The 72,089-nt window shown below is 37.5% G+C and overlaps 1 protein-coding gene across 1 annotated transcript; it reads left to right on the forward strand.

Moving 5' to 3' along the window:
* Window positions 1-47,263: 47,263 nt before the first annotated feature.
* On the forward strand, window positions 47,264-47,407 carry LOC116763416 (short transmembrane mitochondrial protein 1-like). The gene has a single exon (XM_032651093.1). The coding sequence runs from the start codon at window positions 47,264-47,266 to the stop codon at window positions 47,405-47,407; it is 144 nt and encodes a 47-aa protein (XP_032506984.1).
* Window positions 47,408-72,089: the final 24,682 nt, after the last annotated feature.

The raw sequence follows: 72,089 nt of genomic DNA on the forward strand, positions 1-72,089 counted from the left end.
AATGGTAAATCTGAGGCTCCTGAAGCCTTGAAAAGACCCAAGGGATTTCAACCTGACTTGGCTGAATATCACACACATAGCAGAGCACACACTAAAACCCCAACTACTTGCTTCCCAATTCAGGCTGCTTTCTACTCCATCACACTGCATCCTGTAAAAATGTTTCCTCATTGCTAAGATGAAATTACATAAATTACAAACACATAATTTTAATTGGAATTCAGTGAGTGAAAATATTTTCTAGAAGACAAAGTTGAGGCTTTCCCATGATTATTTTATTATGGCATCCAAGTTTTATTTATCACATCATGTAAGAAGCTTCCACCAAAATATGAAAACTAAGTAAATTTAAATTTATTTTTGACAGATCTAACCAGAATTTCACTAGTGAAAAGTAGTGAGCTAAAATGATGAAATATTAATATTGCCTTTCATATAAAACCACACTTCCTTGATTCTAAATTACATTTCAATGTCTTGAAATCAGAATGTGTCTTAAAATCAATGTGTTCACTGTCATGCACAAAAATATATTTAAATCAATAATTACAATACAATAAATGTAAAAATGACAATCTGCTAAGCCACTAATTTGAACCCAACTATAAAACAAATGAAGCCCCATATCTGAGATCCTGAAGAAGTTCCTATAGCTGCAAAGAGTTTAAATTTCTCATTTAAAAAAATTAATCATTATTCTCTTTGTGTCCTTAATGTCATCCCGAGTCGATGAAGGAAGTTGAGGTAGTCAATGTAGAATATATCTCACATGTTTTTCCACTGCAGTCTTTTTCTTTCTAGTCATAATTCTAATGTAGATTTATAGAATTACAGAAGATGTCCCTCAGGTCCCACTGAAGAAAGCCTACTTATTTTTCTCTTCAGCACACTCTGGCCTCATTATCTTTTGGAATTCATAGCCTGGCTCCTGGACATACTCAGAAACCACTCATTGCTAGTGGTGTTGTTATAGTCCAAAATCAGAAGAGGCAATCAATAAATCTCCCAATGCTGAGAAAAGAGAGGCCACTCATTTTTTCAAGTTGGGTTTGGACTCATTTCCAAATATCACCTCCCTGGAAGCTACAAGAGATGATTACAAAAAGAGAGAGAGAGAAAAAAAAAAAACCCATCCAGCTACATGCAGTCAGTCCCCTTCCCCTACTAAAATAGTCTCCAATGCTTTTCTCCCCATCCCAAACTTATCTTGCCACAAATTCTCCCTTGGCTAGGGGAAGTGTCCTAACATCTCTAGATTTTCTCTTTTCCTCATCTTTCTCTCCAAAGTGGATTATACGGGACAAGTCTAATGATGGCATGAAATGAAGGAATGGAAAGAGGGGAAAAATGTGAGCTCAGATGATTTATTTCTTGACACTTCCCTGCTTATCATGCTGCCTTTTCTCCAGCACCGCCATCTGGTCTACCACGCTATGCCCCAGGCCAGTCCTTTCTTAGCTTGTTCTGCCCCTGAAATGAAAAGCCTGGCACCATCAAGTCTACTTTTCCATTCTAATCCTTTATGAACCTAAAGTGTTATCAATATGCAACTTTGTCTCCCCTTTAAGATCTAGGAGGATATGGGAGAAGCTTTTTCATACCCTTTATGTTATGCCTTGTTCTAAGTAAAAGAAAAACAAAAACAAAAAAACTGAATGGGGCTGAGGAAATTGGAGAGCATTTACACACACACACACAACACACACACACACACACACACACTCACACACACACACATACACAGTCTTAAACATAGTGATAGATTTTGCAATTCTATTCAAAGAATGCTCCATTTCAGGAGCTTAATATATTTGAAAGGCCCTTCTGAGGGAGGTTGAAGACTTAATAAAAAAACTCAGCCTTTACTAAGTGGCAGAATCATCACCACTTGGGTGTATTATGCTCTCAAGTCAGGATAGGTTTAATTCTTGACTCTTCTATTTGCTATCAGTGTGATCCTTAGATAAGTTATTTCCTTTTCTTGTGCCTCGATTTTAATAATCTGTGAAAGATGGTACCTACCTAATACGGTTATTAAAGAGGAACAACTGAATTAATACACACTGAGCGCTTAGAACTGTATCTGGCACATGGCAAGCATACAACAAATACTATTATCATTATCTAAAACATTTCTACAGGGATTTCCCTGGTGGTACAGTGAAGAGCCTGTGCGCCGCAACGAAAGATCTCGCGTGCCTCAGCAAAGATCCTGCATACCGCAACTAAGACCTGACGCAGCCAAAAATAAATTAAATAAACAAATCTTTAAAAATAAAACATTTCTACATAGGCGGCAAATTTCCAAACATCCTTATGAACTGGAATCTGTACACAAATTGGTGACTCCTGTAAATTCATTTGCCAGGAAATTTTAGGAATATATCCAATTTGTATTGAGTAGAATTATAGAGTGTTTATGCACAGCTAATGAACAGTAAGAAAGAAGCTTGACTTTTAAAGCTAGGATTTTAATTTCACACAATATGTCTTTGGAGGGCCAAAACACGGAACTAACTTTCAGTGGATTATGTGTAGTGTTTCCCTCTGAAAATATTGAGAAAGGAATAACTAATTCTCTTTCCTGGATAACTTAGTCACCTGCTTAAAGGCAGACTCTTAAACAAGTGAATCTTATGAAGTCCCTTTGAGTCCTATTATTCTGTTTTTATACAGGGTTTAGTAATCAGGCTCTTAAGAGGATATCTCTATAGCCTTCCCTGTTTTGAGGCCTCATGAAGGCTTTCTTCAGTTCACCCTCCCTCTACCTAATACAATTTTTCAGGGAATGGATAACATTTCAATATCAGAAGTGACTGATGGCTTCCAGGGCCTCTTGTGGTTAATACTGTATGATCTTGCTGTGGCGGACCGGGCCCAGGCCTCTGTAACTAGGTGATACGGTGAGGAGACCACTGTACTATCTTAACTGGTGTACAGCAAGGAATCCTTTATATGGCAGTAGATTCTGTGAGTGTGAATGGGTCCATCTCCCAGGCTGCTGGTACAAAAGGTAGGAGTCTGCATTAACCCCATTCAAAGGGGTTAATGAAAAAGGGGCAGTTTCATTGCCCTCGTGACCTAGTGGGTTGCTGTCAAGGCTGCACTGACCCCTCCATTGACCCTCTGCTATGTCACATGAGGGAGCATTAAAGACACAGTCTATTCACTATGTTCTTCTCTGTTAAATATCCTGTTAAATATACTTCTTGGTTTGATAGTAAACCAAAGGGAAAGAATTCGAACAAATGGTAAGTTCTTCTAACCCAAACTGACTTTTTGTTAGCGTGTCGTAATTCACTTACTATTTGGTGTTAAGAATGGATTTGACATTATGCCAGTCCAACCAGATACATTCATTATGGTCTGTTTGGGTTTCAAAACTAACATATATGCCAGTCCCTGCTCCTCCCACCCCCAAGGCCATTTCAATAACACCTGAACAATATTGACAAGAAGAGAGCTAGCCAAAGCAAGCTATTATGTTTCTATAATCCAGGCTCGTTTTGTGATGTTTAAGGACCGCTCTTTTTCTCCAATAACACCAAAACAAACTCAGTTATTAGAAACCATTGTCTTCTTTTAATGTGAGAACCTCTCTAATTCGATGGAACCCCCCCCGCCCCAGCCTCCCGCAATATATCATGTATTTAAGCTGTAACCATGGGCCAAATTCTATAAAGGATATAATATCCTAGTATTACCTACCGGGTTCACATCTACACTGCCACTGGCTGTAAGAACTAAAAGCTGTCACCTGATAATTTTCTGCACTTGAAGGTGATCGAATGAAAAAATCCTTCCCACCAAGACTGTTAAGTCCAGGCCAGCAATATCTCCTGGATAACACTTGTTCAGGTTACATTTTACCATTGCAATGATAGCATTAAGGGGAAACAGTACAGAAAAAAACATCAATCGTAAAAATGCCACAAATTCCCAGAGAATCAGAGCGCCTGACTATTTACCACCTGACAGTCATAGCCTGTGACAGCCTAGAGCCTGTCCCTTCGGTCATGCCTTGGACCATTAGCTGCCTGTGTCCCTGAAATTAACCTATGAAAGGGGCATCACACTCACAACGCACAGGGCAGATCCAAATTAAATCTCTATTGAGACCCAAAGTGGAACATTCTGAACCCCCTCCTCTTCCCTCAACTCTTTCCCCTTTTAAAATTGCCAGAACACTAACAAAAAACTGCTTTCCCTGGTATTAGTTCATGTCGTCCCTCTGGCTCTTCTCTTCCCCTCCACCTACTCACCAAGTCTAAAACACTAGGGAACGCTGGCCTCAAGGGTGCTAGTCTGTTACCTTAGAGGCTATTTCTTTACAAGGCAGTAGAGTACCGAGGGCATGCCTTTGCTGCTTACCTTGGCAACCATGAATTTCTGAATGCTGTTCTCATGAATGCGAGTCATTCACTGCCATCTGGATATGCCCACAGGTATAAACATTTTTTCATGAAAGGACCAGGGAATACACCAATAAATCTCTTGAATGACAAACAAAGTCATCCCATATGTTGGAACAGCCATATCACATTAAAATTAATATAAGACTCTAATGGTATTGCTTCCAGACAAGGTCAAATTAAATGTTCGGTGTAGACAACCTTCAGCCTTATCAGACAAACAGCATGGGTCAGGTTAGGGAATGAAATATGAAGAAGGGGGTAGAACTGTAAAACGGAAGACCACTGAGTTTGACCCAATACCTTGAAGAGTCTAGGAGAGCTTATTCATTTCTCACTAGCATTTCTCTAGGTGGAAACCAAGAGTAGGAATTTTTTCCCTTGGGTTGGTGAAATAAGATTGGCATTTACTCCACTCAAAGGCATTTTTATGTTCTTCATAGACAAACATTACAGATGAAATTCTTAACATATTTATAAGAACACAGACCTTGTACTTCACTGGGGGTCAGAGGTGGGGAAGAGGGTGTAACAAGGGCTCTCTTATGTTTTCCTGTAAACAAAGTTGCTATGAACCTTGGAATTCAGTCATATTCAGCCTTAAACTTCAATTCTTCCATGTGTCTACTTTTTTATTTGGATGTTGTTACACTTTGGTGTAAAACATCTTAATAATTTACTAGTTTCTCATATATGATGTCTTTTATACATCTATATCATATTCATTCACACAGACACACAAACAGAAGGAAAATAAATAATTCTAGTCACACCCAAGCTTATATACTCAAAATAAAATTTCTCCCATCAACCAAGACTTCCCATGGAAAGAGATGAGGGGAGAGAAATCGTAACCAAAAAACAGTTGGGATATTTCTAATACTACAAAAAATGGGCACGGGGAAGGAAAAGGCAAGAATAGTGGGCAGGGGACAAGCAGGTGTCAGAGTTTTCCTAATTTTGCCACTTTTGAAGAAGACACATCTTCTAAAAATCATTAGGGCCAATGAAAGAACCAGGGAGAGAGCCAGGTAAATTTCTACAAAAATTACATCACTCCTAACACCCTTGCCATGACCACTGATTAATCTGGTCTGGTCTCAAACAAGACTTGGGATGGAATTGGGAACTCTGGAACTACATAGCCTCTTGCCATAACAAGAAGTGATATATATAATTTTTTACTTCCTTGGTGATAAAGTTTTCCAGTTCCGTAAAAACCTTTGTTTACCAGATATAAAAATGTTCACTTTTAAGCTGTTAAGTTGACCTTGAGCTTTTTCCTCTCTCCCTTCCCCCTCTGCCTTTTGCCCTTAAAAGTTCAGAGTGTCTCCAACGGTAACTGTTACATTCTGTCTAGCAAGGCTGGACTGCGACAGTGATCTAACCTCTTGGAAAAAACATGGAGTTCACCCAAAAAATGAGAGAGACATTCTCTCGCCCCAGCGCCAGCTTGCAGTTTTCAAAGCTCTGGGACAGACCTCATGAATGGCTTGGGGCTCTAGCACGTAAGGTGGCAGCGCCAACGCAAACACTGAAAGCATTTCAGCAGGTATAAACAGCGGCCATACACCAGGCCAGGCCCCAGAAGGCAGGCAGTGAAGGGGGAGAAGCCAGGCCACGGGCCCCTGCCTGTGTCACTCTCCTTAAGCTTTCTCCTGTGTCTGGGGACACGTGGAAAAAGAGAAACTTTCCAGTTGGACTGAAAATTGAGGAAATCACAAGTCTCACATTAAGGGAATATAGAAATAGCTTTCCTCTTGGAAAGAGAAAAGTCTTGCTGATGTGTGTACACTTACACACACACACACACACACACACACACACACACACGCACACAAAACGTCTTTGCAGCAATAAGTCGCCTATAATCATTTTGATTTGCTTGAACGCAGCAAAACTCACCTTTGATAGGTTATGTGAAAAATAAAACCATTTCTTTCTCCTTTGGAGATTTTGCTCACTGGCCTTCAAATATTCTCAGCGTCCACACTTCAAGGACCAACCACGCTCTTTTAAAACATATTTGGCTTTCAGTATATTAACAGCAATTGGCTGTCCTCAAGCTTTCAACACCGACACAGTCATTAATCTCAGTGGATCTGATTCAGGATGTATGATTGTGCATTTGGAGAACAAAAGGGAATGCCCCCGCCGCTCAAAGAGAAGGTCATCAAGCTTTCTGAACGTGAAGGTCCATGAAGGGTATTACCTCTGCCCCCTAAAATTTTTAAGCTGGACTATCAACCATTATAGACATTACTCACTTACATAGCAATTTTCTAACAAGATTCCCCTGAGTTTATTAGCTAATCTATCTTCTTGTAAGGGACCTACTTATTTTTAAGTTTACACTTCTTTATACTTTACCCTATTTTATTTTTAATTGCAGTTCACTCAATAAACTTTGTTTTGATAGCAACAAATAGTTGTTTTTCACAAACCACTCGCTCAACTAGTGTTTGTTGCTATTACAGACACGAGTAATTTATATCTCTATCAACAAATAACATAAAGTCTCTTTGGAAAAACAAACTTCAAAATTTGCCAAACTCCCTAAACCACTCAAGTATTGTTTTCATTAACTGTCATTAAAATATCTATGGAAGCACATATTGTGTTCTGAATTCTCTGCTGAATTTTATGGGGGTACAAGTCACAGAAAGCGTGGTCCATGCTCAAAGGGATTCACCCACCTACCTGGGTAGATTAAAACATGCTTCATCACATGTTCCATGTTTTATATTTGGAAACTGAGACTTACATGAAATGAGCATTTCTCTAAAAGCCACAAAATCACAGTGAATGTTGCAACTAACAACTAATAGAGTGTACAACATGATTAATATAATCAACACTGCTGCATGTTATATATGAAAGTTGTGAAGAGAGTAAATTCTGAGTTCTCATCACAAGGAGAAAGATATTTTTCTTCTTTTATTTTATATTTCTATGAGATGATTGGTGTTTCACTAAATTTATTGTGGTAATCATTTCATGAGGTATGTAAGTCAAATCATTATGCTGTACACCTTAAACTTATACAGTGCTGTATTTTAATGATATCTCCATAAAAGTGGAAGAAGAAAAAATAAAACTGATCTGAAATAAAACCCATCTGATGCTGAAAAAAAACAAAACTAATAATAGGTATGTGTGTAGATATTTGCCACTCAAATTACAAATGACAGGATGGGACTTGCCCAAATTTGAAAAACTGTGTAGGGCCATTCAAACTATTATGATTATTAGCTGTGACTAGAGCTCAGTAGGAGAAATAAACTTTTGTCCATGTGGGGACTGGCCTCTGTCCTTCTAAGTTAGCAAAATTCGAACATGTATAAAGTACTTCATAATAAGCTTGTTTCTTTTTTAATTATATTGATTAATTTAGCAGTAACTTGTCCCTAACAACACTAATAAACCTTCATAATAAAGTGACCCTTACCTTGGATTCAAACACTCCTGGATGACTTCTCAAATCTTGATGAAGCCATTTGGACCTTAAAATAAAAAGGTTTAGTGTAATGAGATTTTTTTTCATTTGTAGATATACAGAGTTAATCAACTTTATGCAACTCTGAAAGATATTTGTCTTTCTGATATATTTGTAAATTTTTAAAAATTCACACTTAGTAGGCTCACTCATTTGTTGTATAATTGATTTAGTTACAGTGTGGAGCCAGCCTTAGAGATTCCATTTTAGCGAAATTAAATGTGCAATACATTATGTTAGTAAGTCACGTGCTCTCAACAAAGAGTGGGAGGATAGAAGGAATACAATAAATGGTATGCTGCTTTTCACTTGGCTTTCTCTGTTGCCCAAGTCCTCTGGGATCCGGTTGGGAATCTAGATTTATTGAGTCCAACCTATATCAAGCATTTTGGGAGCTTGTTGACATATCTCTTTAATTGCTCATAATAGAGCTATCCTTATGTGTATCGTTATCTTCCTATTTTAGATGTAGAAACAGATTCAGAAAGTATCATTTTCAGTATCATACTGCCAGTAAGTGATGAAGCCAGAATTCCAAGCTGGTTATTGTAAGAGCTGAGGTCTTTCCAACATATTGTGCTTAATTCTTTACTCTAAACTTTGATATGCTCACATATATCATGGCTGTAGTATAAAAATTCTTCATCAGCTACTAGCAAAAAACACCATGTTAAGGATGAAACATTAAAGCCATTCCCATTAAAGACAGGAAAAGACATAGACATATGTTAGCAACATGGTTATTCAACACTACTCAGGAGGTTCTGGCTAATGCAAAAAGATGGCAATAAAAGAAGCATACACATAGCAAAGAGACAAGTTACTTTTGCAGACATTATGATTATACATAAGAAAATTTATGAGAATCAAATAAGAAATTCATTTCAGTAAGCTACTCATGTTTGAGATAAATTTTTTATAGTCTTTAACTTTTTAATACAAATTTTAAAGCCTACTTTCCATTTAAAGTTATTACAAAATATTGGCTATATTCCCCGCATTGTACAATACATCCTCGAGACTATCTTTCACCCAACAGTTTGTACCTTTCACTTCCCCACCCCTGTATTGACCCTCTGGCCCACCCCCAACTGGTAACCGCTAGTTTCCTCTCTATATCTGTGAGTCTGTTTCTTTTCTGCTGTTGAACTAGCTTGTATTTTTTAGATTCCACATATAAGTGATATCATACAGTATTTGTCTTTCTGTGACTTATTTCACTCAGCATAAGATAAATATTTTTAACAGTTAACAGTTTTTCTTTTCAAACTAAAAATAATTGGTTACTGGAATAACTGGAAAATTTTCATTCACACTAGAAAAAATAATTTAAACGACTAGAAATAGGCTCAGCATAAATGGTGTAAAACTTATATGAAAAAAAAAAGAGCTATATAAAACATTAATGAATCACACACAAAAAGACCTGAATAAATGGGGATACCTTGTTCCTGGATACAAGGCCTCATTATTATAAAAATAAAAATTGCCTCCAAATTAATCTATAAATGCAATGAATTCCCCATAAGATTGTAGATGATACTTGACAAGTTGATTCTAAACTTCATTTAAAAATAAAATACATAAGAAAAGTGGAGATAACTTTTTAAGAATAAACATTATTTTTAAAACTCACAGTAAATAAAATAGTGTTATATTAGCAGATAAGTAGTCAAGTAGGTCAGAACAGAATATATACAAATAGAGCCATGGCTAAAATATAATGTGGTATATGATAAAGAGGACATTTCAGTTCAATATGGAAAGGATAGAAGTAGCTATTCCAACAAATTATCAGGGCAGAATATAGTCTTTATCAGCCCAACAGAAAAATGAGTGAAAAATATGATCAGACAACTCACAGACATAGTAATACAAATAGGGGGAAAGGTAGTAAATTATATAGCAGTTTTAACACATGTACAAAAATAAATTTTGGAAGTCAAAGAACTTTATGTAAAATAAGATGTGTAAAATCAATAGGAGAAAATGAAGGAAAAAAATATATATAATCTTAGAGTAGGGAAGCCCTCTTACCTAAGATGTATATTAAAAAGCAATAAAGAAAAAGACTGACTTTACTGTATCAACCATAAGACTTCTGTATGGCAAAAGATATCATATACAATATTAAAAGACAATGGACAGATATTTTAGGGTAGCATATTTTACTCGGCTTCACATGGATGTATGTCAATTTGCTTATGTGTTCCTCTATTGAAGGGCATTCTGATTTCTTCAAGATTTTAGCCATTATGAGTAGAGCTGCTGTGCATAACTGCATCTTTGTTTGCATTTGGACATAGATTTTCAAAGAAGTTGCCTAAATACTGGAAGCACGATTGTTGGATCCCAAGGTAATCCACAGGACCCAAGATATGGTAGCTACTAATATAGTCTTCCCACAGTGCATCTTAATACTGTGTGGACTCCTACAAGGGAAATAAGTATCACCACTTTGGGTGAACTTGGCTTAGTCTCAGATTTACCTGATGGTCACAACTCACTGTTCCTGCAGAACCCAGAGATTTCTCCTTGAAGAAAAGGTTCTGGAAAAATAGGAGGAATAAATAAAGAATGCAGCTTATTCCTGCCTTGTGCTGATGCCCAAGAGGGTGATGAGAGGTCTTGGTGCTCCAGCCTGGTGTCAGGCCTGAGCCCCTGAGGTGGGAGAGCTGAGTTCAGGACACTGGACAACCAGAGTCCACCCAGCCCCATGTAGTATCAATCGGTGAGAGCTTTCCCAGAGATCTCCATCTCAATGATAAGACCCAGCTCCACTCAGGGGCCAGCAAGCTCCAGTGCTGGACACCCCATGCCAAACAACTAGCAAGACAGGAACACAACTCCGTCCATTAGCAGAGAAGCTGCCTAAAATAATAAGGTCACAGACACCCCAAAACACACCACTGGACTCGGTCCTGCCCACCAGAAAGACGAGATCCAGCCTCATCCACCAGAACACAGGCACCAGTCCCCTCCACCAGGAAGCCTACACAACCCACTGAACGAACCTTACCCACTGGGGGCAGACACCAAAAACAATGGGAACTATGAACCAGCAGCCTGAGAAAAGGAAACCCCAAAACACAGTAAGTTAAGCAAAATGGGAAGACAGAGAAATATGTAGCAGATGAAGGAGCAAGGTAAAAACTGACCAGACCAAATAAATGAAGAGGAAATAGGTAGTCTACCTGAAAAAGAATTCAGAGTAATGATAGTAAAGATGATCCAAAATCTTGGAAATAGAATGGAGAAAATATAAGAAACATTTGACAAGGACCTAGAAGAACTAAAGAGCAAACAAACAATGATGAACAACACAATAAATAAAATTAAAAATTCTCTAGAAGGAATCAATAGCAGAGTAACTGAGACAGAAGAACGGATAAGGGACCTTGAAGGTAAAATAGTGGAAATAGCTACTGCAGAGCAGAATAAAGGAAAAAGAATGAAAGGAATTGAGGACAGTCTCAGAGACCTCTGGGACAAGATTAAACGCACCAACGTTTGAATTATAGGAGTCCCAGAAGAAGAAGAGAAAAAGAAAGGGTCTGAGAAAATATTTGAAGAGATTATAGTTGAAAACTTCCCTAACATGGGAAAAGAAATAGTCAGTCAAGTCCAGGAATGCAGAGAGTCCCATACAGGACAAATCCAAGGAGAAACATGCCAAAACATATTAAGCAAACTATCAAAAATTCAATACAAAGATAAAAATATTAAAAACAGCAAGGGAAAAGCAACAAATAAGATACAAGGGAATCCCCATAAGGTTAACAGCTGATCTTTCAGCAGAAACTGCAAGCCAGAAGGGAGTGGCAGCACATATTTAAGGTGATAAAAGGGAAAAACCTACAACCAAGATTACTCTACCCAGCACAGATCTCATTCAGATTCGACAGAGAAATTAAAATCATTACAGACAAGTAAAAATTAAGAGAATTCAGCACCACCAAACCAGCTTTAAAATCAGCACCACCAAACCAGCTTTAAAACAAATGCTACAGGAACTTCTCTGGGCAGAAAACACAGGAGGAGGAAAAGACCTACAAAAACAAACCCAAAACAATTAAGAAAATGGCAATAGGAACATACATATCCATAATTACCTTAAATGTAAATAGATTAAATGCTCCAGCCAAAAGACACAGGCTGGCTGAATGGATACAAAAACAAGACCCATATATGTGCTGTCTACAAGAGACCCACTTCAGACCTAGGGACACATACAGACTGAAAGTGAGGGGATGAAAAAAGATCTTCCATGCAAATGGAAATCAAATGAAAGGTGGAGTAGCAGTTCTCATATCAGACAAAATAGACTTTAAAATAAAGACTATTAGAAGAGACAAAGGAGGACACTACATAATGATCAAGGGATCAATCCAAGAAGAAGATATAACAATTGTAAATATTTATGCACCCAACATAGGAGCACCTCAACATAAGGCAAATGCTAACAGCCATAAAAGGGGAAATTGACAGTAACACAATAATAGTTGGGGATTTTAACACCCCTCTTTCACCAAAGGACAGATCATCCAAAATGAAAATAAATAAGGAAACACAAGCTTTAAATGACACATTAAACATGTGGACTTAATTGATATTTATAGGACATTCCATCCAAAAACAACAGAATACACTTTCTTCTCAAGTGCTCATGGAACATTCTCCAGGATAGACCATATCTTGGGTCACAAATCAGGCCTTGGTAAATTTAAGAAAATTAAAATTGTATCACGTATCTTTTCTCACCGAAACGCTATGAGACTAGACATCAATTACAGGAAAATATCTGTAAAAAATACAAACATGTGGAGGCTAAACAATATGCTACTAAATAACCAAGAGATCACTGAGGAAATCAAACACCTAGAAACAAATGACAATGAAAACATGACGACCCAAAACCAATGGGATTCAGCAAAAGCAGTTCTAAGAGGGAAGTATATAGCAATACAATCCTACTTCAAGAAACAAGAAATATCTCAAATAAACAATCTAATATTACCCCTAAAGAAATTAGAGAAAGAAGAAAAAAAAAAACCCACAGTTAGCAGAAGGAAAGAAACATAAATATCACATCAGAAAAAAATGAAAATGAAGGAAACAATAGAAAAGATCAATAAAACTGGAATCTGATTCTTTGAGAATATAAACAAAATTGATAAACCATTGGCCACACTCATCAAGAAAAAAAGGGAGAACACTCAGATCAACAGAATTAGAAATGAAAAAGAAGTAACAACTGTCACTGCAGAAATACAAAGAATCATGAGAGATTACTACAAGCAACTATATGCCAATAAAACAGACAACCTGGAAGAAATGGACAAATTCTTAGAAGAGCACAACCTCCTAAGACTGAACCAGGAAGAAATAGAAAATATAAACAAACCAATCACAAGCACTGAAATTGAAACTGTAATTTAAAATTTTCCAACAAACAAAAGCCCACGACCAGATGGCTTCTTAGGTGAATTCTATCAAACATTTAGAAAAGAGCTAACACCTATCTTTCTCAAACTCTTCCAAAATATAGCACAGGGAGGAACACTCCCAAACTCATTCTATGAGGCCACCATCACCCTGATACCAAAACCAGAAAAAGATATCACAAGAAAAGAAAACTACAGGCCAATATCACTGATGAACATAGATGCAAAAATCCTCAACAAAATACTAGCAAACAGAATCCAACAGCACATTAAAAGCATATGATAGGGCTTCCCTGGTGGCGCAGTGGTTGAGAGTCCGCCTGCCGATGCATGGGCCACGGGTTCATGCCCCGGTCCGGGAAGATCCCACATGCCGCGGAGCGGCTGGGCCCATGAGCCATGGCCACTGAGCCTGCGCGTCCAGAGCCTGTGCTCCGCAACGGGAGAGGCCACAACAGTGAGAGGCCTGCGTACCGCAAAAAAAAAAAAAGCATATGATATACCATGATCAAGTGAGGTTTATCCCAGGAATGCAAGGATTCTTCAATATACACAAATCAATCAATGTGATACACCACATGAAAAAATAGAAGGATAAAATCCATATGATCATTTCAATAGATGCAGAAAAAGCTTTGGACAAAATTCAACACCCATTTATGATAAAAACCCTCCAGAAAGTAGGCATAGAGGGAACTTACCTCAACATAATAAAGGCCATATATGACAAACCCACAGCCAGCATCATCCTCAATGGTGAAAAACTGAAAGCATTTCCACTAAGATCAGGAGCAAGACAAGGCTGCCCACTCTCACCACTATTATTCAACATACTTTTGGAAGTTTTAGCCACAGCAATCAGAGAAGAAAAAGAAATAAAAGGGATCCAGATCAGAAAAGAAGTAAAGCTGTGACTGTTCGCAGATAACATGATACTATACATAGAGAATCCTAAAGATGTTACCAGAAAACTACTAGAGCTAATCAATGAATTTAGTAAAGTAGTAGGATACAAAATCAAGGCACAGATATCCCTTGCATTCCTATAGACTAATGATGAAAACTCTGAAAGAGAAATTAAGGAAACACTCCCATTTGCCACTGCAATAAAAAGAATATAATACCTAGGAATAAACCTACCTAAGGAGACAATAGACCTGTATACAGAAAACTATAAGACTCTGATGAAAGAAATTCAAGATGATACAAACAGATAGAGAGATATACCATATTCTTGGATTGGAAGAATCAACATTGTGAAAATGAATATACTACCCAAAGCGATCTACAGATCCAGTGCAATCCCTATCAAACCACCAACAGCATTTTTCACAGAACTAGAACAAAAAATTTCACAATTTGTATGGAAACACAAAAGACCCCAAAGAACCAAAGCAATCTTGGGAAAGAATAACAGAGCTGTAGGAATCAAGCTTCCTGACTTCTGACTATACTACAAAGCTACAGTAATCAAGACAGTATGGTACTGGCACAAAAACATAAATATAGATCAATGGAACAAGATAGAAAGCCCAGAGGTAAACCCACGCACATATGGTCACCTTATCTTTGATAAAGGAGGCAAGAATATACAATGGAGAAAAGACAGCCTCTTCAATAAGTGGTGCTGGGAAAACTGGACAGGTACATGTAACAGAATACAATTAGAACACTCCCTAACACCATACACAAAACTAAACCCAAAATGGATTGAAGACCTAAATGTAAGGCCAGACACTATAAAACTCTTAGAGGAAAACATAGGCAGAACACTCTATGACATAAATCACAGCAAGATCCTTTTGGACCCATCTCCTAGAGAAATTGAAATAAAAACAAAAATAAACAAATGGGACCTAATGAAACTTCAGAGCTTTTGCACAGCAAAGGAAACCATAAACAAGATGAAAAGACAACCCTCAGAATGGGAGAAAATATTTGCAAATGAAGCAACTGACAAAGGATTAATCTCCAAAATATACAAGTAGCTCACACAGCTCAATATCAAAAAAACAAACAACCCAATCCAAAAATGGGCAGAAGACCTAAACAGATTCTCCAAAGAAGATATACAGATTGCCAAGAAACACATGAAAGGGTGCTCAACATCACTAATCATTAGAGAAATGCAAATCAAAAATACAGTAAGGTAAAACTTCACACTGGTCAGAATGGCCATCATCAAAAAGTCTACAAACTATGCTGGAGAGGGTTTGGAGAAAAGGGAACCCTCTTGCACTGTTGGTGGAAATGTAAATTGATACAGCCACTATGGAGAACAATATGGAGGTTCCTTCAAAAACTAAAAATAGAACTACCAACAACCCAGCAGTCCCACTACTGGGCATATACCCTCAGGAAACCATAATTCAAAAAGAGTCATGTACCACAATGTTCACTGCAGCTCTATTTACAATAGCCAGGATATGGAAGCAACCTAATTGTCCATTGACCGATGAATGGATAAAGAAAATGTGGCACATATATACAATGGAATATTACTCAGCCATAAAAAGAAACGACATTGAGTTATTTGTAGTGAGGTGGATGGGCCTAGAGTCTGTCATACAGAGTGAAGTAAGTCAGAATGAAAAAAACAAATAGTGTATGCTAAAACATATATATGGAATCTAAAAAAAAAAATGGTTCTGAATAACCTAGGTGCAGGACAGGAATAAAGATGCAGACGTAAAGAATGTACTTGAGGACACGGGGAGGGGGGAGGGTAAACTGGGACGAAGTGAGAGAGTGGCATGGACATATATATACTACCAAATGTAAAATTGATAGCTAGTGGGAAGCAGCCACATAGCACAGGGAGAGCAGCTCGGTGCTTTGTGACCACCTAGAAGCGTGGGATAGGGAGGGTGGGAGGGAGAAGTAAGAGGGAGGAGATATGGGGATATATGTATATGCGTAGCTGATTCACTTGTTATAAAGCAGAAACTAACACACCATTGTAAAGCAATTATATTCCAATAAAGGTGTTAAAAAAATAAAATTAAATTTAAAAAAGACAATGGACATCATGAGGAAAAATACTTTAATTATATATATTAAAGATAAAATGTTAATACTCAAAATGTATAGTGAAAATCAACAGGACCAAATCAATGAGACAAATCGAATAGTTAAAACGACGACAAAAACAGAAAAACAGGCAAAGGTTATAAACTGACTTTTTACTGACACAGAAATGCAAATTATGAAGTGAATAAGTAAAGCTGTTCAACCATACTGTAAACATTAAAATTAAAGTAAAAACAACTATCAGATTATTTTTCTTTTTCTCTGAATGGGCAGAAGTTTTAATGATAATCCTCTTGACTGTATAAGGAGGTAGAGCTATGTCTATTATTGCCTTAGGAGTATGAAATGGGATTGACTTCCTCAAGGATAATGTGATAATAGTTTGAAAATTCAAATGTGTATATCCTTGAACCCATCAACCTGCTTTTTGGTAGCTTCCCTCTTTAAAAAATGTGAACAAAAGTATGTCTCAAAGTTTCAGACAATTTTGTTGTAATATTGAAAAATAGCAATAACCTAAAAGTCTATCAACAGGTTAACCATCAGATAAATAAAGTACACCTATACAATGGAACTCCTGGTGGCAAATAAATGGAATGAAGAGGATATTTCTGTATGGGCATGGACAGATCTCAAAATAGAAACATTGAAGAAAAATACATGCCGTGTATCATTCAAGTTTTTTTTAAAGAAAATTTTAAAAAAATTAGATGAGTAGTATAAAGAAGGTTATACATCTCTGAAACAATAGAAAATATATATATTGGTCTCTGCCTCTGGTTCCTGACACAGAGCTCTCAAATCCCTTGGAACCTCCTGGGTGATAGGAGACTCTCTTGTTCTAATGAGGCAACTCTTGGTGTGCTCCTGCATAGCTTCAGGATGGGCGCTGGTCACCAGAAAAGCCAAACCATGATTAGAAGTTTGGTACTTTCAGCCTCCTCCGCCTACACCCCACCCATCTTCCAAAAGGGAAGAGTGCTAAGTTTGAGTTAATGATCAATCATGCCTAGATGATGAAGGCTCCATAAAAATCCCCGAAATACAGGGTTCAGAGAACTTCCAGGGGGGTGAATACATCCACGTGCTGGGTGGGTGGCACACCCCAACTTCACAGGGGCAAAAATGACGATGCTTAGGACACTTCTGGACCTCACCCCAGGTACCTCTTCATCTGGCCATTCATCTGTATCCTTTACCATATCCTTTTCAATAAAACAGTAAACATAAGTAAATGTTTCTCTGAGTTCTGTGAGCCATTCTAGCAAATTATTAAATCCAAGGAGGGGGTCCTGGGAATCCCAATTTATAGCTGGTCAGTCAGAAGCACAGGTGAAAACTTGGACTTGTGACTAAAGTCTGAAGTAGGGTAGACAGTCATGGGACCCATCCCTTAACCTATGGGATCTGCGCTAACTCTGCTTAGTGTCAGAATTTAACTGAATTGTGGTACACCCAATTAGTATCACAGAATTGCTTTGTGTGAGACAAATGCCACACATTTGGGGGTCATAAAAAAGTATCCTGTAAGTAGAGGAAGAAACAGAGTTTTTCCAAGACAACATCAAACTGGAAAAGGACTGGGATATTTAGAAAAGGGGGCCAATATTAGTATTATTTGACTCTTTTACCAAAAAATATGTTACATAGATAATGTTTTTAAAGGTTTAATGTTAATTCTCCACAAATCAACTAAAAATGCAGTGCAATACCAAACAAAATTACATTTGTTTTCTTTTTAGAACTTGACAATTGATCATCTGGAAAAAAAAACGCTGAAAATGCAGCCAACACATTTTTGTAAAAGAGTAATGAGGGACAGCTTGTTTACCAAGCCTCAAAAATGTACTATAATTTAAAATAATCAAGACAGTTTGGTATTGATTCAGGAAAAGGCTGGTAGATCAAAGGAATATTATAGAGAGTCTGAAAACAGATCCATGCATATTAGTTGGGACCTTCTTGGTTACAAGTAGCATGCTAATTGTTTAAGCAAAACAAAAAATGCATCAAGAAAACAAATTAAAAAATGCAAAAAACAATCCACATACACACATAATCCTAGCAGCATTACTTACAATTACCCAAAGGTGGAAGCAATCCAAGTGTCCATCAGCAGATAAATGGATACGCAAAATGTGGTATGTTCATATAATGGAATATTAGCCTTAAAAAGGAAGTAAATTCTGACACATGTACAGCATAGATAAACCTTGAAGACATTATGCCAAGTGAAATAAGCCAGTCACAAAAAGACAAATACTATATGATTCCATTTACATAAGATATCTAGAATAGTCATATCGATACAGACAGAAAGTAGAATCATGGCTACCAGGGGCTGGGGGTATGAAGGAATAGGAATTATTGTTCAGGGGGAGGGAGTTTCAGTTTGGAAGATGAAAAAAATTTCTAGAGATGGATAGTGGTGACGGTTGCACAGCAATGAATATACTGAATGCCACTGAGCTATACATTTAAAGATGGCTAAAAGGGTAAATTTTATGTTATATATATTTTACCATAATAAAAAATCCATAGGAAAAGTAGATGCAGCTGGGATTACTGAATAACTGGAATCAAGAAATCCAGCATAGCCCACTCTCTCTTTCCACACCTTTTCACTGCATTTCTCTGCATACTGATTTCATCTTTACTACAAAATACATTTTCCCACATGGTAGAGAGTACAGATGTCAAGTAGTGCCTGAGTTTATACTCAGAGCTTTAAATTTTCTCTGGTTCCAAGCACAAAACCTTAGAGAAGGGACTCCTCGACACAACTCCAATCAGGTACCCACACCTGAACCAACTAAATACGGCTTAAAGGGTAGAGTCACAGTGAACCAAGATGATGGCTGCCATATAACTGATGGATACAGTATGATAACTTTTTGGCCATCAAACTAGCAAATAATAAAAAGGTAGCTAACAACCAGACTTGATAAAAGTGTACAGAAACATCTACTTCTGACCATGATGGAGTACTTTGCATCAGACCAATACTTGTACCAAGATAATCTAGATAAGATTGATAAAATGTATCTGAAAACAGCTTGAAGGTGTCACAAATCAGCCAATACTTGGTGCAGGGATCTGAGGTCAAGCTGAAAGTTGTGATAAAAAGATTTTCCCGTTCTGATAGAGCTGATGAGACAAGCATTGGAGTTCAGAGCTATCAAGGAAAATAGAATTTGAGGATCTAAGACTCCTGAAAAAAGGGAAAATCAGATAAGCAGAAAGATTATGAGTGGAATTAAACTATTCTAGGTTCCTTACATTTTCAACAGTGTGGTAATGTCATAGCTCTATTAAGTTAAGGATGAATGTTGTAAGTTCTAGGCTAACTTCAAAGAGAATAACAAAAGGCATAAATAGCTTGCTAAAAAGGCAAAACATGATATAGTTCATCTTAAAAGGTGATAAAAGAGAAAAAAGCAAAGGACCAGTCAAAAAAAAAGAAAGAAAAATGGCATTATAGTAGATTTAAACCCAGATATATTGGTAATTTTATTAAAAGTAAATAAACTAAATATTCTAATTCATGATAAAGAGTGTCAAATGATTTTAAAGTTCAGCTATATACTGTTTAAAAGACATGTCTTAAATAAAGGACACAAAAAGGATAAAATAAAAGGATGAAAAAGACATTACCATGAAAAAGTTAAGCAATGAAAGTTGGTGTATTGATATTAATATTAAATGGACAAAGATGTTAAAAGAAGCAAATTATTTCAAATAGAAGCTATAATTTATAATGATAATCCAAAGCAAGATAAAACAATCAAAATATTTGCATGCATCTGGTAACATAGGCTCAAGATATGTAAAGCAAAAACTTCAGATAGAAATAAGAAGGAAAACAGACAAATCCACAATAATATATGCCGATTTTAAACACCTCTTTCAATAACTGATTTAAAAGACTGACAAAATAATAGAGATACAGACTGTAATGACAAGATCAGCAATTTGGAATGTCAACAGAACACTCTACACAACAACTGCAAGATATATATTCTTTTCAACTGCAAATGGAACATTCCCCCAAATTTACTATATTCTCAGCCATAAAGCAAGTCTCAACATTTTAAAGGGATAATATCATGCCAACATGTTTACTGACCATAGTAAAAAACAATTTATTATTATATACTAGCAGGAAACATATATTTGCTAAGAGAGTAGAACTTATACGTTCTCATCAAAAAAAAAAAGATAAATATGTGAGGTGATGGATGTGTTAATTAACAAGAAGGGGAAATCCTTTCACAATGCATACATATATCAAATCACCACAATGTACACTTCAAATATCTTACAATTTTATTTGTATTATATATGTCAATAAAGCTGAAATTTTAAAAATATGTTAAATGTATAAAATATTTAATGTAAAATATAAATAACATTGAATATATATCTAAGAATAAACAAAATGAAATATATCCAAGACCTCTACTACCTCTACTACTTCAAGACCTATGTACCATGTCATAGACTAGAGGACTCAATCCTGTCAAACTGCAAATTCTCTCAAAGTGAGTAAATACATTCATGTAATCTCAATCAAAATCCAAGAAGGATTTGCTGTGGAAATTGCTAAGCTTATTTTAAATTGCACGTGGAAAAACAAAAGGCCAGGGGTAGCAAAGACAATCTTGTAGAATAAAAAAGTAGAGGGCCTGCACTCCTGGATATGAGGACTTGTTATCAAGTATATGGTTTTGGCCAAAAGACAGAAAATCAACTAATAAAACAGAATAGTCCAGAAAAACAAATCTATACGATCATCTGATTTACAACAAAGATGCCACTGTAGCACTTTTCAATAAATAGTGCAGTAAATTGACTCTATATGGGGAAATATGAGTATGGACTGCTTTCTTACACCACGTAAAGTCAATTTATAATGGATTATAAATCTAACAAAGGAAACTAAATGACAAAGCTTCTAGTAAAAACATAGAGAATGCCTTCACAGCCTTGGGTAGGCCAAGATTTCTTAAGCAAGACACAAAAGACACTAATTATAAAGGAAAAGGTTGAATAGGCAGAGTTCATTAAAATTAAGAACTTGCTTATTTAAAGATGTGATTAAGAGAAAAATATCTCTAATTGTATATATTAAGAGGAATGATATATATAAAGAGACACATAACCAGAAAAAGAAAAACTCCTACTAAAATAAATAAGAAAAAAACAAGCTAATTTTTAAAATGGGCAAAAGACTTGAAAAAGTACTTCGTAAAACAGGACATCCAAAAGACTGATAATCATACAAAAAGGTGTTAAGCTTCATTAATTATCAGGAAAATACAGTTAAAACCGCAATGATATAACTCTACACACCCATCAGAATGACCGAACTTTGAAAATTAATAATACCAAGAATGGGCCATGATGTACAACTGGTACCAGCATACATTGTTGTCACTGTGATAAATTGGCATAACTTGGGAAACTTTTAAAGCTAAATGTACACCTACCTTATGAACGAGCAATTCTGCTCTGAGGTAACTCTCCAGCAGAAACACGTGTGTGTACATCATGTTTGTGTTATGTAAAGATAAATTATGTGTGTATCTATATACATATATATACACATACACACATACACCAAAAGGCATGCAGAAGAATCAAAATAGTCTAACTTGTAACTAACATAAAACAGTCAAACACATAAAATGTCCATAAACAGTACAATGGATAATTTACAATATAGTCTAAAATAGAGTAATAGAGATGATTGAACCATTGATATCTGCAACAATATGAATGGTCATAATCATCTAATACAAACATAATGTTGAGTGAAAGAAGCTATATATAACAGTGCAAAGCTAATCCACCGTGATAGAAGGAAAAGAGTGCTTAACTTTGGGGTGGGAATGGCAAATAATGACTGGGTCATGACTCAAGGGAAATGTTCTCAGATGGAAATGTACTCTGACTTGATCTGGTGTTGGTTACACATATGGATTCACTTTGCTGAGTCAATACTTAACAAGTGCATTATTTTTCTATATGAATATTATGCTACTATTTAAAAGTTTAACTAGTGTGGGGAAAAAAATATTCTTTATTCACTGATGAAGGGAGTATGACTCGGTAGAATCTTTTTCGAGGGCAATTTGGTAATATTTATCAGCTGAATAATTTCATTTCTAGGAGTTTGCCACACAGTCATATTCACTAGTAATAAAGAAAATAAACAGAATAATAAATAAGTACTTTTTGAAGCACTTATGTGTCATGTACTCTTTTGACACTTTAAATTTAATAGTGTATTTGTTTATTAATACCAATAAGCCTATGAGATTGGTGATGTTATCCTATTGTATAGCGGTGTGAAGAGCAGCATTAGTTACAATAGTAAAAATTAGAAATGTGAATAATTTCATCAATGATAAAATAAATATTAGCTCATCCATACAGTAAAATGAGTGAGGTAAATATATATGGAAATAGGTGCATAATTTACCAACAAAATAAACACAGAGGCTAAAATGACTATATTAAAACTCATTTTGTTTTAAAAACTAAAGACAAACACACATACACACAGGTAGAGATAAACCTGAAAGGATACAAATTGAACTACTAAATTTGGTTATCTCTGGGAGGTGGGATTGTGGGGAGGACGTGTTCTTTGTAGCTTATGCATTTCTCTGTTGATAGAATGTTTTACATGAGCATGTATTATGTATATGATTAGGAAAAGCCATTCTCTATCAAAAGTAGTAATAGTAATAATAATTCTCCATTTTTCCATTCTTGATCTCAGTCAGAACTCAAAGTAATATAAATAAATTCAAGAAAATAACTTACCTTAAAATATATCTAATAAGGAATAATGGGAATATATTCTAGCACTCCTGCGTCTAAATCCCTTCACATTTTTTTCAGCCAAATCTTAAGTGATCTTTAAATCCTTTTACTCTTAACACCAACCAACACCAAAAAATGTGTGTGGTATGAATATTTTGATATCCTCTTTATGAGAAAACTATGTCTATATTTCTTGCTTCCTTGTTGGTGATACTGAATGGAATCTTTAATTCGCAAGATTTAAAAGTAGACTTTGTGAAACAACCCAAGTGTAAAAACTATTCGTGGCAACAGCATTTGCTAAATACTGACATCTGATGGTGTGAAAGATCAAGTTTAGCAGCTTTGAGGTATCTAACTCTAAAAATGAAGGTATATGGAACAAAAGTAAGAAGTCCTTGGCACCCCTAGGTCAATAGAACTTCTGACAGAACTGCTGGTTTTCACCCTTACCTAACTAAAAAGGCATGTTTTGGAAGAGTTGGATTTCGAAATAAGTGGGCCAAATTACAAGACATAAACAGTATATTTATATGTACACAAAGAATTTACTGAAATCCATAGCCAGGAGAAATGCATTTTACAAAATGTTTAAAATCTCTCTCTCACTTTTTCTCCCTCTCTTTCATTATGGCCTCCTGATTAAACAATTCAGTAAGAAGATTGATTACAAGCCCGTTAGTAATTGTCCCTAAAAGGCCAGAACACTCTGGCAAAAAAAGCAGAATGAAAAGAACAAGAAAAAAGAAAGAAATGAAAACAAACAAGGGACTTAAAGCAACTGTGAGCATCCAAACCCTGGCATTAGATTTGGCAACAGGTGAATTTTCTTTGGAGGGTATTAATTTTGTAAGTCAAAGCTATTAAAACTTGACTTCCCGTTTCAGGTCTGGAAGGCATAATGCACAGGTCTCTTGCTCCAGCCCTCCCTAGGGGCTGTATTTTATCCACCTAGCCCCACTCCCTTCACTGGCACATATTATAAGTGCAAAAGCTACTGGCCAAGATCATTCATTTAGTCTTGCCACATACTGTGCGGAAGTCTACATCAATGTTAATCTGGTCTTCCCAGATAAGTATACCTGGCTCTGCTAAATGCACAAAGCTACAGTTCCCAAAAATGTCTCATGACACTTCTAAATCTCAGGGAAATGTTCAATACCCTCTTGCCTTACAACTCAGTGGGAAACAGACTAATTGCCACTCAATTTGTGACAGTTATTCACCACCCTATATTTTCATCTTGCTTTTTCAAGATGTCTGATTCCAACAATCCTCAGAGCACAATGGAATCCATCCACCATATTTCAGTAGTATGTAGATTCTCCCACTCCCTTCCTTTAAAAATTGTTTCAAACCTTCTCCATTTTTCTTCTTAAACTCCAATTCCTCCATATTCCCATCAGTCTATGAACTGTCTATGATTTTTTGATGCCAACCATTCTACTTGTGCCCAGCTCCCATCTCCTCTTGTCCAAATTTCCTTTCTCTCTCCTTCAGCACCCATTTTCCCCATTCTACTCATTATTATTCAAAAAACAAACATCCTAGTCCTCTCATCTTTCAAAACCCTCTCTTAATAGCACTTACCCCTCCAGGTACTACCTTATATCTCTTCCTCCTGTCACAAAAGCCTCCCCAGTGTTGTCTGTACATATTGCCTCCAATTTACTCCTCCCATTCTCTCCATCTCACTTCAAAGAGCGCCTCCCCACCACCACCACTCCAAGAAGCTGCTTGGGTCAAGAGCACTAAGAACCTCCACGTCACCAAACCTGGTAGTCATTCCTCAATCCTCATTTAATTGTACAGGCTTCAATATCTGACAATCACTGCCTCCTACTGGAAACACTTTTCTCACTTGACATCCAACCCAGGGCTACTCTTCTGGTTTTCCTCCTACCTAACTGTCCATTTCTTCTCAGTCTCCTTTCCTTCATCATCTCTCCCAATAAACCGCTCATCAGGATTCAGTCCTTGGTCCTCCTTTCTGTGTGTTTACTCGCTTTCTAGGTCATCTCATCCAGGCTCGTGTCTTTAATATCATCTGTTTGCTGAGTTCTCCCAAATATTTATTTCCTGACCTCGTTTTTGACTTCCAGACCTAATAACCAGCTGCATACTTGACATCTCCACTAGGATATCTAACAGGCATCACAAATCACAAACCAGGTTTTAAGCTAATGAGTTCTATTCAGTTAAACGCTATGAGTAACAATGTATTCATTTTTGTTTGCTTTCATTTGCCACAGCTCCAGGCAACCACAACAGGCCTATAAATGCTGGAATCCAAATCCTACTTCATTCTAATCCTAAACTAATCACTTTTCTAGGAATTTGGATTTGTCTGATTGCTTGTATACTTTCAAATCAATATTAAATTATAATTCCGTATAAAGTCAGAAATAGCAGAACAACTTATTGAATATGTTGATTCTAGGAAAGTACAGACTGAGCACAGCAACATGCATAGGTAAGCACTGAACACATCTTTTTGTAGATTATTCATAAAGTGAGGAGGTGCATTTGTATTCACAAATGGTACTGGGAACAGACCTCAGTACTTCTGAGTTTCAGAATAACCTTTATCTACAACTAGATCAAGAAATTTAGAAGCATTTAACAAAGCCTATGAGTTAAAAGGTACCGTACACAAAGCAACAAAATAAACTCTGCTATGAACATTGTGTTTAAGTTTTCTAATTTGTAAAACAGAAGTAACACCACCAAACTATCCTGCCTGATACCGTGTTTGTAGCCATCGGAGGAAGAAATAGCACGTGAAAGAATATTGAAAATCCTAGAAAGGAACCATATAGACAGTAAGATGTTCAAATAGTTGCAATTATGTTGGGATCCATATAAGCACAATTTTATTCAAATATGAGCCTAAATGTCTGAACCCCATGTTTTAAAAAAATTTCAAGCTAGAATTTTCTTGGGGACAAACTTTCTCAAGACATTTTAGTATTTCCTGCTTATTTTACTTCTAGCCAAAAGTTCTGCAAAAACAGCCACTCTCGTAATTCTTTCACACCTCTGTTTCCAATGCTGGCCAGAGTCTCAAATACAAAAAAGGTGTGTTAAGATAGTCAGGGGAAAAGTTCAGTGGATGCTACTGAACCTCTAAAACTTTGGAACAAAAGTGACGGCAGTTATTTTTTGATAGTCCGTTTGTGGTTCTTCAAGCTATTGAGATGGTCAATCTGCCCTAATTTCGAGAGTTTAGGTGATTAAACATTTCAATTGCCTATCATGTTTTCCTTATATCTATAATCCTTATTCCCAGAACTGAAATCCTATAACTGCCTAAGGTAATGGAACTTACAGGAGCATTCAAATCCTGCCAGACTTGAAAACAAGTTCAAGCCTACACATTTAATATTCATTAACTTCAGTAATAGAAGCGCTTGACAATAAATCATGTTTTAGTTATTTCCTCTAACACTTATTCTAGTAAGAATTCACAGAAGACTCAGGAAAATGTGGAAAGGGAATAAGGGCCAGCCTCTTCGGATGGAAAAATCTCAATATTCAATAATTTCCCTGTAGTTCGCACTAAGATCTTGGCGTGGTAAAGGAGTTTATGTCAATCTTCTTCAGCCCTTCTAAAGAGAGAAGGGCTTTATAAGATACATAAAGGGTAAGATGGCGAATAACAGCAGGAAAAAAAAATAGAATTCTTGATGGTGAAAAATCCCCACAAACAAAAACTGGAGACTAATATCCAGGTTGATTAATTTTAGGTGTTTTGATGATGTCATTTTTCAAGGGCCATTAGAAGTCAGTGAGTAACTTAAAAGGAGAGGTTAGAAGGGTTTATGAGAACTAAAATCCCACAGTTTCCAGGAAATAGAAAGCACACGTCTACCCTAGTATGCCTTTAAGTGTATAATTAAAAGAAGAAAGCTTTACTGTCTTTCTAGTCATGGCAGCCAGGACTCCTGTGCTTTATTTTTTTACCTAAAAGAAGAAAAACAACAGTGAAACTAAAACCACCAAGTTCAATTCCATGGGCCAAATCCTAAAAATAGGTCAGACTCAGCTTTCTTACGGAACTAAATAGAAAGAAAGAAAAAAAACAGAAGATCTGAACTGCTTCTCAAAGTCGTCTGAATTTAATGCCAAGTCCGCAAAGCGGCTTGGTTTTTAGGGGCTTCTTGTGAGCTGTGTTGAGCTCTGAACAGTTACCAGTGACCAAGTTCATGATGCTGGGATGTGGTAGGAAAAAAAAGTGTTATTGAAAATCAGATGGGGACTTCCCTGGTGGCTCAGTGGTTAAGAATCCGCCTGCCAATGCAGGGGGCACGGGTTCAAACCCTGGTCCGGGAAGATCCCACCTGCCACAGAGCAACTAAAGCCCGTGTGCCACAATGGCTGAGCCTGCGCTCTAGAGCCCACGAGCCACAACTACCGAGTCCACATGTCACAACTACTGAAGCCCGCGCCTAGAGCCCATGCTCCACAACAAGAGAAGCCGCCGCAGTGAGAAGCCCACACATGGCAACATAGAGTAGCCCCCGCTCACAGCAACTAGAGAAAGCCCGCGCGCAGCAACAAAGACCCAACGCAGCCATAAATAAATAAATAAATATTTAAAATAATAATAATAAAAAGCTTATGTGCTTAGATCTTTACGCTAATGTTTAAACACCCAATTTCAGTTATTACAGAAAAACTTTGTAGCTGTAGTTCAGAGTTTTATATGTTAGTTCTCCATAAGCTCACACAAAAAATGGTGGGACTTAACATATAAGACAGTTCATATGCTGCATTTTGAATATTACCTTCAGTATGCTTTTCTGCATTATCATAATGACCATGGTTTAAAATAATCAAGAGTTTATTTTATATTTGTATGATATATAAATATATATAAAAGAAAACACTTCAGGATTACGATTCAGAATTTTTCCTCAGTATCACATCATCATTCATAAATAACCTCCTCAGTTTAGAGTGTACTCCAAGGCAGATATTTGGATTGGAGTACTTTTCCTAATGGACCAGCTCAGCCATAATTTTCATAAAAACAATACATCTATTAAGGTCAAGAGAGGAGGTTCAGAATCTCATGTTCTACATGCATCTGCCTTCTAGATTCATCTTTCAGCAAACACTTATAGAGTATCTGCAACTGTGCCATGGACTATGTTGGACACAAAGATAAATGAGTAATCGGCATGCATTAGTGGAAAGAGCTTAAAATAATTTATGTAGCATGCTTAGTTCATTGCCTGGAACAGAATAAACCCACAGTAAGTATTAGCTACTGCAATGATGGCAGTGCCAATGACGACCCTTCTACATAAGAAAACATTCCAGAATTTCTGTGCTTTCGGTTTTCACAAATACAGTGTGCCATTAATTTCATTTTTAATAACAGCAAGCTTTCTTCCCGCCAGGGAAGAAGGGTCAGACAAATGCACCAAAACATACAACACAATGAGTGATATGATTAGAGAGGTGAAACCAAAGTATCGTAGTCCCTCCAAAAAGGGTGTGGAAATGAGGAAAGACTGCCTTCTTTTGGGGGTTAATATTTGATCTGGCTTTTGAAAGATGGGCAGCACTTAATTAAAGAGTTCAGCTAGATTACAGAATACATAAATGGAGTTGTCAGGTAATACAGCAGTTAATCTTGAAAACCAAGCTTACAGCTTATTTTAGATTTTATTCACCAAAAAATAGGGAGCCTGTAAAAGTATTTGAACAGCGAAGTAAAATATACATATTCATATTTACATATATGCATGCATATATGTGTACGTGTATATATATATTGTTCAAAGTACATAGCTACCCTACTCCAAAATACTTTCTTCCTTCTTGGTCAGTAATTTACCCTTACATTCTGGGGAGGTGATGGTCTGACTGCAGAGGGCAAGCTAGAAGAGCTAGGTGCACATGACGTCAGGAACTGTGTTCTAGCCTTGGCGGGCTGCACACTGGCCTAAGGTGTGGAGGCTGCGTGACAACCTGGACCCTGCAGAGCCTGGAGGAGACTTTTCCTCAGGAGACCTGTGGATACCCTTGGGGAAGCTGGAGGCTGCCTTCCCATGTCTCATGAGAGATGCCTCATTTGTTCTGTAGCACTTACACAGGAAGGATTGTACTAGAAGACTGAAATGCTACCTGTCCTAGAGGCTGGGAGAGAGAGAGAGCTCCTGCTTAGATCTGGAAAGATCTGGGAGCAGAAAGTTTGTGTGTCTGTATCTTAAGACTGGGATTATTCTTTTTCTACTGCTTGGAGTATTAGCTTCCTAGGACTGGCATAACGAGCTGAGTGGGTGAAGACAACAGAAGTTTATTCTCTGCAAGTTCTGGAGGCTGGAAACCCCAAATCAAGGTGTTGTTAGGGCCATGCTCTCTCTGAAGACTCTAAGGGAGGAATCCTTCCTAGTCCCTCCTAGTTTCTGGAGATTGCTGGCAATTCTTGGTATTCCTTGGCTTGTCTGCAGATGCATCCCTCTAATCTCTCCCTCTGTCTTCATACGGCCTTCTTCCCTGCGTGTGTCTGTGTCCAAATTTCCCTCTGCTTGTAAGGATACCAGTCATTAAATTAGGGCTCACACTAACACAGTATGAGCTTATCTTAACTTGATTACATCTGTAAAGACCAATTTCCAAATAAAGTCCTAGTCATAGGTTCCAGGGATTGGGACTTCAACATACCTTTTTGGGGAACACGGTTCAACCCCTAACAGTTGGCTTGTTTGGTCACCAAAGAGAAAATGCGGTGTCTCTCACCATTCTCTCTGATCTAGAGACCTAATATCCTAACTAAATAAGGACTTACAGAGCCACGAGCACTCTGCATCCCAAGAGGTGGGGACAGAAAGCTTCACAAGTGCCTGAAAAAAAAAAAGCTTCCTATCTCACAATATTCCTGCCCTGCCCCAGAAATGCTCCAAGGGTCCAGTCTCAAGATGAAAGGGAGCCATCATTAGAAGTGATGATCTACCGAAGTAATGAAACCTTTAGGACAACCCCATCCTGCTTCACAGCACTGTTTACCTCAGTCCCAACCCCTCCCCCACCCCACCCAGAAGGTTCGCTCTCATTGCTCAGACTCAGCTGAACAGTTCTCAAAAGCTTAGGCAGGTATGCAAGGGTGACAGCCCTGGAGACCTAATGAGGCTCACCTAGAAAGAGAAATGTGGTTGAGTCATTTGGCCTGAGGTAGCTGAAAGAAATGCTCCAGAAAGGAGTGTTAGGACCATTACTGGCCTGTGCAGAAATAGCAATGTTGGCATACTTCTACTTTATTCTTTTGCTTAATATAAAAAAAGAGAAATGAAAGCTTTGCATTTTTCTCTAAACTAAAAATAACAATCAGTAGGGTTTTACTATTGTTTTTCTTGTCAGCTCAGAATCAGCAGAATCAGAATCTCCACATGTCAAACATATGGGTGAGAGTATTACGTATACAGACTTCAACTCTCTTCTTAGGACATGCTTGTGTTTACATTGATTGACCCAGGATGACAGCTAATGACAGCTGATGGGATTGATCATAATTGTAATCAATTCTTTGTTTCTTACCTAAAGTAAATAAATTGTAATCAATTCTTTGTTTAATAACTTGTAAAAATTATTTATTTCAAGTCTGCTTACCTTACTTATTATTAAGCTCCATGAGTATTGGGCCTCTATTTGATTCACTTCTATATCCCCAATATGGTTCTCATTACACAGTAAAAACTCAATGGGTATTTGGGAAATGTTTATAGGCCAAAAGGGCTACCCCTATAGAGGAATGGAAAGGAAGATCCAATGAGTCATTCTGCAGTTACGGACCTCATCATCAAATGAATATGAAACACTATCGGCCCCCAGAATTATTGAGCTGGGAAACTGTTGACTTTGAAAGTTGAGAGTCATAGAGTTGCTTGATCGGTATCCCACACAAAATTAAGGCACCAAATCCAATGTCCAGCATTAATTTAGAACATAAGTGCTAAAACTTTGCTCATATCTTTAATTCAAATCCAAAGTTTACCAAAGAAAGTGATAAAATCTATATCCATCTGAGTTTACAGAAAGTTCTTTTCCCATACTTGCTAGCCCTCCCCTTAAAACAGATTACCACAACTTCTAATTCAGAGGTTTATAGACAATATGAACACACTAATTTTTCATAGCCTTATTCATTAAAATTGTGTGTTTTCACTGTATACTTCTTTCAACTTTCCTGTATGTTTAAAAATTTTCATGATAATATTTTGAGAAAATTATCTAAGTTATAAAGGAAGAGTGGATATGGGTCACTACTGTCACTGTTTGAGTAGACAGCAGGTACTTAAAATGTTTATATAGTAATGAAATGACTATCTATGCATATGTATGTACTTTTGCTTTGTACTTTTAACATTTATAAGCATGCTTTACCACTTAATAGCTCTGTGAACCTTAGGCAAATAATTTCTCTGAACTTCTTCTGTAACATAAGAATATGTCACATGCCTGAAGGCAGTGGGTTGGATCAGATGATTTCTTGATATCATTTTCTGATGAATGCTAATAGAGGCAGCTGGAGTATACAACTTAAGCTGTTCACAGATATACATGTGTGTGCTGAACCAAGATTGCCACTTCTGTAGTAAAAAATTATCAAAATCAGCAGTTTCCTATGATTCAGCCTAATACATACATATATAATATAATACTGGGCTGGCCAGAAAGTTCATTTGGGTTTTTCTGTAAGATGTTACAGAAAAACCCAAACGAACTTTTTGGCCAACCCAATATCTACCAGATAGTCTATTTATCCAATATGTACTTACTTGGCACCCACTTTGTGCCAGGCATTGTCAGTTTTTAAGATACAAAGAGGAACAGTTCCTGCACTAAAGGAGCATATAGTGCAGTCTCTTTCTCCCAAGGTGTTTGCTCTAACAGCAATGTTTGTCACGTGCCATGGAAACAGAGAGACTAGACCACTAACTGTAAGTGATTAAAGGGGACTTCACTGCAGATATGATAGGAGGCTCCCAGAAGAAGAAAATGATGTTAATGGCATTAAGATACCGCTAAGAGATAGCGTGAGGGTATGAAAGGATCTGTCCTGTCAGGGAACGGTGAGAAGCTCACTGTAATAGAAGCACAGCATACGGGAGAGAGGTATTAAGGAACAGAGGCGGGGGGTATAAGTTGGGTCATATTACAAAGACCATGCTGAGTTTAAGATTTTACCTAATTTATAGTGTCACTATCAGCTTTGATTTTGAAAAAGATTGATTTTAGATAGGTAACTCTGGTGAAAATATGGAAGACAGACTAAAACTGGGAGAAGCAGGTCTCCAGGTAACCAGATAGGAAATTATTGCAGTAGTCCAAATGAATGGCAGTAGGAGGATATGAGTGAGGCTGGATTCATAGAGATTTTTGGCAAAAGAACTGGCAGGATTTGTTAACAATACCAAATATATCTTCCATTAAATTTGGGAACTTTTAGTTCATTATTCCCTTGAATCTTTTTTCTGCATTGTTTTCCATCTCCTTTTCAGACTCCACTTATATTCACATTAGACCTTCTGATACTATCCTACAAGTGACAGAGCCTCTGTTCATTAAATGTGGGAAACTCACTTAATGCTTTTCTCCTCTTTGAAGTATCAGTGCTTCTTCTGTTTCTGCCCACCTTTGTTTGTCCTCCAATGGCTTCAGATAGTTGTGATATATATATACATATACACACACACACATATATACATATAATTACACACACAATATGTGTGTATGCATCTATGTGTGCAGGTATAAAATTATGTGTATATTGTGAATTTATGTATATACTGTGTATGTGTGTAATTGTTCTCATTGGGATGGTTGATCTGATCTGAGCTATTCTGCCATTACTAGAAGAAGAACCCATACCTAACACAAGATTAAATGTATTCCCTGTTTAGAAAGTAATTAGAAAAAAATCAATAAATAATAAGGTCCTTAAATGCAAAATGAAACATATAAGAAAAAACAAATAACTCAGTAGAAAAATGAGCAAAAGAATGAATAAACATTTCATAGAGGGGAAAACACAAATGGTCGATAAACATATAAAAATTATCAACTCTAGGAATAGTCAAGTAACTTCAAATTAAGATAACAAACTTATACTTATTTTAACAAAAATTAAGACAAATAACAAAAGCAAGAGATGGATCAATGGAAATTGATCTGCTTGTAGGAATATAAAATTGTACTTTGGAAAAGAACTTGATATTATCTTGAGAAGTTGATCATTTGCTATGACTCAGCAATTCTGTTCCAAAATATAAACAACCTAGAAAATCTCTTTATTTGTGCATCGGGAGAAATGTATTGGAATGTTTAGAGAAGTGTGTTTCATAATAACTAAAAAAACTGGAAAATCAACTCTCCGTTTCTAAAATGACAAATTTTGATACAATCACGAAGTTAATATCACTCAGCAATGAAAACGAATGACCTACTACTACAGACACTAATATGTATTATCGTAGAAACAACATCAAGTAGAAAAAGACTAGACAGATACATATGAAACCATTTTTATAAAGCTCAAAAAACAAGGAAATAAATTACATCTCATTTCAATTCATATGGATATGTGGTAAAACTATTTTTTAAGAGAATGATTAATGAAAAATTCAGCATAGAGTTTACCTCTGGGAAGGAAATAGGAGATGGATAAGTAGAGAATAAAAAGATATTGGTATTTTTCTAATTCTTATGGAGGTGATGGGTTCACCGGCATTCATTTTAAAATGTGCTTCATAAAGTATTTATATTTACATATAATTTTTTAATGTATAAAATAAATTAAAAGGTAGAAGAGGCAGAAAATTGGGTGAGCTTGGAAAAAAGATGAATAATGTAATAGCAGGGAGAATCTCTTGCTGCTGTTTTCAACTGAGTAAATACTACTTGGCTAAATATATATTTTTGTAAATCCCAATTTGAATGACATTTAAATAATTAGGTCATCAGATGCCTTTTAGAATTAGCCTATCTTTCGGAGTTATGAGGCTTTCAAAAGTCATTTCTGTTAAAAATGATATTCTGAGTATTTATAAACTAGTAATTTGTACAAAACATTTTTTGATAAAATAATTTTGACTTCAATTTTATGTACACTTGTACATAGTACTAGCACTTGTAAATTCGTACTTAAGTTTATTATTTAAATGAGCCCTCCCCTTTGGTTTACAAGTAGTTTGATAGTATATACCAAATAACTACTGAGACAGAAAATATTAAAATCTATTATTTCCAGATAAAGTTTCTGAGTCAAATCCTCTCCCTCAATATCTCATCTAAACTGATACGTGCTTTTTTTCTTTTTCAAAATGTGGGTCATTTTGAAAGAAGTGCTTTCAGAAGAAAAATACGTATGATTAATGCTAACTTGAAAAGATACCCTAAAATTCTGTGGTCTTCTGAACATCACATGTTGAATAAAGCTATTTGAGATCATATGATCATGTTTTAGATTTCCCAAAAAGGCCACAGAGCCTATTTCTAGTAATGTTATAGAGTTCATCTTGAAAGCAGCTGGGAATGTTTAGGGAAATAGTCACAATTTGGAATGTAATTAGATTCTTAGTCATTAGGGTAAAGGACATACCAGACAACAATCAATATGCCAGGTTTTCTTAGACCAAAAACAGAAAGTGAATTATAAATCAAGAAATAAATTCCAGAGGGGGGAAAAAATTCCTTATTTGTTTCTTCTACTTACCAAGTATGTTTTAAGTTCCACTGAGTCAGTTTCTCCAATCTGATGATCCGTGAACACTGAAAATTAAAAGTATACGTGATTAAGAGCAGGGACAATGCCCATTTGGAGTAAAGTTGAGATCTTTCCTATTCACATATGGTCTGCGGACCAGGTGGGAGTTTGGTAGAAATGCAAAACCTTGGCCCAGCCAGACTCAGAGTCAGAATCTTCATCACCACAAGACCCCTGTGCGATTTACATGCACATTAAATTGAGGGACTCACTGGTGTAGATTAAGTTTATTTCAAATAAAGTTACATAAAAACCATTTGCTTTCCTTCAGGTCATTAAATTCCACAGTAATACATATGAGTAACATGAGAAAGATGTTGCTGTTGCTATTTTCTTTTACTCTCTCTTCTACTAAAAAAAATATATTATATCTCTTTTTCTGGATATTTGTTTGTGTGAACTGGAAAAAACAGAAAAGGAGGAATTCCCTTTAGGATGAAGGACAAATACAAGATCTTCAAGGGCAAATACCAAGCTGGAATTATTGTTCTGTTAAAAATCCTTTCCGGGCTTCCCTGGTGGCGCAGTGGTTGAGAGTCCGCCTGCCGATGCAGGGGACATAGGTTCGTGCCCCGGTCTGGGAGGATCCCACATGCCGCAGAGCGGCTGCGCCCGTGAACCATGGCCACTGAGCCTGTGTGTCTGGAGCCTGTGCTCCACAACGGGAGAGGCCAGCCACAACAGTGAGAGGCCCGCGTACCGCAAAAAAAAAAAAAAAAAAAAAAAAAAAAAATCCTTTCCTGTTGTTGTTGTTTTTTAATTACAAGATAAAAGAAAACAGCCATCCCACTTGATATTAACATTTTAATGTATGAAGGTTGAGTTAAGAAGAACTGGAAGTACCCAGTTAAGATTCTGCCATTACAGTTTATGGGTAACACAAAACTAAAAGTTTTTAAAATACTTAGAAATGAGGCTTTTCCTCATTTCCCTGTATAATCCATCAGCGAGTGCTGTCAGTTCATGCTCTCCTGTATATTTCCAGGTGTTCTCCATTTCCTCTGAAACGCTTTTCATCCAAAATCACCATCATCTCTCTCCTGGGCCAGAGCATTAACCACCTAACTGGTTCTCCTAACTGGTCTCCCTACATTCCCGCTTGTCTCTCTCCAATCTTCTCAGATGGCAATCAGAGGGACCTTTGTAAACATAAATCAGACCATCACCTTCATGACTCAAGGCACTTCATGACACTGGCTCCTGCACGATGGCCCAATGGGCCCTACGTGGAAAGGCCCCTGCTTCTTTCACCACAGGGTATCTCCGTGCTCTTCCCAGGGTACACCTCCCACCAGCCTCAAGCCCTTATTTCTGGCCCTTTTCTGCCTCTGGGTCTTTGTACCTGTAACTCTCACCTCACCCCAACACATATACTCTGGCTTTTTTCACATTTTCATCCTTCAGCTCAAAGTTTCCCTCTGCGGACAGGCTTTCCTGGCCTGGCCACATTATTTGAATAGCACCTGGCCCCTTATACCCCAGTCATTTGATCTCATCACTTTCTTTTCTAGTATCCCATGTTTCAACCTATAATAATCTTGCTGCTTGGGTCTCCTGTTTGTTTTTTATATATATAAATTTATTTTTTTATTTGTTTGTTTCTTTGTTTTTGGCTGCGTTGTGTCTTCGTTGTTTTGTGCGGGCTTTCTCTAGTTGTGGTGATCGGGGGTTACTCTTCTTTGTGGTGCGTGGCCTTCTCACTACAGTAGCTTCTCTTGTAGCGGAGCACAGGCTCTAGGTGCACGGGCTTCAGTAGTTGTGGCACATGGGCTTAGTTGCTCCGCGGCATATGGGATCTTCCCGGACCAGGGCTCGAACTGTGTCCCTGCATTGGCAGGCGAATTCTTAACCACTGTGCCATCAGGGAAGCCTGGATCTCCTGTTAATTGCCTGTCTCCCCAACTGGACTTTGTGGTCTGTGAAAATAGAGACTGGTCTATCTTTTTCACTGCTCTGTCCCTAGCACCTAGCACAACATCTTGCATAGAGAGGTGCCCAATAAACATTCGATGAATGAAACGAAATGAATTAACATTACCAAGATATGGCTCTTAGATGGTTATTAAATATGTTTTGTAGTTAATTGTTTCTTAGTAACTTTTTTCAAATAGAAAAAAACTTAAAACATCCTAATGATATCATTGAACTATAAATTGTTAATCACCTTCATGTTTCTCATTAATATTATAATCTCTAGATATCATGGCCACTAAACTTAGGAGAATATATTTGTCAACCAAATCTTCTATCCCCAAATCACCTTTGATAGTGCCCACAGGTATTTTCCTAAGAACCACATCTAATGTCACACCTATGGTAGACACAGATAGTTGTCTACACAATCTGTTCTCCCTTCTCCCTTCCTAATAGAACCTCTATTGTTTTTGAAACAGAAATATGCCCAGATAGCATTTCTCAGCCTTCCTTGAGGTAAGGTGAGTGCCATGAAACACATTTCTGGCAAGAGAGACAGAAACTTTAAATCTTTTTTTTTTTTTAATAATTTTTACTGGTTTACCCAGGATATTCTTTTTTAAAAAATTTATTTGGTTGCACCAGGTCTTAGTTGTGACAGGCAGGCTCCTTGGTTGCAGCTCACAGGCTCCTTAGCTGCGGCATGCATGTGGGATCTAGTTCCCTGGTCAGGGATTGAACCCGGGCCCCCTGCATTGGGAGCACGGAGTCTGAACCACTGCACCACCAGGGAAGTCCCCAGAAAGTTTAAATCTTTAGAGAACGTTTTGCATTCTTCATAAGGCCTCCACTAGTTGCTGTGGGATGCTTCCACCAATTTCCAGTCTGAGACTTGAACATGGTGGCTTGAGCTACAGCAGCCGCCACCCAACCATGAGTAGAAGGTGGGAGAATCACAAAGACCTTGCCCCTGACACCCTCGAGACATTGAACCAAAACCAGCAACTACTAGCCTTCAAATTTCTTGGTGAAAAACAAAGCTGAGTTTGTTTAAGCCACTGCTTTACCAGGTTTTCTGTATTACTTGTTTTTGACATTTGAAATTATGCTGATTGGCTGGCATAGGTTTTTTTAAATTTTTATTTTTATTGAAGTATAGTTGATCAACAATGATGTGTTAGTTACAGGTGTACACTCGATTACTTTAAAACCTGCAGTGTCTCTACTGACTATATGATAAAAATCCAGACTTCTTCCTGTAGAACCCAGGGACTTTCACAGTCTAACCCAAGCCACCTTCTACCATCACTTCTCATACCTCAGCCATGCGTTATTACAGCCCCTCAACAACCTGCTCTCACCAATGCTTCCTACACCTCAAATGACTCTGAACTTCTCCCCTTTTCCTACTACATCACACATCTCCAAACCTCTATGTCTACTACTCCTCTTACTACCTCCTGCTGGAACCTCCAGTTCCAGCATCCTGCCCTCCATAAGCCTTCCATGTCTCTCTGAGTCAGTTTCCTTGCCCATTCTTCTCTGCCTCCCAGTGTCATTACAGTACTTATGACACTGCGTTATAATTGGCCCATTATGCATCTGTTCCCTCTAGTCTGTGAGACATAGGCCTGGTATGTTAGTCATCTTAGAATCTTAAACACCAAACATTCCACTGGTTACCATAACCCCTAAAAATCATTCATCAAATAAATGAATGAATATCTCTCAGCTCACAGTGACTGTTGTGTTAAAATCATTACATCTCACTGTGTCTCTCCATGAATTATTCCCTTTTTTCGAGCACCTACTATGTGCCAGACTCTATACTAAGCATTAGGGATAAAGCACTGAACAAAAGAGACAAAATTTTGTCCCTGGATAGATTTTCCTCTATTGAAAAAATTTATGGAAATGAAGTGAAAATCAATGAAAGGATATTACAATAAACCAAACCTGAGCAGTAATAAGTAATGAAGGCAGGGTTGGTAAGGTGACACACCAAGGTGCCAGTGTAGTGCAAAAAGTATCATTCAGAAAATAAAAAATAATTCTAAGCCTACCTCATTAGAATGTGAAGAAGACAGCAAGAATCTAATTTCCACTGTTTATGCTAGATACAGTTACTACTAAGGTATAAAAAAAGTAAAATGAAACAAATGTTTCTATGTATACATTCAGATATATGTGCAATAAGGCTTATTACATTATTGTTTACAATAGTCAAGCTTTGGAAACAATCTAAATATTCCTCAGTAGGGGATTCATTAAATAAAATATGGTGATTTCATACTGTGGAATGTTATGCAGCCATTAAAAGAATAAGAAAGTCTTATAGCTACTGATACAGAAAAAAAAACCTCTAAGATATGTTACTAAAAGATAAGGCAATCCACAGAATAACATAGATAACATTTATTTCTTAAAGGTATGTATATGTATGCAACGTATTTACTAAAGTTATAGAAATAGAACTGCAGAAAGAAGGAAAAACAGAAGGATGGAAGGAAGGAAGGAAGGAAAGAAGGAAGAAAAACTGACACAAGAAAAATGAAAAGTCTCAATAGTACTTGTATGTGTAAAAGAAATCAATTTCTCTCCCAAGAAGAAAATGTAATTTTTCTCCCAGGAAGAAAACTTTAGGCCCAGCTTACATCAGTGATTCCTTGAAACCTTTAAGGAAGAAATAACACCAATCTTACACAAAGTCTTCTAGAAAAAAGAAATAAGGAAATATTTCCAATCTCATTTTAGGAGGGCAGCAGGTTGATATCAAATTCTGACAAGAATTTTATAAGAAAGAAGTACAACAAGAACAAGCCAATTTCTCCCATGAGCACAGATATAAAAATCATACACAAAATATAAGCAAATCAAATCTAGTAGTATATGAAAAGGATAAAATACCACAACCAAGATTTGTTTCGACTAGAAACACATGGGTGATTTAATACTTAAAATCTTTTAATAAAATTCAACAAACTTAAAGAAAAAGAAAACAGAAAGCTCATATGGTCATCTCAAAAGGTCCAGGAAAAAAATAATCATTTGATAAAACTCAACATTCATTCATAGTAGAAAAACTTTGTAACAAACTAGGAATGCAGAGGAACTTCCATAATCTGATAGCCACAATAACAAAACAAAACAGAAAAAGCCTACAGCAAACACCATAATTTATAAAGGAAGGAGCTGTCTTTAGTCAACTGGCACATACTAGGTACTTAAGAAAGAGCTGTTGAATGAATAAATCGCATTTAATTTATTTTATTCTAAAATAGAAACACTAAAACATGCTTGTTACAAAATAAAATTATCTTAGCAAGACAGTAACTGCTATTAGAAAATATTTCCAAATTATCTGTTAAAAATAAATAGAACATCTGGTAGTGGCACCAGGTGCTGAGAGTTTACCATGATCCAGTCGCCTTACATTTGGTACCTTATTTAATCCTTACAAAAGGATTAAGAGTATCTGCTACAAGACAAATACTATTAATATACACATTTTACAGATGAGGGAAATAAGGCTTAGAGTCACACAGCTTGCCTAACTCACAGAGTTACTAAAGAGCAGAAGGATTTGACCTCAAACAATCTGTCTCTCACAATACCTTTTTAACCGCTATGTTACACTATCTTCAATTTTTAAACCACTTTTCACTACAGTATGTAATTTTTGAAAGCCAACAAGAAAAAGGGGGGAAAAAAGCAATAGGCAGACTCCTACTTCCTAAAAGGAGATATGAGACATAATGAAAGTGCTTGAAATGGCACATATTGGAGCCAAAATGGTGGTTGTTAATAAAACTGAGAAAGGGTGGATGACTTTCCCACAGAAACTGTGGAAACACAGATGCTGTCCAACCTTAGAAATGTAAAATTGTTCATGTTTTTGATCTCTGGACCAAAGGAAAAACTACAAATTCCAATGTTTGGAACATTTAATGGAAGAGTTTTAAAGGAAACCATTATTATAATCATGGTACCCACCAGCATTATGAGAATCCAAGCTCTGTCAACATTTCTTTATAAATTCACTATTAGGACTTTCTAACTCATCCAGTATTATTCAGTTAGAGCTTAAAAATCTGAAATGTAAGATCTTAAATTGTGAGTGATATTATTCCAAGAATTATGCAGAGGAAAATGGATATCATGTGATACAGACACAATAGAAAAATGTTTGGCTTATGCAGGATTTTAACAGGTATTAGCTGTCTTTTACTTTGTTTTTCTTGCTTTGGAAGAAGGTTTACGGGAGGATGGTTGACCTGGGATGGAAGACTGTATTGTCAACTCAACCATGAGCAAAATTTTTAAAGTTTAGTATGTTATATACAGTTTGATAAACTGTTTAAAAACCTAGATATTGTCTCCACTTTCTAAGCCTACACAAAGGCTTGGAATCTCATAAAGAGAGATTATTTTTAAGAACTCTGGAACTTTGTTTTTAGTCTAAACCATAAAACAAACAAACAAACAAAACAAACAAACAAAAAACCGAAAGAATAGCCATTTCTAATCCTGTCCAGTACATTCCAGCTAAATGGAGGTAAGAAGACATAGAATAAAAGGAGCTATTCGGTCATTTCAGAACTTCAACAAATATTGAGTTAAAATATTTTCTCAGTAAAGGTTAAGGCTGAAGAGCTCTGATTCCTCTGAAAATGCTTCTCTTATCTCTAACCTCCATGTTCCTTGACATTATTATTTTTTTCATCTCCCTTCCTTGAGATGACTTGTCTTTAAAACTAAATCAAAGGTGGAAAAAGAAATGTAGCAAATTGTATCTCACGAAGGCAAATGAAATAAACTTTAATGACTCAATCTGGAATTATAGCTCATGTCACCATTTATCATGCTTGAAAACCATGATGAACGTTTTGTAGGATCACATTACATGGCTAAGTCAGAAGAGAATGAATGAAACAATGCAATCCATCTGATTCATTATGGCCAATCTCTCCAGTCACAAATATGGAAGAAACCAAGAAAACTCAGGCCCTTCATTGACACTGAAAAATAACATAATGAACTGCCCAAGGCCACCCCATTTTCCTGGAATCACATAAATGTAACCTTATGTGGCTTCTTTTGCTAATCTATCCAATTCAATTTTTACCTCACTGGATCTTGAAAAAAATACAGTGTGCGTGAAGTTCTAACTTTAAACTCCCTCTGCCTCCTAGGATTACTAAAAATCAATTGGTTGATTGTTTAAGTGCGAAGTAATTTAGATTTATTTTCTGGTAGGGCCTGGTGCTCCTTACCAAAAGAATTGTCTGACTATTTTACCTAATCTAGCATTTTTTGCTTCTGGATTTATTTTACATAGTAAATTTCTGCATCAAATGTTCACTTAATGGGTAAAGCCTTAAAATAATAGACCCATTTTAAATAAACTGTCCAATAAGTAAGGAAAGTCTTGAAACTATGGGAAGTAAGGCTATTTCTACTATTATGCTTTAAATCTTATGGTTCACACAATTTTCTTATGTGCATGTTTTGGCTACAAGTACCTCCTCGTATTAAATAAAAATGGTTTCAAAGCAAACTGATTCATGTGTCAGCATAATCTAAATACAGAAGGTATAATCTTATAAGTAGAAATGGTGCTAAAATTCTGAAGTTAGAAGGTTTACTGTAAGTAAGAAGCCAAAAGTTCAGACACTCAACCAAAGTTGATCCAAACCTCTTGGGTTAGAAATATCACAAAAGTGAGCTTTTCCACAAAATGGCCTGTATTTCCTGTTTTTAGCTAAGCTGGAAGTGCAGTAGGGACAATACTTATTATGGCATGTCATTGTGTCTACTTTGGGTTTGAAAACACCAAGCAGTGACTATAAGCATGACAAATCAAAAGGAAAAAAATGAGTGGAGAGGTGTTCTGGGCTAAGAAAGGGAGAAGTAATGGAAACAGAATTTCCTAACTCGACCACCAGTTAACCATAGCTTGGCTGTCCAACGTGCTAGGAAGCACGAGCAACTAGCTCCAAAATAATACAAGAACATCTTGGGCTAGATCATTACTGCAGTATATGGTTAATAAAACTTCCAGAAAAAAAATCAGCAGACATAGTTATTCAAGGGGTAAAATGGTACTCATGTAAATTCCTTTTTACAAAATAATCTGGAAATGAGATAGCGCAAACGACTTGCTGGACAGACAGACACTTGCTAGACATTCACCACATTCATTTAGAAATTTTAGGCAAAAATCACAGCTCTCATCAACAGGGCTGATAATAACTCTTCACAGGAAGAGTGTGGAATTCTTAGAATACAGGCTGAATTTTCAAAAGCAAAGTCTCAGAAGTTTCATGGATTGTGAATACAGAGGTATATTACCCAAAAGGCCACTTAATGCTGTTGTCTCTAACATAATTTCTTACAGTCTTTAAACTAAAACTTCTTAGTTGATAAACCCAAACTACTAATATTCCACCATTTAGTTAACATATTTATTGAATCTGTGCAATATTGGCTATGCATACTCAGTTAAGAAAGAAAATTTGGGAGCTTTTCCTCTTTTCTACTTGATTGCTCCATAATCAAGGGCATGCTGTGAAGTAGGACAAGTCACTTAGTGATGCAATATCTAAGAGTCCCCTTAGAAATACTACTTGCCCTCTAACAAATCAATCCTCAAAGATGAAAAAACAAAAAAAATTAGTAATAATGAAAAATAGGAAAAGAAAACAAGTGTTTAGGATTTGCAGCTAGGACGAGAGAGGCTTAATAGTATAATATATTGACACTAACTATAAAGGAAGTTTGTGAGTCCTTGCAAAGAAGAGTGAAAAGTAAGAAAACAATGAAATGAGACAGCAGAACTGAGACACAAACCCAAAACAATGAAGAAAATGGCAATAGGAACATACATATCCATAATTACCTTAAATGTAACTGGATTAAATGCTCCAACCAAAAGACACAGACTGGCTGAATGGATACAAAAACAAGACCCATATATATGCTATCTACAAGAGACCCACTTCAGACCTAGGGACACATACAGACTGAAAGTGAGGGGATGGAAAAAGATCTTCCATGCAAATGGAAATCAAATGAAAGGTGGAGTAGCACTTCCCATATCAGACAAAATAGACTTTAAAATAAAGACTATTACAAGAGACAAAGAAGGACACTACATAATGATCAAGGGATCAATCCAAGAAGAAGATATAACAATTGTAAATATTTATGCACCCAACATAGGAGCACCTCAACATAAGGCAAATGCTAACAGCCATAAAAGGGGAAATTGACAGTAACACAATAATAGTAGGGGATTTTAACACCCCACTTTCACCAAAGGACAGATCATCCAAAATGAAAATAAATAAGGAAACACAAGCTTTAAATGACACATTAAACATGATGGACTTAATTGATATTTATAGGACATTCCATCCAAAAACAACAGAATACACTTTCTTCTCAAGTGCTCATGGAACATTATCCAGGATAGATCATATCTTGGGTCACAAATCAAGCCTTGGTAAATTTAAGAAAATTGAAATCGTATCATGTATTTTTTCTGACCACAACGCTGAGACTAGATATCAGTTACAAGAAAAAATCTGTAAAAACTACAAACACATGGAGGCTAAACAATACGCTACTAAATAACCGAGAGATCACAGAAGAAATCAAAGATAAAATTTAAAAAACACCTAGAAACAAATGACGATGAAAACATGATGACACAAAACCTATGGGACGCAGCAAAAGCAGTTCTAAGAGGGAAGTTTATAGCAATACAAACCTACCTCAAGAAAGAAGAAACATCTCAAATAAACAACCTAACCTTACACCTAAAGCAATTAGAGAAAGAACAAAAAATCCCCAAAGTTAGCAGAAGGAAAGAAATCATAAAGATCAGATCAGAAATAAATGAAAAAGAAATGAAGGAAACAATAGCAAAGATCAATAAAACTAAGAGCTGGTTCTTTGAGACGATAAACAAAATTGATAAACCATTAGCCAGACTCATCAAGAAAAAAAGGGAGAAGACTCAAATCAATAGAATTAGAAATGAAAAAGGAAAAGTAACAACTGACACTGCAGAAATACAAAGAATCATGAGAGATTACTACAAGCAACTCTATGCCAATAAAATGGACAACTTGGAGATATGGACACATTCTTAGAAATGCACAACCTTCTGAGACTGAACCAGGAAGAAATAGAAAATATGAACAGACTAATCACAAACATTGAAATTGAAACCGTGATTAAAAATCTTGCAACAAACAAAAGCCCAGGACCAGATGGCTTCACAGGCGAATTCGATCAAACATTTAGAGAAGAGCTAACACCTACCCTTCTCAAACTCTTCCAAAATATAGCAGAGGGAGGAACACTCCCAAACTCATTCTACGAGGCCACTATCACCCTGATACCAAAACCAGACAAAGATATCACAAGAAAAGAAAACTACAGGCCAATATCACTGATGAGCATAGATGCAAAAATTCTCAACAAAATACTAGCAAACAGAATCCAACAGCACATTAAAAGGATCATACACCATGATCAAGTGGAGTTTATCCCAGGAATGCAAGGATTCTTCAATATACGCAAATCAATCAATGTGATACACCATATGAAAAAATAGAAGGATAAAATCCATATGATCATATCAATAGATGCAGAAAAAGCTTTCGACAAAATTCAACACCGATTTATGATAAAAACCCTCCAGAAAGTAGGCATAGAGGGAACTTACCTCAACATAATAAAGGCCATATATGACAAACCCACAGCCAACATCATTCTCAAAGGTGAAAAACTGAAACCATTTCCACTAAAATCAGGAACAACACAAGATTGCCCACTCTCACCAAATTATTCAACATAGTTTTGGAATTTTTAGCCAAAGCAATCAGAGAAGTAAAAGAAATAAAAGGAATCCAGATCAGAAAGGAAGTAAAACTGTCACTGTTTGCAGATGACATGATACTATACATAAAGAAATCCTAAAGATGCTATGAGAAATCCTAAAGATGCTACCTGAAAACTACTAGAGCTAATCAATGAATTTGGTAAAGTAGCAGGATACAAAATTAATGCACAGAAATTTCTTGCACTCCTATACACTAATGATGAAAAATCTGAAAGAGAACTTAAGGAAACACTCCCATTTACGACTGCAACAAAAAGAATAACATACCTAGGAATAAACCTACCTAATGAGACAAAAGACCTGTATGCAGAAAACAATAAGACACTGATGAAAGAAATTAAAGATGATACAAAAAGTTGGAGAGATATACCATGTTCTTGGATTGGAAGAATCAACATTGTGAAAATGACTACACTACTCAAGGCAATCTGCAGATTCACTGCACTCCCTATCAAACTACCAATGGCATTTTTATAGAACCAGGACAAAAAATTTCACAATTTGTATGGGAATTTGTGGGATAGGGAGGGTGGGAGGGAGACGCAAGAGGGAGGAGATATGGGGATATACGTATATGTATAGCTGATTCACTTTGTTAAAGCAGAAACTAACACACCATTGTAAAGCAATTATACTCCAATAAAGATGTTACAAAAGAAAGAAAGAAAGAAAGAAAGAAATACTGGGTCTCTTGTTTGGTGGCAGTCAGGCTCCCTTCCTGGCGCCGTGCTGTTGGCGGGTCTGAAACAGACCTGAGCTCCACTGTGAGGCCACATGTAATTGATGGTAAAGACTAGAATAGCCTTGCTGGACTTGAATCTAGAAGACTATGTATATTTATTTATTAAACTTTGATTCCATGACAAAAAGACTGTGTTTGATTTCTTCAGAAGGACTTGGCTAGCTGAGGGAATCCTGACACAAAGGAAACTCAAACTACATAGAAGCAAAACAAACACATACGGTGTAGCTCTCCTCATTTATCAATTGCATGAAGATGAAACCCTGATAGTGAGTAATTTACTGGGGCAAAGACCATGTCTCATTCATTTTTTATTTCCCAGCATCTAATCATAGTGCCTGGCATATGGTAGGCATTCTGTAAACATTCAGTGAACTGAACTGGACTGTGTTGTTTCATATCCCCACTGCTGGTCTCCTTTCATCCGGGTAAAAACTGTACTTGACCTTGGCTCAGCCTTCACTTCCTCAGAAAGATCCTCCCTGACGTCCCCAACTTGATCCATTCCCCCTAGTATTTACAGTTATATTATTATGCACTCTCCTTCAAAGCACCTATCACAACTATAATTTTATATTTATTTACAAGGCTCTTTGAGATAAACAATAGAAACCATAAACAATAAAGTCAAAGGAGGCATCATGCCAGGTGAGGCAGCCTCGGATGGCCCACGGAGCTGCAGCTGCCCTTCAAGCCCTCCTTGCCGACATATGCTCCAGTTCCTGCTTAGATTTACTCTTGGCAACGTGGTGGGAAAGTATCTGGCTCAGAGCTATGACATACCAAACCTGGCTAAAAAACTTGAAGAAATTGAAAAGGACGTGGACACCAAGAAGAAACCCCCTAGTTCATGAGGCCAACTCCAGCACTGCCTCCTGGATAAACTGATTCTACTGCTCTTGAGGGCCTTCTTTACCATCTGAACCAAAAGCTTTTGTTTTCATCTCCAGCCTCAGCAATTTTCTTCTTTGCTAGACCCTGTATTGCCTTACAGCACAAATGGGGCCACAAGTTAAGAACAACCCTTACTTTTCAAACATCCTCACTTCTTCCCTTCCTCCTTCCGGCCACTTGGGAGGTCCTGAGAATGGAATTATGATGCTAGATTAGTAAACATGACCTTAAATTAGTAGTCTCTCCCTTATTCTTTGGGGTTTCTACTACCATTTTCAAAAGAAAAATTGATGAGTTTTGTAGAGCTGATGAGATATAAATAATGCTGATTTCACAGTCTAGCAATTATATTGGGTGTTTAAACCTTTGGTACTAAATTATGTTGTTTCAAAGTAGTAATTAAAATGAAAATCTAGAAGCCAGTTTCTGGTGAATTATCCACTAATTTTATGTTGTTGTCAGGAAGCTCCATAGTTGCTAATATAACCAATAAATCAATTTGCTATTCATTAACCAAGAAACTCTGTTCTGAGAACCCTATCAGGAACTGGAGAATTTTAAAGTATTTAAAGTAATGGCCTTTGTCCTCAGTAGAATTCATAGTCTAGTATGCATATTTTTTCTTAATGATGCATTTGATCTGGCTCTATTCTCTCATAAGAATCATACTTATTTCATGGGATTACAGGCGCATTTGACACTACATGGTAGATAAATGAGAAGTTGTCTATAAAGGAAATTTCATGCCTTTTTACATTAAAAAAATGTATTTACATTATAACTTATAGTGATTCTCATAAGAAGACTTTGTGTTTTTCTTTCTGCAACCATAAATTACTCTTGTAATTTTTCAAATGTATAACAGTCCATAATTATTTTTAATTGAAAAAAAAGTTTAAATACATAACTTTCCCCCTGGGTCAATACAAAGTGATCTGCATTGTCCCCCAGCTCCTACTTCCTCTTCCTGGATTCAGGCACTCACTAGTTTCCTATATCCTTTTGTGAAAGATTTTGTGCCTGAACAAACACATGTAAGGGGGTGTTTTATACAAATGATAGCAAACTATACATGGTGTTTTCCCCAGTGGAGGTCATTCCATATCCGTAGGTAAGGAACAAAGAACCTCTTTCTTTTTTTGGCTACATAAGGTTCTACTAAATGAATATACCATAATTTATTTAATCTGCTTACATATCTGTGCAGGGGGATAGCTCCAAGCTAAAGTCCTGGAAGTGTAATTTGCACTAAATATAAATAAAGGCCCATTTCATTGGATGTTTTGTTCCAGAGGGCTAATGGGCAGCTTCACTGATGATGCCATTTCTGAAGACAATTAAGCAGAATTAGTAAACTGGAAGAATGGTTTACAGACCTTTTTTTCAGACACTGATGCCACTGATACTAAACGTGATTATAAAATGAAGTGATTCTACCTCTCTTTGAAAACATGGATCTTTCATACATGGAGATAAGTTTTGTCCCTGTCAGGTTGTACTGGTGCGTGAGACAGGTTAGGATCATATTATGGTTTGGCTTCTCCCTTGCAGTGTGATCAGGGGCAAGCAGCTTATTTTTCTGAAACTGTTGTGTTCTCTGTAAGGTGTGGATGCAATACCTACCTCATAGGGCTTCCATGAGAAACAGGTGAAATAATGTATGTGATGTGTAGCACAGTGCTGTGCAAATTGTCCAATAAATAGCAGATATTAGTGCAAAAGATTTAAAAAGTAAAAAAAATAAAGTCAAAGGAGGCAAGAACTGTGTCTTTTCGTTTTCCGCTCATGCAGTAAATATTGTTTTTGTTGGCTCTCAGTAAATATTTGTTAAAGTAGTGAACCAAGAACCCATAATTTCATGGCTTCCTCTCATTCTAATAATACTCACAAGGCCTCAAATAATATGAAATAAATTATCCAGCACACATTCACATAATAGTCAGAGCTAGGAAAGTAAGTTTGTGCCACAGGCCATCCAGTTAGGAAGAATTCTGATAAGGCAAAGGAAAAATGCAAACATCTTTCATTATAGCCAGAAGTACACCAACCTGGAGAATGCCATAGAAATTTTTGTGGAGAAATTTTTCTTATTTTATAGGCATCTCAGTTGTTTTATTTAAAAAAGAAGAAGAAGAAAATAAAGCATAATCCATTAAGTTTAACCACTAAAGGTCAAAAACTCCCAAATATTGTCAGTTGCCTATGACCCAACCCAGCAGACTAGGTATATTTACATAGTTTAGTTTATCACATGTGAGCAGTTTTTCTATAGTATTGTTTTCTGTATCTTGGAAGTAAAAAAAAAGAAAGACTGTCCTGATCCAAAATACAGTACTAAAGGAATACGAAATGTGGTGAATGACAAAGTACTTTTCTGGTTAGAGAAAAAGAAAAAGCAGAAACTGAAACTTGGTCATGTTTAATCTAATATCTGAACACTTATAATAAACCAATGCATCCAATTTTTCCAATCAACAACTTCAGTAAAATTCCAGAAGAATGCTTAAGGCAAAAAAACCATCCTAGGAGGCTATTGATTTAATTCAGTTGGACCATAGTTTTGAAGCAACTCCTATGTGTCAGGCAGTGTACTCAGCACAAACGATGCAGCCATGAAAGACACAGATACAGTTCCTGCCCTCAGGAATTTACAAGCACTCAAGGAGTCCCCAGTCTGTATCTCAACCCTTCACAACAGTTCTATCTTCTTCCAATTCTTTGGGGGAAACTCCTGGCCTCAGGCAGGCCCACAAGGAATGCTCTCCTTCCCCTAAGGGGAATTACTTCTCTTCACTTAGCCTGAATTCTTAGGAACAGTGCTATGTACCAAATCAGGTTTCAATAAATATTCTTAGAATAAATGAAAGAAGAAATTAACTAATCACCCAACTGATATGAGAAGGAGCTGTGTAAATGAGGAGTTGGACAAGAATACCCATGGCTTGCTTTCCACAAAGTTCAGGTTTTCTGCTTTGACTCTGATCTTTTACCTGATCCCGAGACAAAGAAGACATTTTTATGGCTGATTTAAGTTAGCCTTACCCAAAAGTAAAAGTTCAATTTTCTTCTTCAACCATGTAATATGTGCACCAAATAACTCTGGCTCTTACAAGGTAGAAGAATCTCAGTTCTGTCACTGTGTGACTTCAGAAAAATTACAGACTCTCCCTGTGCCCATTTTTATATCTGTAAAATGTTGGTAATCATGTAGTAAATTTGTGAGGATTAAATAAGGCAATATATCTAAAGCGCTTGGCACAGTACCAAGCATAAGGTAAGCTCTCGGCCAGTATTGGTATTATATTATGCATGACTTGTAACATTATTATCCCTCTTTCCATGTATTTTTTATTGGAGAAATCAAGGTACTGGTTAGATTGAAGAGCTCTGGTTAAAAGGCTCAAAAAAAGATCCAGTACCTCCATTTAATCATTCTACAAATATTTATTGAGCTTCTGCAAGGCATCAGGGTTGACCAGCTCCCAGAATCAAATGGGTGACTTACTGGGGGCTTGGAAGTGAGAAGGCAGAATTGTGGAAGAATAAGTAAACCATAAGTTAATGGGCCCAAACTAAGCTCCAAATCCTGAAGACAGAGAGCATAAATAAAAGGGGTCAGGCACAGAAGTGAACCTCAGAGTCCTTGGGCAGCATTAAGTCTTAGAAAATTGTATTAACCTTTAACAAGAGGAGAGTCCAAGGTTGGAGAACTTTCTTACCCATGACTGGCCCCTACCTAATCTAGAATGCTAAAAAGCATTCCCCATCTTAAATGATCTTAAATATTATCAGAGATGGTTTTTTGTGTTAATGTCCATCATCATAAAAAATCAAGAGAGAGAACACAGTTATCTTGCCAAGAACTGGAGGGCTATGCAGAAATGGAAGTCTAGTAACGAGCTAAGGATGAAAATCCAGCCTGGTGAGAACAATGAGGATAATTTCCAAATATGTTGAGCAATAAAATGGGAAAATAAAAGCAGTTCCTCAGACTGAAGACCTATATCCCAGGTTTGCTCAAGGCTGGACTTAAAGAGGCTGAAGTCTGCAGGGGAAGAGGAGAAGTGAATTATCTAAGAATCCCCAACTTCTCTGCAGTGTCATGATTTGCTGATTGATCTCTACCGACTACATATCTGGTTTCCACAATGTTCATTGTGAAATGCCAGAATCATCCTGCTAAAAATACACAAGACTCAGGAAACCACATTCAAAATGTCTTGTGGTTTTTTTTTTTTTGCACTAGACCAGAGATTAGGAGAGGAGGAGATGGCTTGAGACATGTCAGAACTGTGCTGTGAAGGCTATTTGCAAACTAACATTCATACTTTTACAGATGCTGGAAGAATATGTGACATGCCTGTGTCGGATACAATTGACTTTATTCCTCTCAGCAGTAGTGGTAGCCAGAATATCATTATTTTCTTGCACTAGTTCCCAGAGAGCCAATTCCCATAGGGCAACACAAAGAGGGTCAGGTGACACCTGTACATACAATAAGCATTATAGGAGAAGGACCCTGATCTTAGGGAACCTGAATCTTTTATACTGGACAGTAAGCATGCCTGCCCTTTGCTCTGAAGGGAGACACTATCTACATCTTCTAAGGCTATTCACGGCACAACCATTCTGGAAATAATAGAGTGGAATAAAGTTAGTTATTTCCTTTGCTCATAAGACAGGGAGAAATGTGAGACTCCAAGACACTCCAAGAATTGTCTCCCAATATGACCTTGACACTAGGAGTATTCACAGAACATGCTTTAGTGCTTGGCGTCCTGTTGGTCCACACCTTAAATAACTGTGGATCTGCAAAGTCCTTTCTGATTCAGGATGTCATCTAATCTGAACAAACCATTATTGCACATTCCCAAGAACATTTTCCTGAGCTTGTCAAACCACTTATGGGTATTCATTTCCTCTTTATTAAGGTCAGCACAAATTTCTAAAACTATTGTTTTTTACCATTTCCCAAAAGGATTTAAGGATTCGTATTGTAAAAGGCTTCTGCAAAGTAGAACATCTCTCTTCCACTAGCGCTAGAACAGTAGTCAAAATATAGTCTATACCTATCATGGATTTAAGGTAGGCATAGTCCTACTTTATACTATGAAAACATTTCAATAATAACAATTCTCCTAACATCCACCTACCATTCCACCCAAGCCTCCTAAGTAAGGGTGTCAACACTGAAGAGCAGCAAAGGCATGAGTCCTGGCTTTAAAGCTTACTAGCTATTGCCTTGGGTGAGTCACTTCATCTACCTTAGTCTCCTTATTGTGAAATAGGTGTAATAATACTCACTCTCCGTACCTCACACAATTTTTGAGAAAATCAAATGACTTAACATCTGTGAAAGCATTTTATGATCAAGAAAAAAATCTTAGCCTCAGAAACTGGGTCATCATAGTATCAATATATTAGGCAGAGTTGTGGTGTAATCAGTTCTTTGCAATTGGATTCTTGTGTTATTGGGTATACAGAGGAAATCTCTTTATCATCAAGGATTTGTGGGGGAGGGGAAGGGATGAGGCTGTTGTGTGAAAAAGGTAGGGGGTGGGAGGGAACACAATGTTATTTCTAGGTCAGAAGCCATTTCCAAATATATAACATAGCCAAGGTTTTATGATACCAAACATTGGCTTTTGGTTAATTTTTAGTTGAGAATCAGTGAATAGAAAGAAATAAAATATACTATCCACTTTTCATTAATATGTTCATTAATCTGCCTTTCACGTTTTTGTCTTTTTCCAAGACACCAGTAAGACTACTGTCAGAGTATGTTATTTTCCCCCAACAGTGTCAGGGTGGGCTACAAGCAATGCACAAAAGTCTCAAGAAAAAATAGTTTAAAACCCATAAAAGATGGATTGCAACTGAAACAGTTCTCATGCTGCAAATTATGAAGACTTGGATCAAAAATTCTGCTCTCTACCTAATTTTCCAGAAATGGAAAACCTTATAGACTGTTAATATAGTAAAAAGGCACAGAGCACAAGCACTGACAGATCAAAAGTGGGAAGCAAAGAAAACAGGAGAGAATAAAAGGGACAGAGATCTGCTACTGATCCAAATAGTTTTGAAATAAAAACTAGAATAAAAATGAAAAAAAAACTAAAACATGAAAATACACTCTTAAGATGTTGCATTATTTCCTTTAGGAAGAAAACTTGATATAGATTATTTCTACTCCCTAAGATCTTGTACTCTGTTCTCTTTTCAGAAGTTGTCAAATTTTGGTAAAGATACAGCTTAAAGGAAATAAGTTTGTGTACCATGTGTCTTTTATGTTCTATTCTGTTTCCATTCTCTCTTAGCTTATTTTGACCTGTCTTCTAGTTTATCAATCCTGTGTCTTCTAGTTCATCAATAATGTGTTCACCTGGCTGTTCAAAACATCCAAAGTTTTTAATATTAAATATTGTATTTTTCAGCTCAAGAAGGTCCATTTGATTAATTTATATGGATTCCAATTCTCTGTTGAAGTTATATTTTCATCTGTTTTGTACATCATTTTCTCCATTTTCTTGATCAGATTAACCATAGTTATTTTAAAGTCCCTATCTGATAATAGCAATATCTAAATCATGTATGGGTTTATTGTCTTTTTTCTCTTGGGTTTTGGTCATTATTTTTTTTCTGGTTTTAAAGCACATCTTGTAATTTTTTTTTTTTTGCAGTACACGGGCCTCTCACTGCTGTGGCCTCTCCTGCTGCGGAGCACAGTCTCCGGACGCGCAGGCCCAGCGGCCATGGCTCATGGGCCTAGCCGCTCCGCGGCACGGGGGATCTTCCCGGACCGGGGCACGAACCCGTGTCCCCTGCATCGGCAGGCGGACTTCCAACCACTGCGCCACCAGGGAAGCCCGACATCTTGTAATTTTTTTATTGACTGCTGAGTATCACAGAGACTCTGATATGGTCCTTAAAAGAGAGTTAAATGGTTTTCTGAAATTCAGGAAAAAAATGCTGGTAGATCAACTGATCCTGTCTAAGCTTGATTTAAAGCTCTGCTGTATTTCATTTTTCCTAGGGTAAGGTCCCTACTCCTAGGGCTTGACCGACAGGGTCTTCACTGAGATCCTGAGGTCGTTTACCAATGTCCCTGTACTTGAATTCAGCACTTGAATTCCTATCTCTCTCCCCAGTGTCATGAGGCTAAAATACCCCCAGAGATCTGTTTTTTAGCCATTCAGATGTCCTTTTGTGCTACATTTCTTGAGGTCTTTGTCCTGCTTTTGTACAGACAAGTAGTTGACAACTGACTTGAATAGAATTTATATGGAGATATTTGGGCTACTTTTCTGAGGCTTACTCCCTTCCAGAAATTTTCCCCTCTAGTTCTAGCCCCTTTGTTTGCCCCAAAGTCTGATATCATTCTCCTTAGTCCAATAACAATTGCCAGTTTCTTCTTCTTTTTTTTTTTTTTTTTTTTGCGGTACACGGGCCTCTCACTGTTGTGGCCTCTCTCGTTGCGGAGCACAGGCTCCGGACACACATGCTCAGCGGCCATGGCTCATGGGCCCAGCTGCTCCGCGGCATGTGGGATCTTCCCAGACCGGGGCACGAACCCGTGTCCCCTGCAACAGCAGGCGGACTCCCAACCACTGCACCACCAGGGAAGCCCCCCACTTTCTTCTTATACTTCATTCACTTGTGCTAAAATTTAGACAATGCTCTCATAGGGGTAGCCAGGGAGAATTTAAGTGCAGCCAATGTGCTTCTCTTCTCTCAAGGATCAGAACCACCCTTGTGTCCCAACTATGTCAGTTGCTCTCCAATGTCTTCAATCTATTATCTTACATATTCTCTCCAGCTTTTATAGTTAGTTATTGCAGGAAGGTTTGTCCATTACAAATGACTCCATCATGGAAACTAAAGTCTACAATACAAACGTACGCTTAGTGCGTGCGGTAAGCTTTCAGGTAGAAGCAAGCACAGATACATGGATCATGATACAAAAGAGAACCAGATACCCTCCTTAAGGTTGGTAGAGCAGTAAACATTGTTCGACATGGTAGAATAAAGTAAGGGAGGATTCACTGTATGGTGGGCAGCCTACCATGATAGCAAGCAATAGAGAAATTCTGATTTACTGTAACGATCAAAAATAAGCACAATTCAACATCGAGGTAGCGACAGTCAGGTGAGCACTTGTTAACAGGGGCTAGGTGATCCTCAAAATTCTGAACTCTAATACGAACAAGGCTTCTAGAAGGCAAGGAATCCCGAAGTAAGGCCTAGCATAGTTGCACGGGTCTCTGGTGCCATTAATTTTCCCTGCCAAAGGAAGTCTTTTATTTTGTCTTGATCATGGCTAATCAATCAAGCTTAATCATTGAGAGGAACCACTCTAGCCTTAAAGCAACTTTGACTAGTTAGAATAAACAGCGACCTTGGCCATCAGTAATTACATAAGGAGATATATTTCTATCAGGAGATCTATACTCCATTACCACCTGTTCAGGTTCCATTGTAGGATTAGACTACAAGAAAGAACCTTCCATCCTCAGCATTATTCAACTTCATCAGTGACCTAACCATCCAACAGAGATCAGGGGGCATCCGGCCCATGGGATCTGTGACTCACAGCAATAACTAAATTACTTACTTAATAAAAAAAAAAATCATTAAAAATAAAGTAACTTTTTTTGCTTTAAAAAAGTCTAAATAAAAATATAAATTAATAAAAATTAATCGAAATCCTGCCTTTCCTTCCAGCATATAAGTATTGCATTTACCATGAACAGAGTATTATATAATGATTAATGTTTAAAGAATTAATATTTTTCACACAATTTTTACTTTCTAGCTAAGCCACTACAAGAGACACAGTATTTATTTATGCATCTCTCTCTACATTCCTCTTCTACCTATGAGGGAAAACATGGCGTTTTCATCAACTTGATATTCCCAGGGCGTAATATGGTGCCCAGTAGGTGCACAGAGCAGGTGATTAACAGATATTCATGAGTAAATCAATTAAACATTAATTGGGATGGATTTGCACTGATCCAAGGACATGCCCGTCATGCTGATATCAAGCTAAATGGACTTTCTGTCAGTACAACTCTATAATAAAGGTGGAGAAGAGAAAAGGATCTGGATTGTTAAAGGGCTCTAATTTACAGATCCTTTCCTAGGAAGGATATAGGGTAAAATCAGAAGAGGAGAGGGTATTTATTCAAGAACTGGCTCCGCCACTGTCTGTCTGAAAGTGTTTCTTTGCGTAAGGCGCACATTGCCTACAGAGTCAATTTCCTCACCTGTTGAAGGGGAGGTGCGCTCACGGGCTTTGCAGAGTTCTGCAGAAGCGGTGAGCCCAGCTCCAACCCCCTCTCTTGAAACAACTACAGCTGCTGCTCCTGGTTTTCATAGGTTACATTTTTGTAATTAGGTGCCATGGTGAGAAGCTTGAAAAGCATAAGACCGCATGATCAGAAGTGTTTTCTTCCAACTTTACCAGTTTCTAATTCTATATATATTTAACTAGCTGAGAAAAAAAAAAAAAGCTGTCAGTTTCTCTAATCAGAACCAAAAATTAAACTACTACTTTCACGGTGCTTACTTTTGGTAGATTTTCTAAAACAAACCCCCAAGACTTTTATAATTTTTAAACTCACATACTTAGTGAATATTTAATCCATGTCTTAAATACATTTACCCAGAATTCCTGACAGTGCTTATTCTGAGAAGTAATGCCACATCTAAAGGGACTTCTTAGTCTATTTAACAAATATTTCTTTAGAAGAAAGCCTGAGTTTCAAAGCAAGATAATTTAATTTAGTAACTAAGCTGCTAATTTACCTTGTTTATAAAATTTTTACTAATTGAAAACATTATTCTTCTGTTTCTCATTCAGTGGCCCTTACTGTGAACTAACAACGCTTATGAGATCACTGGAGCACTGAGAAGCCCCTCTCCAGAAAGTGAATTTCCCCTTGATCCCTAATTTTTTTAGTTTTTTAATTGGGGAAAACAAATCTTTCATCTTCCTTGATAATATTAATTATTAAAGTAAATATAATAGTCTCCAACATTTGGGGAGCACTTAGTATATACATCAACGCTATTATAAGCACTTTAAATAAACTATACTTCATTGAATTCTCACAACAACCCCCAAAGGTAGGTTTTGCTATGCTCTCATCTTCCAAAGGGGCAGCTGAGACCCAAGCTCTCACACTTACTGAGGGGCAGAACAAGGCCCACCCAAGTGCCTGACTCCTGAGCCCAAGTCTGGAGCCTCATTGCTGCATGTCAGCAGCCACTGCAGGGCATTAACATCCTGGGAATGAAATAAACCAGGATGCCGAAAATTACTAAAACAACAGCCTTAATTTAGAATTCATGTTATTCTTTTCCATTTATTTTTATTTTCCTCAGAATATATTTCCCCATAGTAAATTAAATAAGATAGGAGGAAGTAATGAGAAAAAAACAAAACAATGGAGATGGAGCTAAAGTCAGCAAACCTGTCCTTAGCACCCGTTCTGCCACTAACTGGTTATGTGGCTTTGGACAAGTCTTTAAATATCTATTCCAAGCCTTAAGGGAAAAAACAAAAAAACAAAAAAACAAAAACAACTCTAATTTAACCTACCCAAAATTCAAGAGGTTTTTAGGGAGCCATATCAATAGTATTACTAATCACCAAAACATGTGTGATAATTAGTATTATTAAAGGAGTAACTGCAAACAATAGGCATGCTTTACTCTATTATACAATCCTAAACTGAGCTTAAAAAAAAAATTCTAAGACAGTTTAAAAATGGTTTCCTTTGTTTCATGGGACTTTTCCTAAAGATAACAGTAAAACTGTCACTATTTCCTGTAAGACTCTTCATTACTCTGCAACTTCCTGAAGATGAACCACATTAAATAAACTCTAGAGAGGCCACAGTTAGAAGACATGGTACTTAGCAAACTCTACCTAAGTTTATTCATTTTATAGAACAGATGCCTTGCCTTTTGTTTTTCAGAAAGAAAGAAATTTAAATTAAAAGCACATATTTTTTGATATATTTATGTCAAATAAAATCTAGTCTACAAGTGGAAATACTAAATAGTAAGATTTGGTCGGTATGTGATCTTATGGTGGAATTTCCACTGGGATTGTTCCTTTCTTTCATACCTTACCTTTTTCATAGTAGGAAGTCAGGCTCTGGCAGTGACTTCACCCTGTTACCTGAAAACAAAGACATGGTGTTATTTCCACAACAAGCTAAAAAGAAAACTCCTATTCTTAAATTTGCTAGTTCTATGTTCCAAGTTGAAATTACATTTCCATCATATTCAGGATTTGCCCATATAAAAATACCTGCTAACATCTTTATGTGTAGACGTTTTAAAACCATTTAGGTCAACTGAGCTTTAAATAAATCAACCCAGTAAAATGTGTAAGTTAAGTACTTTTAACTTCCCTCTTCAGGGGCGGGGAGTGGAGGCGGTAATTTGATCTTTGTATTTGCTTTTCAACTTTTGGCTAAACATATGCATCAAGAATTAGTCCACAAATTAAATGAGTATAAAATTAAAAGAACTACCAATTTTCAGTTGGTTTACTTTTGGTTTAATGTCTTAGGTCTTTTTTTTAAATGCACAAAATTCACAAAACACTAACTCTATATTGTTTTACCCATTCAACTCCTGATTCAGTTGTTGTTTCTCTTGATTGACTGTTAATAACAATCACCCCCCTTTGTAGCATTCAGACCCTCTACTTTGTAATGCTCTCAATGAAAATGACTTCACCACTTCCAACCATATGTAAACACACCACATGAAAGACAAACCATTGACCCAAATAATCCCAAGAATGTAAGAGTAGATGTGGCTTAGAGTTTTGCGTAACTCCTGAAGTTTTAACTCCTGATACTCTACTTCGGGGTGAAGGGAAGAGAAATCTGACAAGGTTGGCTTAGTAGGTCTGTAACGTCCTGCTTTAATATCCAGCCATTTTCCACACTTTGTGACTGTCTGTAAGAATTCCAGGACTTACATAGAGCAGGAAATAGTTCCACAGATTAGTTATTGAAAAGGACTGCTCTATCTCCATGCCTTTGGGGTGCCAGTTGCCTCAAGAGCAGCTGGATCGCGCCAAGCTTAATTCAATTCAAGTCAGCTCATACTTACTAATATGCAAAGTACCCTGCAAGGGCTGTGGAGAAAATTAAGACAAGCACAAGCTGGGACTAAGGCATTTCTAGGGAAAATAATACACTTCAGCGAATCTCATGAGACAAAAATCCACTTGTGCTAAGTCTTCCCCCTCATTTTGCATTTGTTTTAACTGCTCTTCCAAATAGCGTTCTGAGGATGAAGTGGCATCATTGCCTTCACCCAATCCAAGACTTGTGAGTTGTCTCTAACTTCCAAATGCGTAAAGGCACATGTCTGATTATAAAGCAAATTTTACTGTACACGTAGATTCTATTTATTCTCAAAAAGTTCTGGTGGGGATGGAAAACTCACAATCAAATAAATAAGGACATGCTAGTGGATTCCATTTTATTTGTTACAAACAACACTGCTAAGTTTCTGAAAAATATTTTAAATCTAATCAGTCTCCACTTCTAGCCTAAAGATAACAATCATTACTTATTTGATTTGAGAGTATCAAAAATAAATTTTTGAGTGTTATTTAAGTTAGTTATTTAAAAAGACAGTCTTTGTTAAATCATACATTGAATAAACATCACCCCTCCATTAACAATTATACTTTAATTACTAGATACACAGTAAAAGTTTGCCGCAATAAAAAATGTACATACCCACGTAATATGAATAGTTTATTCATGGTACTTTTCGTCTTATATTTTATATCACATTTTTGTGACTTTTTAATTATTCTTTCTTGTTGACTCACATTTGTCTCCAAACTGTTATAACTGTGGCAGTTTTGCTTTTTCAGTTAGTTTTCTGAATGTGATACTTAAAAGCCAAATTGCCAATTCAAAGCCATATAGCTGACAGCACCATCCTTAAAGATTATATTTGTTCTACAAACATTTACTCAAAAAACTCTCATCAAGTGACATCTATAAACAAGGTATTGGGCTTGGTACTAGGGACCAAGAGGGGAATGACTCACTTCTGCTCTTGTGGAGCACCATCTGGAGCAAATTACCATACAGTTAGAGAACATGGTTATGAAAGGATAAGCACCTAACCCAGTCTGGAATGCTAAAACAGAAAGTGACATGTGCGCTGAGAGTTGAAGGATCAGTAAGAGTTGGCCAGCCTGTAAAAGGCATAAAATCACCCTCAGACTAAAAGTTCTTAGTGAAGTGTCCTGTAAATGCACCCATTACTGAGTGGCTGAATGAATGAAAGAATGCTCTAGACAGTTTGAGCAAGTAATACTGGTTTCAGTCATGTTTGTTTCTCGGTAACATAAACATTTTCAATACTTTATAGTTATGGGATGTTCACTGCATGCATAACGTCATATAGGAGTCATGGAGAATCACAAAAAAGAAGAAATATAATCTCTGCTCTCAAGAAAGATGCATTAATTCAACAAATGTTTATTGTGTTTTGTGTTTTTTCCATATCCCTGGCGCTTTGCAGGTTGTGGAGAGAAAAAATAATAGATACTACGTAAAGCCAGAAGAGAAACAGAGCATAACAGAAATTTCAGCATTACTAACTCTGAGTTTTGAGACTCTCTTAATCATTCCTTATAAATCTGCAAGTGTATTCTTAACATTCTCTAAGCCCTGAAAACTATTATAAAGCAATATATATGTTCCAAAGACTAGAGGGCTAAAACTAAAAGTGATATATTCAACATTAGAGTAAAAGAAAGAAATTAGGATTGCAGTTCCTGCACTGTAGTCCCTTCCTTAATCCTTCCAGTTCGTCCCCATGTTGGCTCACGTCCAAACAGCCCAGCTATTCTCTTCCATATATGTCACAACATTCACAAAGTCAAGACTGTTCACACCATTCCTAAGGTCTGGAATGCCCTTGCTCATCCTTTAACCCAGCTTATATCCGTTAAAAGGTCACGCTGGGTTTTCCACATTGGTTACTTCTCCTTCCTCTTCACTTACAGAACACTTAATGCTATATCCCTCCATGACCACTTAATGACTCACCACTCACCCACTGACACTTGAGAAAGAGCTCTTAAGCCTCATAGCAAATGGCTCTATCATTATCTATACCTCAAAGTTCTTCAAAAGTTCTAATAAACTTTTGGGTCATGAAATATTACATCACACCAATCCTCCAGAGTTTTCAGTGTCGTGTGGTTACCATGTCAGAAAACTGTGAAGATCATGGGTTTACTGCTTAGTCCATGTGTAACCTGCTTCTGCAAATAGATCATAACCTCCTTGTAAGCAAGAACTAGATATCTTTTGATATCCCACTGTGTTTAAAACAATGTTAGAAATATATCAAATGCTCAAAATATTTGTGAATTATTTATTTCACTGAAAGGGAAACAATAACAAATGTCTGACTGAGTTTTAATTTAGAGCATTTGAACAAATTTATTAGCTTGGAAGAATTTTCCACTAATATCTTCTTATGCCTAAGGTTAGGCAATTTTGACAACTGCCTTAATTTTTAGAAAATGCATCAGCCAGCCAACCAGCAACTTTTCCTACATACCTAGTATCCAATTTTTTAGAGAATTTTTTACTTCAATAAATTATGTCTTGAATGAAATAAACACTGTATTCCCTAGTATTCTGAAAACCACAAACTTACCAGATATGAGTACATGAGCCTCAGATATTTTATTTATATGGTCAATCAATAAATTGATAGTACACTATAATATAAGTCACCATAGTTCCTAAAACCTAAGTAATTGTGAGTTTTATAGCTAAATACAGCATATTTATAAGCTATTTTAAAGTTCAAGCTAGTTCTCAAACTTTATATAAGGAATTCATTCAATGGCAGATTTGTTTGTACTCCATGCTGTGCGAGAGGTTATTCACAAATACTCAGAAATCAACTTCCAAGAAATACCTTAAATTACCTAAAAACTTTTTTTTAGTAGCAGTTTTCCAGCAAGCTTCCCTATGATCTTTGATATCTTCAAACCAAAGGAATTTCTATACCTTTACCATTCCAAAATTTTAGAACTTTTAGAAAGCCTTTGCCCAAAAATGCCATAAAAATATTATCATTTTATATGTATTCCAGTATGTCTTTTTTTTAAAAGGGGTGGATTAGAAAGCATTGTTATATCCTAATACTATGAAAGAATTAGGAAATGTTATAAGTAATTACAGTAGAAAATATAAATGTGAAAGTAAAACTATTCCCTCTCTCACATTAGTGAAGTCTGTATCAGCTAGGACATTTTGGAGTACAATATCCAGAACCCATTAAAAAAAACGGGGCTGGACATATTGGCTCATGAAACTGATAAAACTGATTAAGTACCAAGAACCCAGGTTTTCTCTGCATCTCTACTCTGTATTTCGCTTGCACTCCACACATTGGTCTCCCAGAAACTACAGGTGCTCTTTTAATGATTCCCAAATGTCTACAGCATCCCCAAACCTCACATCCTCACATGACCTTCCACCTCCCTCCAATGCTTATTCAGATAGCCTATCCTGATCACCTGGGATTGCAACGCTATATCTATATATCTTATTTCTAATGTGTGGGTTCTTTTAGACAGTAAAATAAGCTTAGAGATTGAAAGGGTTCTTAGACCCTATTCCAGTGAGTGTGTTGTGTGTGTGTGTGTGTGTGTAGGCTTCCCCACATTAACAAACAATTCAGATTGAACAATGAAAGGGCTCAGTCTCGTAAGACTGTCCTCCACTTCAGAGATCAGTTGCAAGGCCAGGCTGTTACCTGTCCTTTTGACTAACTGGTTATAAATCAAAGGTTCCCATGACCCCCTCCTTGCTTTCTATTAATTTGCTTGAACAGCTCTCAGAACTCAAGAGAAATATTTTACTTAACAGCAAGAAGGAAGAGACACATAGGGCAAGGTACACGGGAAGGCACGCTGAGCTCCATGCCCTCTCCAGGCACACCACCCCACTCTCCCAAACCTCCATGTGTTCACTAACCCGGAAGCTCTCCGAACCCTGTCCTTTTGTGTTTTTATGGAGGCTTCATCACATAGGCATGGTTAATTAAATCATGAGCCATTGGTAATTGATTCCACCTCCAGCCCCTCGCAGCTCCCCAGAGGTCTGGTATAATGGGGGCGTGAGGGGGGGGAGTGGACAGAAAGTTCCAACCCTCTAATCTCATGGTTGGTGCCAATGGCAACCAGCTCCATGCTTAGGTGCTTCCAAAAGTCACCTCATTCATATAACAAAAGACACCTTTATCGCTCTCAACACTTAGGGAATTTCAAGTGTTCTAAAAGCCGTGAGCCAGAAATGGCACAAAGACTGAGTATATATAAGAAATACATTTTGGTCATCTGAAGGACCAAATATATTTCTTATAAATCACAGTATCATGGAGGTCAAGATCAGCATTTTTTTTTAATGGAATGTAATCGATTTTAAAATACCAAAGCTATCACATATAGTAACGATAAATATTGTTTCCATAAATTTTTTATTCCACTGTGTATCTGTAAGTATATATGTACTGGAACAAATATAAAACAAGCTCCTACTATAGTCAAAAGTTCATTTGGTGTAAACACACTTTACAGCTCCTCCAAGTGCAGGATATGCAAGATTAGTAAATTATACTGGCATGAGTAGCATGATGAAACTACTTTACTGACACTGACTGGAACCAAATAGGAAATGAAAAAGTTATAAGGGTGGGGTGGTGGGTAGTGATAAATAAGAATGGGGAAGATAGGAACCAGACAAAAGGATTTATCTTGGAAGCAATGGAAACCATGTGAAGGTTTTAAGCAGGTGAGTAAATACTTTGCAGTGACAGATTCTTCAGGCAGCAGTGCCAGGAATAAATTGGAAAGGGCAAATAAGGCAGGTCAAAGACCAGTTAATAACAGAAAGACTAACGCAGTAATTCAGACAAAAGATGCCAATGGCATGATATGTTGGGAAGATATCATAAGAAGGTAGAGTGTACAGAGCTTTGGGACTGACTAAATATAGGAGGTGAAAGAGAAAAAAGAATATCAAACAATATACAGGCTTCAATATGATGGTATGGTGGTTCCAATCACTAAGACTGGGAAACATTAAAGGGAGCAGATTTGGGGGTGGGGACAATGAGTGTGGCTTTGAATATGCTTACTTTAAGGTCTGTGTAGGACATTCAGATTAATATCCTGTACATGGCACAAATGTATCTGGTCGAGATCCAGAGAGCAGGGAACCATCAACAACGTGGCAATGGAAAAACATGTAAGTAAAAAGAGGACCAGGGACAAAAGACTATGGGGCATCCACATCAAAGGGGCAGGCAGAGGGAAATAAGACTTCAAGGGAGACCAAAGGAAATGGCCAAAGAGATGGAGAGAGGACAGAACTCAACTACAAAACCCACAGAGAAATCAAGTTATATAAGGACTGAAAAGAATCCATTGGGTTTGGCAATGAGTAGGTTGTTTGGTGGCAATTTGCAGTGCTAGAATCAGAAGCCTTATTGCAGTGGGTTGCCTGGTAAGTATATGGGGACAGTAAATACAGAGGATTTGTGTGTGTGTGTGTTTGTCATCATGTGCTATGAGTATGTGTGTGTTTCAGGAGCTTCAGAGTATGAAAAAGCACTATATAAAGGGATGTGTAGGACAAAGGGAAGGTTGTTTTATTTTGTTTGGGAATTTTTCTTTTTTTTTGAGTATTCTTTTTTTTTTTTACATCTTTATTAGAGTATAATTTCTTTACAGTGGTGTGTTAGTTTCTGCTTTATAACAAAGTGAATCAGCGATTTTTCTTTTTTATGTGGGAGAAACTTACATGTCTTTATAGGCCAAGAAGAAGCTGCAAGAAAAAAAAAGAAATTGAAAGACGAGAAACAGTGAAAGCGTTCCACAGTAGACAGGAGAAGGACCAAAAGCACAAGTGCCGTCCAATCAAGCTTTCTGTACGACATTAAGGTTCGCCACTCCAACCAATTCAGTGGCCACTGGCCATATGAACACTTGAAATGCAACTAGAACAACTAACGAAATGGATTTTAAATTCTGACTAATTTAAATTTAAATGGTCATATGTGACCCAGAATCTACAGAACTGAACACTGCAGCTTTAAGCTAGAGTGAATATGGGGCTGAGGACCCATCAGTCCTGGGGAGGAAGGCTTGAGTGGCTCATGCCTGATGGTCTCGTATAGGAAGGAGGACTGATGTGCTGGGAGGGAGAGAGCAGGGTAGGAACCTTGAGGGAAGCGGGGAGGTTTGGAAACGACACCAAGGAGCAGATAGGAAAGGGCTGACCAGAAAGACTAAAAGCACAGCAGAGCAGAACTGAGGGCCTGGCTGAGACTGGAGACCACAAATATATGGCAAGCAGTGTAGGAGCAACTAAGGCAGGGCAGTTGGCTGGAAAAAAGATTGGGAGGCTGAACGCCAGAGGTGCTAGCAAGAGACTGTTGACCTAAAACGTGATGTCATAGAGAAGGAAGCCGTGTGTTTAAAAGAAAAGGAAGGGGGCAAGAGATCCCGGTCTCAATCAGGTCAAAGAATAGACATAAAGGGTAAGTGAGAGAGAGAGAGAGCAGGAGACAGCAGATGGTTTAGGACCTGAGGGGATGGGGCACTTCTAGGTAATGGCAAGGTTTGGGGCAAGTCTTGGTTGGCTTTAAAGATGCAGGCAACAAGAACTTAGAAGTAAGTTCTGGTGGATACTGGGGTAAACCCATGATGGTGGTAGGAGTTAGGGTTCAATGGAAGAACAGAAGCCAGGTACAAAGCCTTCGACAGCTCAGAAAATCAGTAAGTGTGCTAATTAGACACACAGGAAGATCGCTCATAAGAATAAGAATCTTTAGGACAGGGTTTCTTCAGAACTCTACACCAAAGTGGAGAGGGGGGAAAGACAGGCAGTGTGGGAAAGGTGGTCTCATCTGTGGCATACCAGGGTCCTGAAGGAGGACTTTAGGGGAGAAGCAGATAGATAGAAAGAAGGTTGACAAACCACCTGCCAAGGTGACTATTTCCCAACAGGCAAGGGTCACGTAGGTACCATTATCAACCCTACCCAACCTTTAAGTTTCTCTTTTCGGCTTCCCTAACACTTCCGTTGTGCCTCACTTTCTCCAAAGAGACAGAGGAAATACCACATTTTTGACTGTTAGTATTATAAAATTAGGTCACGTCTTTTGTAGCTATTAAATGCAATTGTATCATTCAAACGGATATTTCATTTTCCACTTGCACAGTTCTCTTTATTTTGGAATTGTCTTTTCTAGCAATTGAATTCCATAAAGTTAAATTTTCTCATATGTACAGGGTAGGTTCAGTATCATTCCTGATGTGAGGCTGTGTCATACTATCATAGCCACGCCATTCTCATCCTCGTGTTATACATGTTAGCACTTCCTTTCTCTCTTTTCCTCTCTTTCATTTCATGATTTTAATGGCAAAAACTAGAAACTTAAATTTTCTTCCCTCTCTTGCAGTGCCAATATTGCCCACATGTACACACACACACACACACACACACACACACACATCTCTCCATGTCCTACAGAGACATTTTCCAGACACTATTTTTGCAACTATCATAAAGTCATTAAATCCAAGATGGAACGGCAGCCTAATTTATGATTTTATCATAAATATTTCTACTTTCTCATGGGTATTAATATAATCTGCTTAGATGTTTTAGATATGCACACTCAATAATAATTGGTATCGAATTCCTTAACGGTATTCTTTGCTTCTTTCAAGAACTTATACTCCCAACTGTGGCAATTTGATGGCAAAAAGAAAAGAATGGGATCGTAAGGACAGAATCACAAAAGTCATTTGCAAGTGACATAACAATAGTATGCGTTTTGCTAGAGACAGTCTGTCAACAGAAACTGTTACCACATCCTTTTCTTTCCATGCAATCTGCATAGTGCATGACCCCGAAACCTGCTGGGCTAAGGGGCTAATATTTGGTCAATGTGCTAACGTAAAAATATTTAGATATGAATGAAAAGGAAAATTTTACCTTAACGAACGTTTACTGATGCTTATTCTGTGACAAACATTGTGCTTGGCACTTTGCAAGATTTGAGGGATTTAATCCTCACAAATTGTCCCAACGGTCTTATAAGGTAGGGTACTAGTAATATCTCCAAGTTAAGGGGAGCCAGCTGAGGCTCAGATATATTAAGTAGTTTGCGTGATGTCACACATTTAATAAAACAGCTGACTAATGAAGTAAAGAAGAAAAAGAAAAAAAAGGTCTCTCCTGAAATAGTCAAAAAGAGAAATACTAGGTCCAGCAAATTCTATATTCATGTCACGTCTGTATTACCTCTATCAATAGAACATTTGAAATCAAGATAACGAAAGTTGCCCTGGTTAAATCCAAAATGGTGGCTAATCTTAGGAATTGCTTTTCCAATACAGAATTAACCTACTTTAGGTAATAAATGTTCCTACTAGAATATCAGACTAGAACTGTTGAAAATCATCTTTAATTAAATACGAATCAAGTTTACTTTGTAGGCTTTATTCTTGAGATCTTAAAACGTAAACACCAAGGTTTTTAAAAATATGATCTATTGGTTTCTTTGTTTTTTCCTTTGATTTTCTAGGCTTGACTGAATACTGGGTCTACTGAAATAGCAGAACAGTAGTATTTCCCTACCATCACCACTGCCAAGAAGAAGAAGGAGCCTAAGCAAATGACCTTCAGCTGTGCTGTCTAAAGGACGCCAGGTGATGCACTGTCAATGCACTTGGTCACCTGCCCTCAACACACATGGAGTCAGAAATCCCCTGGTCTTTGGCAGTTGTAGACTGAAGTCTACAGATCACCATTTCTGCTCAATATCAGGTCATTTTCCCTTCTTGGAAAGCCGGATGTGAAGTGCGAGCAACACAGGAGTTCGGAGTTCCTGAGCGCTCTTTAGATGAAGGCCAGGCTTCCGTGATTAAGAAGAGAACGTCAGAGAAGCAGAAGAGGTACCACCACGCTATGGGGGCCCCTCACTGGCAGCTCCTCAGAAGCTGGCCAGGAGGAATCTGGTGGACTGGTGAGGAAGGGCCTGTGCAGATAGAGTCAAAGCCAACAGGTCTTTGTGCTCAGTTCTACTACAACAGTGCCCAGCCCAACAGCGCCCAGCACAGTACCTAGCACAGAGCCCACCACAGTGCCCAGCACAGCGCCCACCACAGTGCCCAGCAGAGCACCCAGCACAGCACCCAGCACAGTGCCCAACAGAGTGCCCAACACAGCACCCAGCACAGCACCCAGCACAGTACCCAGCACAGTGCCCAACAGAGTGCCCAACACAGCACCCACCACAGTACCCAGCATAGCACCCAGCACAGTGCCCAACAGAGTGCCCAACATAGCACCCAGCACAGCACCCAACACAGCACCCAGCACAGTGCCCAACACAATACCCAGCACAGTGCCCAACACAGCACCCAGCACAGCACCCACCACAGTACCCAGCACAATACCCAGCACAGTGCCCACCACAGTGCCCAAAACAGCACCCACCACAGTATCCAGCACAGCACCCACCACAGTGCCCAATACAGTACCCACCACAGTACCTACCACAGTACCCAACACAGTACCCAGCACAGCACCCACCACAGTGCCCAATACAGTACCCAGCATAGCACCCACCACAGTGCCCAACACAGCACCCAGCACAGTACCTATCACAGTGCCCAACACAGCACCCAGCACAGTACCTATCACAGTGCCCAACACAGTACCCAGCACAGCACCCAGCACAGTACCCACCACAGTGCCCCACTGGGCACAGCACCTAGCAGTGCCTCATCCCACTGCAAAGTAAAGTTGGTTCAAAGTCTCTCTGAAGCTGGGCCAGAAGTTTGCCTGCTTACCTACAGAGTTGAAAGCAAGCAGTGGGAGTCTCAGGAATCAGCCACATTTGGAAACAGCAGGGCAAAACACATGAGCAAGAAGAATCAACAGAGAGCAGTCAGAGACGATGAAAATGCCAGAGAAGATTCATTCGGACAAAATCAGCTTTCATCATCTATATGTGAGAAATGGCTTAATGGTGAAATATTTCCAGACATGAGCAAGTAAGTCCATGAAACTTCCGTGGTGAAGTTTCGGTTCCGTGAAACTTCATCCTGTAGTTGTTCACTTCCACACACACACATGGGTCCGTACGAATATCCCCACATTACAAACCTGCTTCTCCTAGACAAGAGCACTCTCAATCTCTGCCATGTGTAGTGACGACATAGACCTCATTCCATTAACAACATGAAACTCATCAGGATTCAAATCAAATCATCCCATGGCAAAAGAAGGGGAAAGCTGTAAGCCTGAAATGCACACTGGATTCCGTATGAGGAAAGTGCTTTTTCACTGAAGATGAAGTTCATAAGACAGGCACTATGTTAATAACACACCGAGACATGCCTATTAAGGGATACTCGTGAAAAAATTCTGTCTGTGGTAGATACTGCTTCAATGCCAATGGCCTGTCTGAGAGCCTGCCATGGTATTTATGCACAAGGGTCGCTTATCAGTGAATGATGCAATTATTCAAGAAGACTTTTTTGATGCCTGTGGTTGGTCCGAGTCTCAGCCTAAACAAGACAGCACTGGGTTAGAGACTGCACATTTTCAGTGTGGGCTGCGGCTGATGTCATAGCAGTACACACCCTGATATTAAGCCTTCCAAAGCATACCCATCATCTTGATTCATGTTTCCTTTTTTAGCTACATCAGTTCCTTAGTGGATAAGAAGCAACACATCTGCCTACACAGCAAAAATCACAAAAATCTTAATCGTGGGGGGGTGGGGGGGGCAGAAATCTTTGTCTAAGCCCGAGAGTCTCTCCTAATACAGATCAGTAAACGTTATCTTTCTACTTCATGCTTATGTCAGACCGCAGCATAATACTGACTATGCTAATTAGCCCACAGTGTTTTATATGCCTTCTAGGGTTTGTGCTTTAAGAGTTTTAAGAAGCTCTGAGATAACTATCTTAAGAACATATATTGTTCAGAGATCAGTGTATATAGAACGTGAAGAAACGAAGCAGTGGAGTTTGAAAAGAAGTGTTCCCTTTAGAACAGAATTCAGACTCACATGTCCCTGCTCCACCTCTGCCCAAGCTTATGTGATATTACTTAGCCTTCTTGGACCTCAATTTCCTCACCTGCAAAATGGGGAGAATAATCTCTCACAGGACTGTTATGAAGCTGAAGTGAGATCGTGTATGTGAAAGGCCTTTTGTAAATTTCAAATTTCTACATAAACGGAAGGTGATACAGCCATATACAGTATCCATTTCAGGCACCCTGACAGAGCACTAAGAAGCATTCTTGTTAAATTGATCAGACAAAATTGGCATTGTGAGTTCTAACATCAGATTAAACAATGCATTAGTTCACATTTACTTCAAATCTGATGATGTCAAGAGTTTAAATAGAGTGGCTTTTCTTCCTTTATGGTGTTAAGCTCTGACCTAGAAGCCTGATGCCTTCACAAAAAGCCTTATCCATCTGTTCAGATTTTAATATATGATTCCCATAGGCATAGTTATTTAAAAATTCCCACATAGAGGAATATTTTCGAAACTCTTTGGACAATTTGAACAACTTAGTTTTGTTTTGTTTTTTTTCTGTATGCGGGCCTCTCGCTGTTGTGGCCTCTCCCGTTGCGGAACACAGGCTCCGGACGCGCAGGCTCAGTGGCCATGGCTCACGGGCCCAGCCCCTCCGCGGCATGTGGGATTTTCCCGGACCGGGGCACGAACCCGTGTCCCCTGCATCGGCAGGCGGACTCTCAACCACTGCGCCACCAGGGAAGCCCTGAACAACTTAGTTTTTAACACTTTAGCATGTACTGGCTACCAGTTTCCATTCAATTTGAAAACTTGCTTGTCACTATCATGGTAGCATAGTTCACATTTAAAAGTAAATGAAAGAAGAAAGTCTAATGTAGAGTGTAAAATGTCTGTGGCATTGTGTTAAGCAAAAAAATACCATCTTGGTTTCTGAGGAATAAATAACCTAAAGAAAACTTCACTGAAACAGGCAATAATAATAAATTTCTACTTGTCTCTTGAATATTCCCACATGATATTTTTACCTAAAAGTTTCATTTGTTAAATGTCTCTACCAATTCTGAGCACCTAATCTAAAAAATGAAGAAGTCAGATTTGATGTTCTCTAAGCTCTCGCGGAATTTTAACACTCAGAAATCCCTGCAAAGATGAATGGTGTTATCAAGTCAGACTGCGATGGGCTTTCTCAAATCAAGGCTTAGTTGGACTTAAGAGGAGGAAGAGCCACTGAAAGACAGAAGAGATGGGCACATTTAAAATCCTCAAAACCCCAAAGTTAGCAGAAGGAAAGAAATCATAAAGATCAGATCAGAAATAAATGAAAAAGAAATGAAGGAAACAATAGCAAAGATCAATAAAACTAAGAGCTGGTTCTTTGAGAAGATAAACAAAATTGATAAACCATTAGCCAGACTCATCAAGAAAAAAAGGGAGAAGACTCAAATCAATAAAATTAGAAATGAAAAAGGAGAAGTAACAACTGACACTGCAGA

Source organism: Phocoena sinus, chromosome 12 (genome assembly GCF_008692025.1).
Source record: "Phocoena sinus isolate mPhoSin1 chromosome 12, mPhoSin1.pri, whole genome shotgun sequence".
NCBI classification, from domain to species: Eukaryota; Metazoa; Chordata; class Mammalia; order Artiodactyla; family Phocoenidae; genus Phocoena; species Phocoena sinus.

What these genes read in the sequence shown, in the direction of transcription:
- LOC116763416 (XM_032651093.1), top strand. Translation starts at nt 47,264, where the DNA reads ATGCTCCAGTTCCTGCTTAGATTTACTCTTGGCAACGTGGTGGGAAAG.